This window comes from Arachis hypogaea, chromosome 15 (genome assembly GCF_003086295.3).
Source record: "Arachis hypogaea cultivar Tifrunner chromosome 15, arahy.Tifrunner.gnm2.J5K5, whole genome shotgun sequence".
Taxonomy (NCBI): domain Eukaryota; kingdom Viridiplantae; phylum Streptophyta; class Magnoliopsida; order Fabales; family Fabaceae; genus Arachis; species Arachis hypogaea.
This window is the reverse complement of record NC_092050.1, coordinates 130,225,198-130,297,286: the sequence shown is the minus strand read 5'-3', so window position 1 is coordinate 130,297,286 and position 72,089 is coordinate 130,225,198. Positions and strand designations below refer to the sequence as shown.

At 34.7% G+C, this 72,089-nt stretch overlaps 1 protein-coding gene, 2 long non-coding RNA genes, 1 other non-coding gene and 1 pseudogene across 5 annotated transcripts; 3 read left to right on the top strand and 2 right to left on the bottom strand.

Moving 5' to 3' along the window:
• Positions 1–12,768: 12,768 nt before the first annotated feature.
• On the top strand, positions 12,769–12,876 carry LOC112752415 (small nucleolar RNA R71). The gene has a single exon (XR_003176854.1). It is a non-coding gene; the product is annotated as a small nucleolar RNA R71 (small nucleolar RNA).
• A 17,260-nt stretch (positions 12,877–30,136) lies between these two features.
• On the top strand, positions 30,137–36,573 carry LOC112750695 (probable alpha,alpha-trehalose-phosphate synthase [UDP-forming] 9). 2 transcript variants are annotated; one of them, XM_025799507.3, is made up of 6 exons: positions 30,137–30,625; positions 30,822–30,871; positions 32,988–33,004; positions 33,078–35,063; positions 35,227–35,500; positions 35,962–36,573. In XM_025799507.3, exons 4-6 carry the CDS (start codon positions 33,085–33,087, stop codon positions 36,316–36,318), a joined length of 2,610 nt encoding a protein of 869 aa, XP_025655292.1. In that variant the 5' UTR covers positions 30,137–30,625; positions 30,822–30,871; positions 32,988–33,004; positions 33,078–33,084; the 3' UTR covers positions 36,319–36,573. The 2 variants fall into 2 exon arrangements, with proteins under 2 accessions (XP_025655292.1, XP_025655293.1); XM_025799508.3 differs by lacking the exon at positions 32,988–33,004.
• An 11,788-nt stretch (positions 36,574–48,361) lies between these two features.
• Positions 48,362–51,330, bottom strand: LOC112750696 (uncharacterized). Its single transcript, XR_011872244.1, has 3 exons — positions 51,156–51,330; positions 50,806–51,075; positions 48,362–48,562 (listed from the first exon to the last, which is right to left on the bottom strand). It is a non-coding gene; the product is annotated as an uncharacterized lncRNA (long non-coding RNA).
• Positions 51,331–53,084: 1,754 nt separating this feature from the next.
• Positions 53,085–54,183, top strand: LOC140179539 (uncharacterized). The gene is made up of 2 exons (XR_011873047.1): positions 53,085–53,221; positions 53,794–54,183. It is a non-coding gene; the product is annotated as an uncharacterized lncRNA (long non-coding RNA).
• Positions 54,184–59,738: 5,555 nt separating this feature from the next.
• LOC112750693 (nuclear transcription factor Y subunit A-8-like) lies at positions 59,739–63,016 on the bottom strand (annotated as a pseudogene).
• Between the last annotated feature and the right edge of the window lie 9,073 nt (positions 63,017–72,089).

Here is a 72,089-nt window from a genome sequence, read left to right as displayed (position 1 = left end):
TTGCTTGATCTCTTTGAGCTGCTTTTGTGCTTGTGGCTTTGATTCCTTTGAGGCAACAAAACAAAAATCCTGTTTTATTTGGACCTTTTGTGAGGTCTCGGCCAAGTATTACTTTTTGTAGCCTTCGCTCTTTATGTGGGTCGACTTCGTCATATCGGGCCTTTCTAAGTTACTTTTGTAATCCTCTTTCTTGGACCTTGTTCAAGTATCTTTTAAGGATTACTTATATAACTTTATGTTTTGGGCCGACTTCGTCATGTCGGGCCCTTCTAAGTTACTTTTGTAATCCTCTTTCTTGGACCTTGTTTAGGTCTCTTTCAGGGATTACTTCTATAACTTTATGTTTTGGGCCGACTTCGTCATGTCGGGCCCTTCTAAGTTACTTTTGTAATCCTCTTTCTTGGACCTTGTTCAGGTCTCTTTCAGGGATTACTTCTATAACTTTATGTTTTGGGCCAACTTCGTCATGTCGGGCCCTTTTAAGTTATTTTTGTAATCCTCTTTTTTGGACCTTGTTTAGGTCTCTTTCAGGGATTACTTCTATAACTTTATGTTTTGGGCTGACTTTGTCATGTCGGGCCCTTCTAAGTTATTTTCGTAATCTTCTTTTTTGGACATTGTTCAGGTCTCTTTCAGGGATTACTTCTATAACTTTTATGTTTTGGGCCGACTTCGTCATGTCGGGCCCTTCTAAGTTATTTTTGTAATCCTCTTTTTTGGACCTTGTTCAGGTCTCTTTCAGGGATTACTTCTATAACTTTATGTTTTGGGCCGACTTCGTCATGTCGAGCCCTTCTAAGTTAAAGTAATCCTCTTTTATAGGGTTGGCCAGACCTCTTTCCAGGGTTTACTTATAACTTGGTTTGACTTGGTCCGACTTCTTAACGTCGGCCAGTCTTTTAAGTTATTATTTAGCAATCCATCAGGACCTCGTTAGGTCCTTTCTCCGGATCACTTTCGATAACTTCTTGCATTATTCTATTTTCATCTTTGCCGATTTGTAGAAGGTGGGTTAAATCCTCGTTTAGTTGACCTTTAGATGAATTTGGTTTTCATCTTTGTTGGTCTTTATCGTGATCGTGCAGTAAATTTGTTTTTTACTTTCTGCCAATCTGTCGCTTTATAATCGGACGATGAATGTTTCAGATTAATGCGTCTTGAAAACTTTGTAGAACGTCTAATATATTTTATTTAAAAGAAAATGAAAATATGTACATATAGAGTTTTTATCCTTTTGAGTCAGACAATTTCTGGATCTCAACTTGGTGCCTCATTAAAAAACCTTTTCAGGAAAAAGAGTGCATCCTGTGATGAGATCTTTTACCTTCTCTAGCTATAGTACCTTCTTAGGTTGCAGGTGTGCCACGACCTAGGAAGTTCTCACCCGTCTAGTTCGGATAGTCTGTAGTAGCCCTTTCCAAGTACTTCTTTGACTCGGTAGGGTCCTTTCCAGTTTGCTGCCAGCTTTCCTTCTCCGGGTCGAGTTGTTCCAATATCATTTCGGATTAGGATGAGATCATTCTTAGCAAAACTTCTTGGCACTACCTTTTGATTATATTGGGAAGCCATTCGACGTTTTAGTGCTTCTTCTCTGATCCGAGCTCTTTCTTGGATTTTAGGAAGTAGGTCGAGCTCTTCCCTTTGAAGTTGGGAGTTGGCTTCTTCATTGTAATGGATCACTCTAGGTGACCCTTCCTCAATCTCTACCGGGATCATTGCCTCCGTTCCGTATGCTAATCGGAAGGGTGATTCTTTTGTGGTGGAATGTGGCGTTGTTCGATATGCCCATAGGACTTGTGGAAGTTCTTCGGCCCAAGCTCCCTTTGCATCTTGTAATCTCCGTTTTAGCCCGGCCAATCTGACTTTGTTAGCAGCTTCGGCTTGTCCATTGGCTTGGAGATGTTCGACAGAGGTGAACTGGTGCTTTATGTTCAAGTCAGCTACTAACTTTCTGAAGCCTGCATCTGTGAATTGGGTGCCATTGTCTGTGGTGATGGAGTATAGAACCCTAAACCTTGTGACAATGTTCCTATATAGAAATTTTTGACTTCTTTGAGCAGTGGCGTTAGCTAGGGGTTCTGCCTCGATCCACTTTGTGAAATAGTCTACCCCTACTATGAGGAATTTAACTTGTCCCGATCCCTAGGGAAAGGGTCCGAGAAGGTCGAATCCCCATTTCGCGGATGGCCAAGGTGAGGTTATGCTGATGAGCTCCTCTGGCGGGGCGATGTGAAAGTTGGCATGTTTTTGACATGGTAGACATGTCTTTACAAACTCTGTGGCCTCTTTTTGTAGTGTTGGCCAATAAAATTCTGCCCGAAGTACTTTTTTGGTGAGTGCTTGTGCTCCGAGATGATTGCCACAGATGCCACTGTGTATTTTTTCTAGAACTTCCTTCGTGTTGGAAGTCGGTACACATTTTAGCAATGCTATTGAAATTCCCCTTTTGTATAGGGTATTGTTTATGATAGTGTAGTATTGTGCCTCCCGTTTTAACCTTTTTGCCTCCTTCTCATCTGTGGGAAGTGTTTCTGTTTTGAGGTAGTTAATTATAGGAGTCATCCATCCTTGATCTAGACCTGTTATGGTTGGGACTTTTTCTTCTACCGAGATTGACAGGTTCTGTAGTATTTCCTGAATGAGGCTTCTATTGTTGCCTCCTGGTTTGGTGTTGGCTAGTTTTGAGAGTGCGTCAGCTCAGGCATTCTATTCGCGGGGTATATGATGGATCTCATATTCCTGGAGTTGTCCGAGCTGTTCCCTAGTTTTACCCAGGTATTTTTTCATAGTGGGGTCCTTAGCTTGGTAGCTCCCCGTTATTTGTGAAGTGATCACCTGTGAATCGCTGAAGATAATGATTCTTTGAGCTCCGACTTCTTTAGCCAGCTTTAAACCAGCTAGTAGTGCCTCATATTCTGCCTGGTTGTTTGAGGCAGGGAACCCGAATTTGAGAGAGAGTTCGATTTGGGTTCCTTTATTACTTTCAATTATCACACCTGCGCCGCTTCCAGTCTTATTCGAGGAACCGTCCACGTAGAGATTCCATTCTGTGGGAGTTTCCGGGGTGTCAGTAAATTCTGCAATAAAGTCGGCTAAGTATTGTTATTTGATGGCTGTCCAAGCTTCGTATTGGAGGTCGAACTCGGACAACTCGACTGCCCATTGTAAGATCCTTCCCGCTAGATCTATTTTCTGCAATATCCCTTTTATGGGTTGGTTGGTCCGAACCTTAATGGTGTGAGCTTGGAAGTACGGGCGAAGTCGTCGAGATGTTAGTATGAGAGCATAGGCAAATTTTTCTATTTTTTGGTAGTTCAGCTCGGATCCTTGTAATGCTTTACTGATGAAGTATACGGGCTGTTGCCCTCTGTCGTCTTCTCGAACTAGTGCTGAGGCTATTGCCCGACTTCCTACCGCGAGGTATAATATGAGTGGTTCTCCTTCTCGTGGTCAAGATAGGATAGGTGATTGTCCTAGAAATCTTTTGAAATCTTGGAAGGCTTGTTCGCACTCTGCTGTCCATTCAAACCTCTTTCCTTTCCTTAGAGTAGTATAGAAGGGAAGAGATCTTATCGCTGATCCCGCTAGGAATCTGGACAAGGCTGCCAATCTCCTGTTGAGTTGTTGTACCTCTTTGACACAAGTTGGGCTCTTCATATTGAGTATGGCCTGGCATTTATCCGGATTTGCTTCAATTCTTCTTTGTGTGAGCATAAAACCTAAGAACTTGCCAGCTTCTACTGCAAAGGTGTATTTTGCAGGATTGAGTCGCATGCCATGCTTCCTTATAGTGTCGAACACTTGGACCAGGTCGGACAATAATGTCTCTTCACTTTGTGTCTTTATCAACATGTCGTCCACATAAACTTCCATGACTTTTCCGATATGATCCGAAAAAACTTTGTTCATTAGCCTTTGATAAGTAGCTCCCGCATTTTTGAGACCAAAAGGCATCACAATGTAGCAGTAGTTTGCTTTTGGTGTTAAGAGCGAGGTTTTTTCTTGATCGGGTGGATACATTGGGATTTGATTGTATCCAGAATATGCATCCATAAACGAGAGGTATTTATATCTGGAGGAGGCATATACTAGAGCGTCGATACTTGGGGGTGGATAAAGGTCTTTTGGGCAGGCTTTGTTGAGATCTGTATAGTCGGTGCACATTCGCCACTTCCCGTTTGATTTTTTCACCAAGACGACATTAGCTAACCATAGTGGGTAGTTGACTTCTCTTTTGAATCCTGCCTCCAGTAGAGCTTGTACCTGCTCTTCCACAGCTTGGGATCTTTCAGGTCCGAGTTTTCTGTGCCTCTGTTGTACTAGCCGAGATCCAGGGTAGACTGCTAGCTTATGACACATTAACTCGGGGTCTATGCCTGGCATGTCTGCAGCCTTCCACACAAAGAAATCGGCATTTTCTCGTAAGAACTGTACGAGTGATTCTTTTATGTATCTTTTTAGAGTCGTGCCAATATTGGTTGTTTTGTCTGGGATGTCTCCGATCTGGACTTTCTCTACTTCACCTTCAGGTTGTGGACGAAATTATTCTCGCCTCTGAACTCCACCCAGTTTGATTGCGTGGAATTCTTCTCCTCTGCCTCTAAGGTTTAGACTTTCGTTATAACAGCGGCGTGCCATCTTCTGATCTGCTTTTATCATAGCTATCCCTTCTACAGTTGGGAATTTCATGCATAGATGTGGATTTGAAACTATTGCGCCGAGTTGATTTAATGTTGTCCGACCTATTAGTGCGTTGTAGGCTGAACTCACGTCGACCACGATGTAATCTATTTTGAGTGTTCTGGATTGGTTTCCTTTTCCGAAGGTTGTGTGTAGTGGGACGTATCCCAGTGGTTGTACTGGAGTGTCTCCCAGTCCGAACAGGTTGTTTGGATATGCTTTGAGTTCTTTATCTTCCAGGCCGAGCTTGTCGAAGGCAGTTTTGAATAGGATGTCGGTGGAGCTCCCTTGGTCTATCAGTATGCGGTGGAGATTTGCATTTGCCAGTATAATGGTGATGACCATGGGATCGTCATGTCCTGAGATGACGCCGTATGCATCTTCCTTGGTAAATGTAATTCTGGGGATGTCGGGTGCTTCCTCCTTTCCTCCGACATGATATACTTCTTTGAGATATCTTTTGCGAGATGATTTGGAGATTCCTCCTCCTGCGAACCTTCCATGTATCATATGGACATGTCTTTCTGGTGTTCGAGGTGATCGCTCGGTTTATCCAATCTCCTCGTCTCTTCTCCTTTTTCTTTGCTCATCGTCCCGGGTGGCCAGATACCGATCTAGTTTTTCTTCTCTCACTAATTTTTCTATGACATTTTTTAAGTCAAAGCATTCGTTGGTGGAGTGTACACGGACTCGATGTTATTCACAATATTCATTCCGGTTTCCTCCTCCTCTTTTGCCTTTGAGTGGTCGAGCTGGGGTATTTTTTCTGTGTGGCAGACTTCTTTGTAAACATCTACCAGGGACACCCTAAGAGGGGTGTAATTATGATATTTTTTAATTTTTTCCCCTTGTCGATCTTCTTTTTTTTTGGACTCTTTATCTTTGTCTCGGTAGGCGAATCCAGATTTTGAGGTTTCTCCTAGTCGAGAATTTTCTTCCATGTTGATGTATTTTTCCGCTCGTTCTTGCACTTCGTCCAGAGATGTGGGGTACTTCTTTGATATAGATTGGCTGAAAGGTCCCTCTCTTAGGCCGTTAATGAGGCCCATGATGGCGGCCTCTGTTGGTAGGCTTTGTATGTCTAGGCATATTTTGTTGAATCTTTCCATGTAGTTGCGAAGGCTTTCCCGATCTCCTTGCTTGATTCCTAATAGGCTGGGGGCGTGCTTAGCCTTATCTTTTTGGATGGAGAATCTGGCCAGGAATATTTTGGCTAAGTCATCAAAGCTTGAGATGGACTTCGGAGGTAGGTTGTCGAACTATCTAATTGCTGTCTTTGTGAGAGTCGTTGGAAAAGCTTTGCAGCGAACTGCATCTGAGGCGTCAGTGAGGTACATTCTACTTCTGAAATTGCTGAGGTGATGGTTGGGATCTGTAGTGCCATTGTATAAAGTCATATTCGGAAGTTTGAAGTCCTTGAGGATTTTGGTCTTCATGATTTCTGGTGCACGAAATTGTGATCTCAGGCAACGGCGCCAAAAACTCTGTACGCACGTCTTAATAAATTATTTTTCATTCACAACTTCGATACAACTAACCAGCAAGTGCACTGGGTCGTCTAAGTAATAAAACCTTACGTGAGTAAGGGTCGATCCCACGGAGATTGTTGGTATGAAGCAAGCTATGGTCACCTTGTAAATCTCAGTCAGGCGGATATAAAATAGTTATGGAGTTTTCGAAATTTTTGATAAATAAATAGAAAATAAAGATAGAAACACTTATGTATATCATTGGTGAGAATTTCAGATAAAGGTATAGAGATGCTTTCGTCCCTCTGAACTTATGCTTTCCTGCTGTCTTCATCCAATCAGTCCTACTCCTTTCCATGGCTGGATTTATGTAAGGACATCACCATTGTCAATGGCTACTTTTCATCCTCTCTGGAAAATGGTCCGATGCGCTGTCACTGCATGGCTAATCGTCTGGAGGCATCACCGTGGTCAATGGCTGCATCCTATCCTCTTGTGAAAATGGTCCAAATACTCTGTCACAGCATGGCTAATCATCTGAGGTTCTCGATCATACTGGAATAGGATTCACCCTCCTTTTGCGTCTGTCACTACGCCCAGCACTCGCGAGTTTGAAGTTCGTCACAGTCATTCAATCCCAGAATCCTACTCGGAATACCACAGACAAGGTTTAGACTTTCCGAATTCTCATGAATGCCGCCATCAATCTAGCTTATACCACGAAGATTCTGATTAAGAGATCCAAGAGATAATCATCCAATCTAAGGTTGAATGGAAGTGGTTGTCAGGCACGCGTTCGTGGGGGAATGATGATGATTGTCATGTTCATCACATTCATGTTGAAGTGCGAATGAATATCTTAGAAGCAAAATAAGTTGAGTTGAATAGAAAAACAGTAGTACTTTGCATTAATTCATGAGGAACAGCAGAGCTCCACACCTTAATCTATGGAGTGTAGAAACTCTACCGTTTGAAAATACATAAGTGATGAAGGTCCAGGCATGGCCGAATGGCCAGCCCCCAAAACGTGATCACAGGATCAAAAATACAATCCAGGATGTCTAATACAATAGTAAAAAGTTCTATTTATAATAAACTAGCTACTAGGGTTTAGAGAAGTAAGTAATTGATGCATAAATCCACTTCCGGGGCTCACTTGGTGTGTGCTTGGGCTGAGCTTTAGCTTTCCACGTGCAGAGGCTTCTTTTGGAGTTGAACGCCAGGTTGTAACGTGTTTCTGGCGTTCAACTCTAGTTTGTGACGTGTTTCTGGCGTTTAACTCCAGACAGCAGCATAGAGCTGGCGTTCAATGCCCTTTTACGTCATCTAAACTCGGCTAAAGTATGGACTATTATATATTGATGGAAAGCTCTGGATGTCTACATTCCAACGCAATTGAAAGCGCACCATTTTGAGTTCTATAGCTCCAGAAAATCCACTTTGAGTGCAGAGAGGTCAGAATCCAACAGCATCAGCAGTCCTTCTTCAACCTCTGAATCTGATTTTTGCTCAAGTCCCTCAATTTCAGCCAGAAAATACCTGAAATCATAGAAAAATACACAAACTCATAGTGAAGTTCATAAATGTGAATTTAACATAAAAACTAATGAAAACATCCCTAAAAGTAACTAGATTCTACTAAAAACAATGCCAAAAAGCGTATAAATTATCCGCTCATCACAACACCAAACTTAAATTGTTGCTTGTCCCCAAGCAACTGAAAATTAAATAGGATAAAAAGAAGAGAATATACTATAAATTCCAAACTATCAATGAAATATAGCTCCAATCAGATGAGCGGGACTTGTAGCTTTTTGCCTCTTGAATAGTTTTGGCATCTCACTTTATCCGTTGAGGTTCAGAATGATTGGCATCTATAGGAACTCAGAGTTCAGATAGTGTTATTGATTCTCCTAGTTCAGTATGTTGATTCTTGAACACAGCTACTTTATGAGTCTTGGCCGTGGCCCTAAGCACTTTGTTTTCCAATATTACCACCGGATACATAAATGCCACAGACACATAACTGGGTTAACCTTTTTAGATTGTGACTCAGCTTTGCTAAAGTCCCCAATTAGAGGTGTCCAGGGTTCTTAAGCACACTCTTCTTTTGCTTTGGACCTTGACTTTAACCGCTCAGTCTCAAGTTTTCACTTGACACCTTCACGCCACAAGCACATGGTTAGGGACAGCTTGGTTTAGCCGCTTAGGCCAGGATTTTATTCCTTTAGGTCCTCCTATCCACTGATGCTCAAAGCCTTGGGATCCTTTTTATTACCCTTGCCTTTTGGTTTTAAGGGTTATTGGATTTTTGCTCTTGCCTCTTGGTTTTAAGAGCTTTTGGCTTTTTCTGCTTGCTTTTTCTTTTTCTTTCTATTTTTTTTCGCTATTTTTTTTCTTTTCTTTTTTTTTTCTGCAAGCTTTGTTCTTTGCTGCTTTTTCTTGCTTTAAGAATCATTTTTATGATTTTTCAGATTATCAAATAACATGTCTCCTTGTCATCATTCTTTCAAGAGCCAACATATTTAACATTCTTAAACAACAACTTCAAAAGACATATGCACTGTTCAAGCATTCATTCAGAAAACAAAAAGTATTGTCACCACATCAATATAATTAAACTAAGTTCAAGGATAAATTCGAAACTCATGTACTTCTTGTTCTTTTGAATTAAAACATTTTTCATTTAAGAGAGATGATGGATTCATAGGACATTCATAACTTTAAGACAAAGTTACTAAATATTAATGATCATGTAATAAGACACAAACATAGATAGGCACTTAACATAGAGAAAACGAAAAACAGAGAATGTAAGAACAAGGAATGAGTCCACCTTAGTGATGGTGGCGTTTCCTTCTTGAGGAACCAATGATGTCCTTGAACTCTTCTACGTCTCTTCCTTGTCTTTGTTGCTCCTCCCTCATTGCTTTTTGATCTTCTCTTATTTCATGAAGGATGATGGAGTGCTCTTGATGTTCCACCCTTAGTTGTCCCATGTTGGAACTTAATTCTCCTAGGGAGGTGTTGATTTTCTCCCAATAGTTTTGTGGAGGAAGATGCATTTGAGGCATCTCCGGGATCTCATGGTGATGAGCTTCATGCGTCTCTTGAGATCCATGAATGGGCTCTCTTGCTTGCTCCATCCTTTTCTTAGTGATGGGCTTCTCTTCCTCAATGGGAATGTCTCCTTCTATGTCAATCCCAGCCGAATTGCATAGATGGCAAATGAGGTGAGGAAAAGCTAACCTTGCCCCAGGAGAGGGCTTTTCGACTATTTTGTAGAGTTCAAGGGAGATGACTTCATGAACTTCTACTTCCTCTCCAATCATGATGCTATGAATCATGATGGCCCGATCCACAGTAACTTCAGATCGGTTGCTAGTGGGGATGATGGAGCGTTGGATGAACTCTAACCATCCTCTAGCTACAGGCTTGAGGTTCAGTCTTCTTAGTTGAACCGGCTTGCCTTTGGAGTCAATCTTTCATTGAGCTCCTTCCACACATATGTCCATGAGGACTTGGTCCAACCTTTGATTAAAGTTGACCCTTCTAGTGTAGGGGCGTGCATCTCCTTGCATCATTGGCAAGTTGAACACCAACCTTACATTTTCCGGACTAAAATCTAAGTAATTCCCCCGAACCATGGTGAGATAATTCTTTGGGTTCGGGTTCTTACTTTGATCATGGTTCCTTGTGATCCATGCATTAGCATAGAACTCTTGAACCATTAGAATTCCGACTTGTTGGATGGGGTTTGTTAGAACTTCCCAACCTCTTCTATGGATTTCATGCCGGATCTCCGGATACTCATTCCTCTTGAGCTTGAAAGGGACCTCAGGGATCACCTTCTTCTTGGCCACAACATCATAGAAGTGGTCTTGATGAGCTTTAGAGATGAATCTTTCCATCTCCCATGACTCGGAGGTGGAAGCTTTTGTCTTCCCTTTTCCTTTTCTAGAGGATTCTCCGGTCTTAGGTGCCATCAATGGTAATAAAAAAACAAAAAGCTTATGCTTTTACCACACCAAACTTAGTATATTGCTCGCCCTCGAGCAAGAAAAGAAAGAATAGATGAAGAAGAAGAAGAAAATATGGAGGAGAGGAGGGAGAGGTGTATTCGGCCAAGAAGGGGAAGAGAGGGTTGTGTTGTGTGAAAATGAAGAAGAATGGAGGGCTTTATATAGGGAAGGGGGGTTAAGGTTCGGCCATATGGGTGGGTTTGGGTGGGAAATTGATTTTGAATTTTGAAGGTAGGTGGAGTTTATGAGGTAGGTTTATTGGGAAGAGTGGATGGATGTGAGTGGTGAAGTGGTGATAGGAAAGAGAGATTGATGTGATTGGTGAAGAGTTTTGGGGAAGAGTGTTTATTAGGAAGAGATGATGAACATTGAGAAGAGGGAAGAGGGTGAGTGGTGGTAGGTGGGGATCCTGTGGGGTCCACAGATCCTGAGGTGTCAAGGATTTGCATCCCTGCACCCATTAGGCATGTAAAATGCCTTTGCATGCAATTCTGGCGTTTAAACGCCGAATTGATGCTTGTTCTGGGCGTTCAACGCCCAGATGCAGCATATTTCTGGCGTTGAACGCCAGCCAGATGCTTGTTTCTGGCGTTCAGCGCTAGCTCTTCTTCACTGTGCATTTCTGGCGTCTGAACGCCAAGATGCTGCTTGTTTCTGGCGTTCAACGCCAGAAACATGCTCTGTTCTGACGTTGAACGCCAGACAGATGCTCCTTACTGGCGTTTAAACGCCAGTAAGATCCTCCTCCAGGGTGTGATTTTTCTTCTGCTGTTTTTGATTCCGTTTTCAATTTTTATATTTATTTTGTGACTCCACATGATCATGAACCTAATAAAACATGAAAAATAATGAAAATAAAAATTAGATAAATAAAAATTGGGTTGCCTCCCAACAAGCGCTTCTTTAATGTCAATAGCTTGACAGTGGGCTCTCATGGAGCCTCACAGATGTTCAGAGCATTGTTGAGACTCCCCAATACCAAACTTAGAGTTTGGATATGGGAGTCCAACACCAAACTTAGAGTTTGACTGTAGGGGCTCTGGTTGACTCTGTTTTGAGAGAAGCTTACTGTGCCTCTTTTCCATGTTTATAGAAGGATGACCTTGAGTTTTTAACACAAGGGAGTCCTCATTCAATTGAAGGACTAGGTCGCCTCTGTCAACATCAATCACAGCTCTTGCTGTGGCTAGGAAGGGTCTTCCAAGGATGATGGATTCATCCTCATCCTTCCCAGTATCTAGGACTATGAAATCAGCAGGGATGTAAAGGCCTTCAAGCTTTACTAACACGTCCTCTACTTGTCCATAAGCCTATTTTCTTGAATTGTCTGCCATCTCTAATGAGATTTTAGCAGCTTGCACCCCAAAGATTCCCAGTTTCTCTATTACAGAGAGGGGCATGAGGTTTATCCCTGAACCAAGGTCACATAGAGCCTTCTCAAAGGTCATGGTGCCTATGGTACAAGGTATTAGGAACTTTCCAGGATCCTGTTTCTTCTGAGGCAATGTCAGTTGATCCAGATCACTTAGTTCATTGGTGAACAAGGGAGGTTCATCCTCCCAAGTCTCAATACCAAATAATTTGGTATTCAGCTTCATGATTGCACCAAGGTACTTGGTAACTTGCTCCTTAGTAACATCCTCATTCTCTTCAAAAGAGGAATACTCATCAGAGCTCATGAATGGCATAAGGAGGTTCAATGGAATCTCTATGGTCTCTAGATGAGTCTCAGATTCCTTTGGTTCCTCAGAGGGAAGCTCCTTATTGATCACTGGACGTCCCAGGAGGTCTTCCTCCTTGGGATTCACGTCCTCCTCCTCTTTTGTGGTTTCGGCCATGATGGTCATTTCAATGGCCTTGCACTCTCCTTTTGGATTTTCTTCTGTATTGTTTGGGAGAGTACTAGGAGGGATTTCAGTGACTCTTTTACTCTGCTGGCCTACTTGTGCTTCCAAATTTTTAATGGAGGACCTTGTTTCATTCATGAAACTCACAGTGGCCTTAGATAGATCAGAGACTAAGTTTTCTAAATTAGAAGTATTTTGTTCAGAGTTCTCTGTCTGTTGCTGAGTGGATGATGGAAAAGGCTTGCTATTGCTAAACCTGTTTCTTCCACCATTATTAAAGCCTTGTTGAGGCTTTTGATCCTTCCATGAGAGATTTGGGTGATTTCTCCATGAGGGGTTATAGGTATTTCCATATGGTTCACCCATGTAATTCACCTTTGCTATTGCAGGGTTCTCAGGATCATAAGCTTCTTCTTCAGAAGATGCCTCTTGAGTACTGTTGGATGCAGCTTGCATTCCATTCAGACTCTGAGAAATCATATTGACTTGCTGAGTCAATATTTTGTTCTGAGCCAATATGGCATTCAGAGTATCAATTTCAAAAACTCCCTTTTTCTGAGGCGTCCCATTACTCACAGGATTCCTCTCAGAAGTGTACATGAACTGGTTATTAGCAACCATGTCAATGAGTTCTTGAGCTTCTGCAGGTGTTTTCTTTAGGTGAATGGATCCACCTGAAGAAGTATCCAATGATATCTTAGCTAGTTCAGACAAACCATCATAGAATATATCCAGGATGGTCCATTCTGAAAGCATGTCAGAAGGACACTTTTTGGTCAGTTGCTTGTATCTCTCCCAAGCTTCATAGAGGGATTCACCTTCTTTCTGTCTGAAGGTTTGAACATCCACTCTAAGCTTGCTCAGCTTTTGAGGAGGAAAGAACTTGGCTAAGAAAGCCGTGACCAGCTTATCCCAAGAGTTCAGGCTATCTTTGGGTTGAGAGTCCAACCACACTCTAGCTCTGTCTCTTACAGCAAAAGGGAAAAGCATGAGCCTGTAGACTTCGGGATCTACTCCATTAGTCTTAACAGTATCACAGATCTGCAAAAATTCAGTTAAGAATTGAAAAGGATCTTCAGATGGAAGTCCGTGAAACTTGCAGTTCTGCTGCATCAGAGAAACTAATTGAGGTTTCAGCTCAAAGTTGTTTGCTCCAATGGTAGGGATGGAGATGCTTCTTCCATGTAAATTGGAATTAGGTGCAGTAAAGTCACCAAGCATCCTCCTTGCATTATTATTATTTTCGGCTGCCATCTCCTCTTCTTGTTCAAAAATTTCTGAAAGGTGCTTGCTGGATTGTTGTAATTTAGCTTCTCTTAGTTTCCTCTTCAGAGTCCTTTCAGGTTCTGGATCTGCTTCAACAAGAATATTCTTGTCCTTGCTCCTGCTCATATGAAAAAGAAGGAAACAGAAAAATAATAATAGGGATCTTTTTTACCACAGTATAGAGGTCCCTGTGTGAGTAGGAGAAAAGAAGAAGAGAATATCTGAACTCAGAGAGAGAGAGGGGGTTCGGATTTTTGGTGAGTGAGGAAGAGATGTTAGTAAATAAATAAATAAATAGAAGGAGATGAGAGAGAAGAATTTTCGAAAATTATTTTTGAAAAAGGTTAGTAATTTTCGAAAATTAAAATAAAAAATTAGAATAATTAGTTAATTAAGAAGAAATTTTGAAAAAGAGGGAAGATATTTTCGAAAATTAGAGAGAGAGAGTTAGTTAGGTAGTTTTGAAAAAGATAAGAAACAAACAAAAAGTCAATGAGTTAGTTGAAACAAATTTGAAAATCAATTTTGAAAAGATAAGGAGATAGGAAGTTAGAAAAGATATTTTAAAATCAAATTTTTGAAAAAGATATGATTTTGAAAAAGATAGGATAAAAAGATATTTTTGAAAAGATATGATTGAAATTAGTTTTGAAAAAGATTTGATTTTTAAAATCACAATTAATGACTTGATTCACAAGAAATCACAAGATATGATTCTAGAACTTAAAGTTTGAATCTTTCTTAACAAGTAAGTAACAAACTTGAAATTTTTGAATCAAAACATTAATTGATGATGTTATTTTCGAAAATTATGTGATAAAGATAAGAGAAAGATTTTTGAAAAATATTTTTATAGTTTTCGAAAATAAATAAGAAAAATGAAAAAGATTCGATTTTTTTTTTGAAAAAGATTTTGAAAAAGATAGGATTTTTAAATTGAAAATTTGATTTGACTCATAAAAAAAAACAACTAGATTTAAAAATTTTTTAAAAAGTCAAATCTAATTTTCGAAATTTTAAGAGAGAAAAAGGGGAAGATATTTTTTTATTTTTGAATTTTTAATGATGAGAGAGAAAAACATGAAAATGATGCAATGCATGAAAATTTTGGATCAAAACAATGAATGCATGCAAGAATGCTATGAATGTCAAGATGAACACCAAGAACACTTTGAAGATCATGATGAACATCAAGAACATATTTTTGAAAATTTTTATATGCAAAGAAAACATGCAAGACACCAAACTTAGAAATCTTTGATGCTTAGACACTATGAATGCAAAAATGCACATGAAAAACAAGAAAAGACACAAAACAAGAAAACATCAAGATCAAACAAGAAGACTTACCAAGAACAACTTGAAGATCATGAAGAACACTATGAATGCATGATTTTTTCGAAAAATGCAAGATGAACATGCAATTGACACCAAACTTGAAATTGACTCAAGACTCAAATAAGAAACACAAAATATTTTTGATTTTTTTATGATTTTCTAAATTTTTTTTGGATTTTTTTCAAAAATTATATATGAAAAAGAAAAAATAAGGATTCCAAAATTTTTAATATGAATTCCAAGAATCTTTGTACTCTTAATAGCCAGTCAAGCTTTAGAAGATATTTATACTTTCCATGTATAGAGCAACTAAGTGTGTGAGAATCAACAAGCTCTTGTGATGATAAGTTGAAACCCCAGTCCAAAAGATTAGACATGGCTTACAGCCAGTCAGGATTCAACAAATCATCATGAAACACTAGAATTCATTCTTAAAAATTCTGAAGAAAAATATATTTTTGAAAACATTGATTTAAATTTTTTTTTTTCGAAAACAGATGAGAAATTTTTGAAAGATTTTTGAAAAATTTTTAAAAATAAAACAAAAAGAAAATTACCTAATCTGAGCAACAAGATGAACCGTCAGTTGTCCAAACTCGAACAATCCCCAGTAACGGCGCCAAAAACTTGGTGCACGAAATTGTGATCTCAGGCAACGGCGCCAAAAACTCTGTACGCACGTCTTAATAAATTGTTTTTCATTCACAACTTCGATACAACTAACCAGCAAGTGCACTGGGTCGTCCAAGTAATAAAACCTTACGTGAGTAAGGGTCGATCCCACGGAGAATGTTGGTATGAAGCAAGCTATGGTCACCTTGTAAATCTCAGTCAGGCGGATATAAAATAGTTATGGAGTTTTCGAAATTTTTGATAAATAAATAGAAAATAAAGATAGAAAAACTTATGTATATCATTGGTGAGAATTTTAGATAAAGATATAGAGATGCTTTCGTCCCTCTGAACTTCTGCTTTCCTGCTGTCTTCATCCAATCAGTCCTACTCCTTTCCATGGCTGGCTTTATGTAAGGACATCACCATTGTCAATGGCTACTTTTCATCCTCTCTGGAAAATGGTCCGATGCGCTGTCACTACATGGCTAATCGTCTGGAGGCATCACCGTGGTCAATGGCTGCATCCTATCCTCTTGTGAAAATGGTCCAAATGCTCTGTCACAGCACGGCTAATCATCTGAGGTTCTCGATCATACTGGAATAGGATTCACCCTCCTTTTGCGTCTGTCACTACGCCCAGCACTCGCGAGTTTGAAGTTCGTCACAGTCATTCAATCCCAGAATCCTACTCGGAATACCACAGACAAGGTTTAGACTTTCCAAATTCTCATGAATGCCGCCATCAATCTAGCTTATACCACGAAGATTCTGATTAAGAGATCCAAGAGATAATCATCCAATCTAAGGTTGAATGGAAGTGGTTGTCAGGCACGCGTTCGTGGGGCAATGATGATGATTGTCACGTTCATCACATTCATGTTGAAGTGCGAATGAATATCTTAGAAGCGAAATAAGCTGAGTTGAATAGAAAAACAGTAGTACTTTGCATTAATTCATGAGGAACAGCAGAGCTCCACACCTTAATCTATGGAGTGTAGAAACTCTACCGTTTGAAAATACATAAGTGATGAAGGTCCAGGCATGGCCGAATGGCCAGCCCCCAAAACGTGATCACAGGATCAAAAATACAATCCAGGATGTCTAATACAATAGTAAAAAGTTCTATTTATAATAAACTAGCTACTAGGGTTTATAGAAGTAAGTAATTGATGCATAAATCCACTTCCGGGGCCCACTTGGTGTGTGCTTGGGCTGAGCTTTAGCTTTCCACGTGCAGAGGCTTCTTTTGGAGTTGAACGCCAGGTTGTAACGTGTTTCTGGCGTTCAACTATGGTTTGTGACGTGTTTCTGGCGTTTAACTCCAGACAGCAGCATAGAACTGGCGTTCAACGCCCTTTTACGTCGTCTAAACTCAGCCAAAGTATGGACTATTATATATTGATGGAAAGCCCTGGATGTCTACTTTCCAACTCAATTGGAAGTGCGCCATTTTGAGTTTTGTAGCTCTAGAAAATTTACTTTGAGTGCAGGGAGGTCAAAATCCAACAGCATCAGTAGTCCTTCTTCAACCTCTGAATCTGATTTTTGCTCAAGTCCCTCAATTTCAGCCAGAAAATACCTGAAATCACAGAAAAACACACAAACTCATAGTGAAGTCCAGAAATGTGAATTTAACATAAAAACTAATGAAAACATCCCTAAAAGTAACTAGATTCTACTAAAAACCTACTAAAAACAATGCCAAAAAGCGTATAAATTATCCGCTCATCAATTTCTCTAGTGAATGGATCTTGATCTTTACGAGAGTTATCCTCAGGGGTGGTCCGAGTAGCTTTGGCTTTGAGATCGGCCTCGAGTTTTAAAAGTTTATCTTCTAATTCTCGGCGTCGCCTTACCTCTCTTTGTAGATCCTTCCCAACTTCTCGTTGGTGCTGGGTTTCTTTTTCAAGTTGCTTTAAACGATCTTGAAGTGCTTCTATCACCCCTGGATTCGATGAGTTTTTGTCCCTGTTAGATTCCGGGGTATCTTTCAGTGTAGTGTCCGCGTTTTTGTGCGGTGTTCTATCCTCTAAATCCGAATCGTGGTCGTTGTCATGGTCGTCCGCCATGGTGATGGGATGACTTCCAGGTCCCCGGCAATGGCGCTAATGTTCCGAGGGTTACCTGAAACTGTAGGTCGATCTCGGACGAGATCTTCTGTATGGGTCGGAGATGACGTGTCCGGCTGATGGGTGGCGGCCGGAGCTGTCATGTCTGACTTGTTGGACTGGCTGCACTGCTGATCTTTGATCACCGGAAGGTGGGGGGTACCTGCAAGAGACTCCGATGCTTAAGTTAGCATGGGTATTAAACAGGTTTTTATTAGAATCAGAGTATGAGTTATACCTGGGTGCTCCAGTGTATTTATATTGGTGTAGAGTGACCCTTATTAGATAAGATAAGTTAGTTATCTTATCTTATCTTATCTTTGAGTTGAGATCAGCTTATCTTCAAAGGAACCGCCCTTATCTCTATAGGCTTGGACTGCCTTTGGATTTGGGTTGTGTTCCTCTATTTGGATCCCTTACTGGGCTTTCCTGTCGATTTGACCGACCTCTTTGAGAAGAGGTCGGATAGCCTGACCTGAGGAGGTTGGTTGCTTTATTACTGAACATCCCGGATCGGATAGCTCGACCCAGGGTGTGAACAGTAGTCTTTCTGGAAAAATGCAGTTCCAATGTTTAATTCACAATATGCATTAGTTGGAATAGTACAAAGAGAGTACATATTTATAGCTTTAACTAATTCTATAAACTACTAACTATGATTAATTGGAATATTAACTAATTTAATTACTAATTAATAATTAAATTCATGTAAGTCTAATAGTTAAAAGTAATATATTTATGTCTATTTTGCATTTGTCTTTTGTTTTTAATTTATCATCCCAATTTTACAGTTTTGTAGATCAACCAATTAATTTCAGTATTAACTCTTAGTTTTGATGGCTACTATTTTATGCAAAAATTGTATGTTAGTGTAGTTTAATTTATTTTGATATGGAGGACTATTTGAATTAGGGTATGTGAAGTGAATCAAAATTAATGTTTTTTTATTTTTGTTTAAATTTACGTCTATTTTAAATTGTTAAATGCTATAATAGATATTATGTTATTTGGTTTGTTAACTATTGGAATTCATCTATAACAGAAAATCTCACAGGCAAAACAACATCCTCCTGAAAAGTTATGTCTATTAATTTTTTAATATTTTATTAGTTTATATGAATCTTATAAAAAAATTGACTAATTATGTTTTTAATTCACAATAAATTTCTTACTGTTTAGGTTACACAAAATGACAATCCTATCTGAGTAAGGTGACATATTATTATCACAAGTCGCACGACCTTGCAGAAAATCCTCAACTTGGATTACTGTGGAAGAGCGTGAGTTTCTTGAATGCTGTGAAAGCATCAAATTTGCTAAGGAGATGGCTTCTGCCTCTATTCTCTTCGTTGCAACACGTATTCAATGTGGCCTCTGACGTTTAGTGTAACAAGATTAATGTTCATTCTTAGCTGATAGCACTCAATGCTCATACCAATATTTGTGAAAATTCTCCCTTCTCACATGTATTTTACACTAGTGCCCCATATTCTACACTAGTATCCCATTCTCTGCTATGGATTCTGCTCTAGAGGTTTGCTATCTTCGTTCTTTGTTATTGAATTTAGTATCATGTAACCATTTAATAATTATCTATAAATTGTTTATTTGAGAACTTGTAGGAGATATATGCACTAAGCGTGAAGTATCTACAAAGGTTTGGGTTTCCATATTTTACAACAGCATCTGACTGGGATGATGATGTTATTTTTTTGGATCTGATGGTAATTTTTAAAGATTAATTATTTGCTAGCACCTACAAGATTGATCATTGAATATAAATCATTATATTTTTTATCTATGTAGACGAGCGTTACAAACAAGCCAGCATGTGAGTTTGAGTAGGCACGTTGAAAATAATTCATCATCATAGAGCGACACATTGCAAATTTTTTTCGTAAGAGAGGATATGTTCGTTCTACAACTGAATCACCAGAAATTCAAGCTGTTATAAAAGATTTTGATCTCAACATGAAGCCATTTTGTAGAGGATATGTTCGCTCTACATGTTATTATGTCCATGTTGAATCTTGTTATTTGTTTTTCCATGAGAATGTGCTATTTTTTGGAAATTCAACATGGACACAATAACATGTCAAATTCTCAAAATTGAAGAATCATAAGAGTGAGATGTCAACTATTTTAAAGACCCTATCAAATAGCATGTAGCATAGTTTCTACTTTTGATTGGCATTTCCTTTTTGGAATGAACATGTCTTGATATAGCTAAAACTAGTTATATACAATTACATTACAAAAGAATAATTATTTAAAAAAACCGAAAAGTTAACCAAAAAGGTACCTACAAATTACAAATTGAGAGGATATCATAGTTTCACATGAAGGAAGAACAAAGTTTTTATCACATTTTTTAGGTCAATCGCAAGTACTTTACAAAAGAAGTTTACCACCAAATATAAAAGAGGCTAGAATAATGATATAACACTATAGCTTCTTCCACCCCCAAAATTCTATTCCTAGTTTGGGCCTTGAAAAAAAAAGTGAAAAGGTCATGATGGAATTGGATGCAGATGAACAAGGTCGAGATAATGGCTCGAACCTGTTTGTGAGATTTTTTGGTCAAGTCACTCGACGAATTAGATTTTGTCCCATATCAATCAAAAGATGGGATAAGATGCCAAAAGATAACACAAAAAGACAGTGAAAATTTATTGAAGTAAGTTGCTTCATTTTGATGTGTATGTTTATTGATTTGTTATCATTTAATTATTGATTTTATTTATGAATTATTTCAAGAATAATTTTGAATTTGATTATGCTGCTAGCGTCAAATGGGCTCTAAGAACCTTAGGTAATAGATGGAAGGCCCATAAGTATTATTTACGAGGACAATACTTCTATCCTAACAAAAGAAAGACATAAATTCTAGCTACAAATTCATCAGACATACCACCTGTTGAATGGACTGCTTTTGTGGACCACTATATGGATCCTAAAACAAAGGTAAATAGTTATTCTATGCTTTTGTGTTTTCTTATTCAATATTGGCTATGGTTATTTGGTAACATTTACTTACTAATTTCTTGTTTTTGAAAATCATAGAAACAATGTTTGCAAAACGCCAGAAATCGTGAGAAGCTTATAGTTTCACATGTCGGTGGAAGTAAAAGCAATGCTAGAAGAGCAATTTAGATGGTAAATTTTTGTTTTTAATTTATTGTGCCTAGTTCTATTATACTATTTACTTATAAAATTATAGTTTATAATAAAATTTGTGAATACCTTTAAAAATCTATTTATTGTATTAGGAGAAACAATTGGAAAGGGTCTGTATGTCGAAGCGAGGTTATTGTATCAACTTTGCTAAAGAAAGATGAGAGTTATGTAAGCAGAGAAGGACAACGATTAGCCATAAGTGTCTGACCCTTTTTTTATATGGCTGTATATTTTTTTTAATGAATTAATTATGTGAATACACTAGTCCAATGCAATAGGCATTTGTTTGTAGGAAAAAATATCATAACATTTGCCTCAAGATTAAGAGCGTGCTGCTACTGAAGGTATTCATTCGAAAGTCTTGACTCATCCAGATGATGCAATTGGAAAAGTCTGTGGTTCTGAGAATGGTAAGCGAGTCCGTGATTTTAGTAATGCTACAATCCCCAGTGATTTTGGTAAGCCAAAGCGCATCTTTGGAGTTGCAAATTGCAGAGGTTCTAGCAATGTATCGCAACAGCATGTCGCAGATTTAGGCTTAGTTTGGTAAAATTTTTATTTTTCAAAAGTAGCTTATAAAAGCTAACTTGTAAAAGATGACTTTTTAAAAGTTGTAGCATTTATGTTTGGTAAATCAAATTAAAAATAGCTTTTAATAAACATAAGCAACAACAATTGCGTTTAGTAAAATAGCTTTTAAAATTTAAAAATACTATAATAGACATAAATGCAAGAATTAAATTTAAAAATTAGTTAACATATGAGGTTATATTAGACTTTTAAATTTTGAAAAGCACATGCCAAGTTTGAAAAACTCTATCTTAGGTGCTTTCAAAAGTACCCCGATCTTTTAAAAGTTGTAAGCACAAGCACATGGTCTTTTTGATTTATCAAAAACAAAATGAGAAGCTTGGGCTTTTAAAAAGTACAAGCACCTCTTCGAAAAGCTTTACCAAACCAAGCCTTAAAGAGGCAACTTCAAGAAGCTAAGGATCAAGTGGCAACTCATCATAGATTTCTACGACAGAAATACGGTGATGAAGTACCTATCTTCTCTGATCATGTGCCACACACTCAGTCGGAATGATGCACACCTCATGCCTTTTAATTTTAGTGTCAATTTCTATCTAGTTTACACTGTTATTAAAGATAATTTTATTTTTTATTGTATAGAATTATAGAACTCGGCTTATTTGTTTTTAGTCTTTATATGAAAATGTATATTTTTACCGTTATTATGTAGTTTGTTAATTTTATTTTAATAATTATTATGGTTGTTTTAATGGTATTTATTATTATAAAATATTCTTAAAATGTTAGTAAATATATATAATAGAAAGAAATATATGCAATTCAATTTGGAAAAAACCTATTTAATTAGTAATTATGGCCGAGAGCTTATTTAAAAAAATATTAATTTTAGCCACGAATTTATGTGTTATTAAATAGTCCATTAATATTAGTCACGGAGAAAAATGTGAAAAAAAATTCGACCGGTCAAAACTTTTTTGTACATGAATTTATTTTGCCACAGAAATAACTGTGGCTAAATAACCCACCAAGATTAGCCACGGAAAAAAATGGAAAAAAAATCTGGCCTGCCACTATTAGTTATGCAAAATAATATGACAGAATTATATATTTTGCTTACATTATTCTCATTTAACCACGGTTTGAAGTGTGGGCAACCATGTCAAAACCGTGACTATTTAAATGTCTTTACAGTCCACAAAATTATAGTTACCAGGCCAAACACTGGCTAGATAAAAATGTGTCACTCTTGTTAACTACAGATCTTACATTTGTTATTAATGTTGTCTTCACCACAATTTTTTTTTTTTACTTTAGCCACAAGTTCATATTTCTGATAGTAGTACTAGTAATATCTAGAAAGCAATGTTTAAAGATGTTTAAATTATGAGACTTAGGGATCTCCGCTTTATTTTTTTGTTTTTGTTTTTTTTTTTATTATTATTTTCATTCCGTCATTAAGAAAATATGCATCAATTTTATCGTTTGCTTTCTAAATTTTATTAGTCCATTTTTTTTATTACACTTGTAGATACACTAGATTAGATAGAAATGAGAAAAAATCCATTTGAAAAAGATCCAGTTGGGATAGCTCTAAGTATAGCAAAAATGGTAGAATATTATTTTAAATGTATCATATATTTGATTAATGTAGTTAATAGTTAGTACGTATATAAAATTTTTTTATACGATTATATTAGGTATATATTAAAATTAATCACTAAAATTAGTTATTAATATAGAATATATATTAAAATATAAAATATATATTAAAAATAAATTAAATTATATAAATATATAATAATTAATTTTGATGATTAATTTTAATATATAAATAGTATTTTTATTTTTATATATACCATGGAAAAACAGTGACTCGTCCTCCCCATAAGTTTATTAGCAAAAAAATAATTAAGATAGAGTGTGAAGATATAAGAGAGAGGAATGAGTGGTTGTAATCAAATATGGAATAAGAATTTTGTCTTGCACAAACGGTGATAGAATCTCTCCTTAGTTTTTCGGTTAGGAGAATTACACTAATTATATTTTCAAAAAGTATAATTGTTTTTATTATAGAAGAAAGAATTTATATATCTATAATTCTATATACTTATCTATTTGATATAAACGAAGGGATTGAGAAGAATTTGATGCACAATCTTCTTTTATTAAAAGATATTCTGTTTTGCTATTTTTATTTTTTTAAGAACTTAATCTAAGACCATATTATAAAAAAATAAAATACTTATTATCATGATTAATTTTAAATTTATTATTCTTATAATATTTAATAAATAAAATAAAACTCATAGGCACATTAATCCCATATTTTCATAATTAGATTAAATTGACACTGACCAAAAAAAGGACTATAAATTGACTAACATTTTAATATATCAGATTAGATAAATATGTTAAGTGTATATAAAAAATTAGTTATTAAATTAATTTAATTTGTGTGAAATATATATATATATATAAAATATATATAAAAAATAAATTATATAATATATTTATATAAAAATATATAATAACTTTTGATGTGCACATATAATTTTATTAAAAAAGAATAGACAAAAATATACCTAAAAATTTATAAAAAAAAAAACATAATTATTTAATGAGTTATGTGTACAAATAATTCCTATCTTTCTGTGGTCACATTCATTATCCTAACAATGAAAATATGTCTCCATTAATAAAACTTTATATATGTAATGATTTCATCTAGCATGGCACTAATGTTTTCATTAGTGATGGCTCTTTGGTGACAAATTGGATATTATTTTTAAAATTTAATTGTTTTGCAATTCAATTATTTTTTGGACCTGTTTAGAATTGACATAAATTAGGAAATAAATTTTCATTCATTCAAGGAGAATTACACAATAAATATAACCTAGTAGATGAGTTACATTCCAAACTTCAATTTTAAACAATTACCATAAACAACAAGATACAAGTTCTCAATCCTAGACAAATAGTCATCATTATTTTCTTAATACACTTAAAAAAAAATTTTTAAGCTGACTAACAGCTATTTCTTCACATATTTATCTTTTTTTGGTGCTCTAACAGTATTTTATCTCCCTTCTTTGGACATGACTCATTCCATAAACTTTTTTTTTTTATTTTTTTTCTTTGAATTTTCATATTTCTTCCACCTTCTTTAATTTTATCAACCTATATAAAATACTCACATCTCTTATCAATCTTCTATGCAATTTTAAGAAATAACAAAAGAAGAAGTGCTATGTCATTTAACGATTTATGTGGCAAAATATTAACGGAAACGGTTAATTAATTGACGGAGTATACTAAAGCTATTATGCGAGATGAGTGAGAGAGTGAGAGAAAGAGAGTGGGAGGGAAACACAGGGAGGGATAGAACGATAGGTCAGGTCAAGGATCCTAGAGTTTGGAATCGAGAAGAGTATCGACGATTAGAGAACGAGTCATTCTCAATCTTCGTGGATAATCTCCCAGCAGACATATCGAAGAGAGAACTATTCCAACTGTTTAGTTGGACTGGGCGCATAAATGACATATACTTATCAAGGAAACAAAAGAATGGTAATGTATACATCTTTGCGTTCATACGGTACACTACGAAAGGAGGTGCCTTGAAAGCTATAACAGAAATGAATCGTATAAGATTCAGGGGCAAGGTCATCTTCGTGGGGGAAGCCAAATACAGGAGAAGGCCTGATGTGGAAAACTCGGACAAAATGAAGCCACGAGTTGACAATCAAAAAGCTACAGTTAGCCAGATGCAACCAGGAAGCAAAGCGAACCAGAAAGCTTCAGCCATCTCCACTAAAAATTTGGCAAAAGAGGGAACAGTGCAAGACCCATATGGGAATGGGTGGACGAAGAAGGTGGAGGTGACTGTGGTGAAAGAAAATTTGGACTGGTTACAGAAAAGCCTAATAGGTGGATCGACAAAGGCTATTGACTTTAGGTCATTGAAGGATATGGTTGCGAAGAACTTTTCTCAAGTTGTTCAAGTGCGCAAAATGGGAGCATATAAAGCTCTGTTGACCTTTGACAGTCTGTTGAATGCAGAAGAGACCTACACATTCAAAATGAATAGCCTCTTATAGTTGTTTCATAATGTATGGCGGTGGGACGAGTTGGAGAAAAGTGAAGCCCGAAGAGTATGGTTGGAGTGTTTCGGGGTTCCGTTACATGCGTGGTCTGGGGAAACCTTCAAGATAATAGGCAGCCAATGGGGCGAGGTTGTTGGGTGTGAGAAAGAGACAGAATCGTGTAGCTCCTTTAGCGTCGGCCGAGTACAAATTGATACATGTGTGATTTCCTTACAGAGAAGATTTCTATGGAGCAAGGAGGGTGGTAAGAATGGCATGGCATTGGTTAGGTGGGAGGTGGTGCAGGTGCCCAAAAAGTTTGGTGGTTTGGGAGTCGGGGATGCAATGGTGCGTAACACAGCCCTTTTATTTAAGTGGTGGTGGCATTTTTCAAAGGAAGAATGTCCCCTGTGGAAGAAGGTGGTTTGCTCTTGCAATAACTTGGACCCAAATATGTTGCTATCCTCCCAGGTTTTACCTGTCCGGGGGGGGGGACCCTGGAAAGATATATGCCAGATACAGTTCAAAGATCAAGTAAGGTAGAAGATGGTTACTGGGTTATCTATGGAGGTTGGTGATGGGAGAGGAACGCGCTTCTGGGAGGATGTCTGGTTGTGTGGAGGTTCTCTAAAAGATCAGTTTCCAAGGCTCTTCTCAGTTTCAAACCAAAGAGGATCCGTTATAGGGGATTGTGGGTTTTGGGATGGGGTTGAGTGGATATGGAACTTCTAATGGAGACGAGAGTTGTTTCAATGGGAGTTGGATCTTGTGAACCAACTGCATGAGGCACTAAGATTGGTCAAACTAGCTTATGGCAGAGAGGATAGACTTGTATGGAAATTTGATAAACAAGGAGTCTTTTCTACTAACTCTTTTGTGCAGGTATTGCAGACGGAAATTATTTCGGAGGATACAACAAGCTATAGCTTTACTAGGACAATTTGGAAAGGGCTAGTTCCGCCAAGAGTAAAACTGTTTGTCTGGTTTGTTTTGACTGGGAAGATCAATACAACGGAGAGATTGAGTCGATTTGGGGTTATCAACCAACAAGACGTCGTTTGCGTGCTATGTAATAAAGGAGTTGAATATGATCATCATTTGTTTCTGGGTTGTGATTTTTCTTGGCAGGTTTGGTGTGCATGGCTATCATTTGTTAGAAGGCAATGGGCATTCGCAGGGACGTTGAAGGAACATTTCTCGAGTTGGACGGAGATATCCAGTAGCAAGGAAATGCGTAAAAGGTGGATGGTGTGCTTCTATGCGATTATTTGGAATATATGGCTAGAAAGGAATAAAAGAATTTTTCAACATAAAGGAAAAGGGATTGATGAGATTATCCATATGTCCTTCACAAGCTATAAGGAGTGGTTAAGTGTGGATCCCTTTTGTTGTTGATGGCAATGTCGGAGATGACAAGGGATAAATTTTAGCGTTCGTGGTGTTGGCTATTTCTTTTTTTCTTTCTTTATCACTTATGTTAGTTCTTTTGTTGTTCTCTTACGCTCCACTTAGTGTGTTGAGCTGCATTCATTCACAAAAAAAAAAAAAAAACAAAAGAACACAAATCATGAAATAAAAAAAATTATAAAAAAATATAACACAATATGATACCTTTTTCAGAAGACATCAAAAAATAATTTCAGGATTTAAATTAGTTCTAAACTTGAACATCACTGCATTAAACATTTAAACCCATATAAATAGTTGTCGTTATTATAGTAAAACTTCTTCTTGTTTTTTAGCAACGAATAAAGATGAGTTGTCGAAAATACTGGCACAATTAAGGGAGATGGAGCTCTTCTTTCATTACGATATAGCTATTTTTTTTTCTTTATTAGGGTTTCAAAAATTTCTTCAATAATTTGTGTTGCTATAAAAAGAAATAATAGAGACAAATTCTTTTACTTAAAAATTAAATTTTAAAATCAAATATTTAATGTGTCATAAAGAATCACATCACTAATAAAAACAGTATTAGATTGAACGAAATCGTTATCCCTATTTAATTTTACTAATGAAGATACACTCTCATTGCTGGAGTGATAAACGGGACCATCGAAACATAAAATTAATGTGTACAAATAACTTATTAAATAATTCAAACATAATTATATCTTTCATGTGAACTTTTATATATATTTTTGTCTAGTCTTCTTTTTATTAAATTCAATCTACCTGTATTATAAAAGATGAAAAAGGTGTGCGTTATATGCGTGTCAAACGGGTCAATGAGATAATAAGTTAATAACACTTTCATCATCAGTTTAATGTGTCAACAGAAGAGACCATAACTACTCTAACCTACTAGAAGCCGTGTCCTCTATTTTGTTACTGTGACTCTGCTTTTTTTTTTTTTTTTTTTGGTTTATTTATTGGTATTTGTTGCTATGACTTTGTTGGACAAGTCTGTGTTTATCTGCATCCAGTCCCATTGCCCGAAATTTCTAAACTTAAAAAAGTTGCATATTTTAAATACATATTTTAGGTTTTTTGTCACAGAAAGAAATTAAAATGAAGAATTAACACAGCGGATTAAAAAAAATTCAAATTATATAAATTAGTATCAATACTCACTAACATGTTATTTATTAAATATGTATAAAAATAAAATTAGTTGAGATACTAAATAATTTATAATTTAATTAAAAAATTTTAGATTCAAATCTTGAAAATATTTTTTTTATGAATTATATAATAAAGAATATTTCAAAAATAATTGACACTAATTATTCTTTCATATTCCTATTATATATATTATGAAAATATAGATATTCGAGCTCAGTTTATCTTTGCGGATGTAAAACTTACTTTAGTGGGTAATCTATAAAACTTTATAAGTGCTCACCGTAACAACAAAAAGAAAATAAATTTAGGTTTACGTTTCATGTTACTAGATCCCTAAACGAATTGAATCAAGTATTGCCCTTTTTATTTAATAAATTAAATCTAAATATTACGGAAAGAAAAAGAAATAAATAATTTAGGATATGCTTTGTCTAATGGTCAATTATCTCCATCGTACAATTAATTTAGAATGGTCAAATAGTTAACTTAATTCTTCGTTTAAATAAATATTAAGAATTTGAATTTTATTTTTTATATATTATGATAAATTTTTAAGAATTCAAATTTTATTTTAATTTATATATATCATAATTCATTGGCTACTAATAATTTTTTAAATAAAATTTAATTTTACAATAAATTAATGTTTAATTTATCGGACTAAAATGCACCGCAGGAAAAAAGAAAGATTCATCATACTATACGTGAGGCGTATGTATCAACTCAAATTCAAAGTCAAGTATATGGCAAACTCGAAGAAAGTAGAATGGTCATTAAAATTGTGATTTATTATTAATTATTTAATTATCATATCTAACGCATACTTACCAAAATAAACGTGCGGGCGTGGTCCAAAATTATATCCACTCCAACAGTGGCGTTGACCTATTTCGTGGTAATCCCTTTTTGCCCTTCAATATTATTCGTCAATAGTCATCGACGTGATTACATTAAATGTCTTATATTATCCACCTTTCTCTTTTCTTTTGTATTTTTTCCCCCTCTTTTTCTTTTCTCTTTAAACACATATATTCTGACATAACTAATTATATGAAATAATGAAAGGAGTTTTTTCTACTCTAAGAAACTTTTATTTATCTATAGTGGCTTTTTTGTTTGAAAATTGAGCATTATTTTAAGTTTATTATTGTTGGAAACAAATAACATTAAGATTACTATTTACTAGAAATAATAAAGAAGTACAGAAGAAGCAGAGAGAATGAATTTTTTTTCTTGTTGATATTTAGAATTAATAATAATTATATTTAAATCTTAACCAAATCAAATAACAATAAGGATAAGAAAAGGTACATTCAAGTATTTTATAGCAATGATTTATTTATTCAAATTTAAGAATGCCAAATAAACAAGAAATTGATCTGTTTGAGAATAGGAGGAGGAAATATAAGCATGTTCAAGATTTGACTATTGGCATATTATATCATCATTCTGTTCCAAGTACTCCCAACAAAATAACAACGTGAAAAACATTACAATCCGAATGACGTGTTCCCGTGACAGACGCTACGATTCTAAGCAAAGTCTTTTAGAAACAAGAGATTCAACAAAGGGCATTTCTGGTACTAAGCAAAGACTTTTCATCCCAAGACCATAACGTAAGACCAACTAGATTTGCAAATTGGAATAAGTGATCTTAATTCTTATTTCATTCATTTTCTATTTTGGGTTACAATCTTATATCATCATTTAAATTTATTTATCACTTAATATATAATCTAACCGTAAAAAAAAAATAAAAATAAAAGGGATATAAGTTATGTATTTATTTTTTTAAGGACGTTAGTTCTATTAATATTTTTTATAATCTATATATTCTTAGATAAGATGTAAAATCTAAATATGTTGATATACTTTGGATTTTCAAGTTTATCCCCGTTTTATAATTGGAAAATTAGAAAACATGATTAATTCCTTTCGAGTGTAATTATGTGTATTTTCAATTAATATTCTCTTCAAACAAATATTCATATTTTTGTGGAAATTATATAATTATCTACTACAACGATATCAATACTAATACAATCATTTCAAATAATATACATAAAAAGTTAATTGTTCATATAAAAATATATATTAAAAATAAATTAAATAATATATATATTTATTTTGAGATTTATTAATTAATTTTCAATATGTATCTAATATTATTTCTGTTGATATATGATGTCTTGTATGTATATGTAAGAAAAAAGACGGAAAGAATATATATACCTATCAGAACTCTAAGAAAAATAAATATTAAATTTATAAAAAAAGTATCGCCACATAATAATAAATATAAATAATTTGGACATAAAAAACATATCTTGGTGATTGCAATCCAACTAGGATGATTTTCTGTCTCCACAAAATTATTAAAATTATTATTACTATATTTAAATGCAAGCAGTATCTTTGCTTCCCCTTTTTGACTTTCTAACGTTTAATCTGTCGCCAGCATCCTTTGTTGAATCAATGTAAACACTTTCTCCAGCTAACACAAAAGCAATTCAAATCCTCCCAAAAAACAAAACGGAGCCAAAAGAAAATAAAATAAAATCCTATCCCAACATAATTTCCAGTTTTTATTTTTCAACTCAATAATCATCATTAATTATTAAAAAAATATTATAAATATTCTGTGTGTTTCTTTTAGTTGGTTTCTAACTCATAAAACTCCCACAAACCTCACCAGCTTCCAACCTAACACACTTAATTGTCTAAAAAATAAAGAAATCTTTTCTTTGCTGACAAAAAATTCTTTCATTCTTGCTTCACTTCTGTTCATAGCTCTCATATCCCTCCCCCTCTTTTCATCAAAATTCATGAATTCTATTTGATTCATTCATTCTTTTCTTCATCTCGAACTGTATATTCTCATCATTGTTTCTCTGTTCATAGAGAGGGTCTTGAAGAAAGGTAAGAATGTGTCAAACTTGTGATTTTTCATTGACTAGTTTTGTACTTGGGTTGAATTTTCTTCTCCTACGACATAACCAACGTTCCTTTTCATATTCCTGTTGCTTCCTCATCAGGCACATAGGGAGAAATAAATTATGATAATCCCCATGGGTTTTTTGGTATCTGATTTTGTTTCTTGTTTTTTGCTTATCAGGTTGATGATTCTTCTGTACAGTCACTGATTCTTGATCTTTAAGCTTTCAGGTAAATACATTGCTACTCTTTCTTTAACCTTGCTATTTGGGTCTTGTGGATTTTCGATATTTTTTGCCTTAGGAGTTTTTGGATAATTGGATAAAGTATCTTTTCTGAGAGAGAAAAGAAAAGTTGAAAGCATGATTGTGTTGCATGTGCATGAATGCCATGAATCATGGTGCTACAAAATTGATGGTGTTGTCGACATGCTACGCTTTGCGCGCATAGCGACAACTTTAGTTTAAATGAAACCACTTTAAAGAGGTTTGGAATGGAAACAGAAGAAAAAAATGGGAAGTGCAGCTGTTGAATTGTGTCTCTTATGCATTAACAAACAAAGCCTCATGCGCAATTTCATGTAGTTGCAACTCAGGTGTAGCATGTGTGCTTCGAATTTTGCTACTATGATTTGCTAATAAATATTGACATGACACTATGGGGACAATGTTTGGTTGTTAAGTATTCTGTATTAAGCATAGGGACTATGCAGGAACACTTTGAGTAGATGGATTCCATGAATTTATCTAGTATCCAAAATGAAGAAAGCAATAAGTTGGTTTCCTTAATTGAGTGATATGCATAGGAATGTGTTACGGAAATTTCGCATTTGCTAGGTCCTGATAGGCTGTACTGTCTAGCTGTCTCTGACGGTAACGCCTTCTCATTCACAGGCTTCATATGATTGGCATTGACAAATAGTGTGATAGGCTAGTATTTGAAAAGAGATGTGCACGAGTTTGCGCAATCTATTACGGTTGGTGGTTTTTTCATACAACGATTTGATGGAAAATCACTTATATAAGTTCTATAATTTTGTGTTTCCAATAAAAACTTTCTGTCCTTATATCAAGTTGGATGATTTAGAGTCTGGGTCTAAAGGGATATTTCTGATATAGGCTGCATGAGTTTGAGTTAACTTTAGGTAACAAATCTTGCTTTATAATATGCATTTCTTGAATACTTCTGTTTCAATTTTTGTATTTTAATGTTTTAAGCTGAATTTTTCTGCATTATAGTTGAAAGTATAGTGACATACTACTGACGTTGGCAGGAAGTTCTTTCTATTCTAGAGTTTACAGCTCTTGGGAGTCTTAAAAGTGTATGAAGAATGGGAAACACAACTTGTAATATAAATCTTTATTAAGAAAAAATTTACTTAGGAGCAGCTAGTGAGCAACATTAGCTCGTCGTTTGCAGGGAAAGAAATTTTAAGAAAATTTAGAATAAGGATGTAGTGTTACTCCTTATCCGCCGCATTTATTAGAGCAACTTTCCTTGTCTTTATACGAGTTTTTAGAAATCAGACTTTTTAATGCAGATGTCCTTTCATGTTCTGATTTAGTTAGCTAAATTTTACTCCAATATTTTGTACTGAGTAATTATATATAGTAAAATATCGCTGTGCTTGTATAGAATCCAGTGATGCAAAGATCTGGTACAACCATACAATGGGATATTCCAGAGATTAACTGCATCAATTTATTCAAATCTAGATTCCCTTTCTAGTTTTGTGATTATGTGTTTGTCCGATTGAATCTGCTTGTAAGTGTATAGAACGGATCATCTGAGAGTTGTGCCAGAACCACCAAATTAAACCCATGTTTAGATTTTCTGGAATATTTTTCTTCTCTTTTAAGAAGAGAGTCCAGTTAGTGTTATTTGTGAATTTGAAGCTTTGAAAGAAAATTTATCACCAGAAGGTTCATAATCATAATACTAAGTGGTGATGGTTATCTATGTAGCCTTTTCTTCATTTCTTTAACATTGAGTTACAATTTGAGCAAAGTATTACCTGAGGCAATGTGATGCTTCTTATTTGTAGATGGGAACTAAGTTGAAGCTTTCTCTTTCTTGCATTTTAAATAGATATTGAATCAGTAATTGAATTGAATTGCCGTGCTGCAAACTTGGTGAGGAAATTTTCTGTGATTGCTTGTTCATAATGCTGTAAAATTTTCTTTGTATTGTAGCATTCAATGATATTTTTACTTGTTGGACTTATAATCTCATCAATGAGAAAGTTAAATATTAAATATTAATTGAACTTGGGAAGTTTGATGCGGTTGGTACTTGTGTCTTGTGCCGCTGCATTATATAGCTATAACTATTTCTTGTGTCTTCGCAGGTTCTTGCTTTTCTCTGGTAATTAATTCGAGATTAGTTGACACCGTTTCATACTTTATTCTATACTCAAATTTTGAAAACTGGGGTTCAGATTAACCATGGTGGCAAGATCATACACCAATTTGTTGGACTTAGCGTCAGGGAATATTTTAAACACCCCTCAAACTCCAAGAGCACTTCCGCGAGTTATGACTGTTCCCGGAGTTATCTCTGACGTAGAAAGCAAGCAAAGCAGTGAGGATTCTTTCCAGTCGGAACAGCGTCAGAAGATAATTATTGTATCAAGTTTTCTTCCTCTTGATGCTAAGAAGGATAAGTCTTCTGGAAAATGGAGTTTCAGTTATGACAAGGACTCAATTTTTTGGCAGTTAAAAGATGGTCTCCCTCCTGAAGTTGATGTTGTTTATGTGGGATCTCTGACGGTTGATGTTGATGCTAGTGAGCAAGAGCAAGTTTCTAATCAGTTGCTGGAGGAATTCAAGTGTGTGCCTACTTTTCTTCCTTCCGAAATCGAGGATCAGTTCTATAATGGATTCTGCAAGCAACATTTATGGCCTCTATTCCATTACATGCTGCCAATGTATCCAGGTTATAGCAATCGCTTCGATAGGACACTGTGGCAGGCTTATGTTTCTGCCAATAAGATATTTGCAAATAAAGTCACAGAGGTAATTAACCCGGACATAGATTATGTTTGGGTTCATGATTACCAATTAATGGTTCTTCCAACATTCCTGCGAAAGCGTTACAGCAGGATCAAGCTTGGTTTCTTCTTGCATAGTCCCTTTCCTACATCCGAGATATATCGAACTCTGCCGGTCAGAGGTGAAATTTTGAAAGCTCTGCTAAATGCAGATTTAATTGGTTTTCACACATTTGATTATGCTCGCCATTTTCTCTCCTGCTGCAGTCGAATGCTTGGCTTGGAATACGAGTCCAAGAGGGGCTACATTGGGCTCGAGTACTTGGGCCGAACAATATACGTCAAAATATTACCTGCTGGGATTCATATGGGAAGACTTCAATCTGTCTTAGACCATACTTCTTCTACTACCAAAGCAAGAGAAATCTATGAACAATTCAAGGGGAAACAACTTATTGTTGGTGTTGATGATATGGACATATTTAAAGGTATAAGTTTAAAGCTCTTGGCCCTTGAACAACTCCTGGAGGAATATCCGACACTTCGTGGCAAATTGGTCATGGTCCAAATCTTGAATCCACTGAGGGGTTCTAGCAAGGATATTGAGGATGCAAAGGAGGAGGCATACATCACTGCTAACAGGATAAATCAAACTTTTGGTTTTCAAGGTTATGAACCTGTCATCATCATCGATCGCCATGTTCCTTTCTATGAGAAGGCAGCCTATTATGCTATGGCAGAATGTTGCATTGTGAATGCGTTGCGCGACGGAATGAACTTGGTTCCGTACAAGTACATTGTCTGCAGGCAGGGAAGTCCTAAAATGGATGAAGCTTTAGAAATCGACCATGATTCTGAGAGGACGAGTGCACTTGTTGTTTCTGAGTTTATAGGTTGCTCCCCATCTCTCAGTGGAGCAATCAGGGTGAATCCATGGGACATTAGTGCTGTAGCTGATGCTCTATATTCGGCTGTTACAATGTCTAATGCAGAGAAAATTTTGCGGCATGAGAAGCACTATAGATATGTTAGTTCTCATGATGTGGCTTACTGGGCTAAAAGTTTTGAACAAGATCTTGTGATGTCATGCAAGGATCACCGTAGTAAGAACCATTGGGGCCTCGGCTTCGGCCTGAATTATCGAGTCTTGTCCCTCTCTCCCAATTTCAGGAAGCTTTCGGATGGCCACATTGTCTCTGCATATAAACGTACAAGTCACAGGGCAATCTTTTTGGATTATGATGGCACAGTTGTACCTCAATCTTCCATTGATAAATCACCCAGCCCTCAGGTTATATCGGTGCTGAATGATCTTTGCAGTGATCCTAAGAATACAGTGTTTATTGTCAGTGGCCGCGGGAAATCCTCATTGGGTGATTGGTTTGATCAATGCAAGAATCTTGGTATCGCAGCTGAACATGGCTATTTTATCAGGTTAGTGCTTTTGTAGTTTGTCATTTTCAATTTGTTTACTAACAATAATGGCATCGCTTAACTGATTTCAATCAATCCCATACGTTCCTCTTAAAAACAATTATAAAGAACTTGCTAGCATGTTGTCTAGATTGACAATATATTTGTTTGATCTGTGCCATAGGTGGGGTAACAAGTCAAGCTGGGAAATGAGCCACATAAGCACAGATTTTGCTTGGAAAAAGATTGCTGAACCTGTGATGAGGTCGTATACCGAAGCCACTGATGGCTCGTATATAGAGACCAAAGAGAGTGCCTTGGTGTGGCATTACTATGATGCCGACCCGAATTTTGGATCTTGGCAAGCCATGGAGCTTTTGGATCACCTGGAGAGTGTTCTTGCAAATGAGCCTGTGGTTGTTAAGAAGGGACAGCATATTGTTGAAGTCATGCATCAGGTATATATATCCTATTTTTTCATCTCAACCTAAGTGAAGTACCCCAAAAAAAAAAGAGTAAATAGCCATTTTGTACCCCTAAATATTATGATTTTGACGAAATGGACTTCAAAAGATGCAAGTGACAAAATGATCCTCCAAAGATATGCTCTATTTGATAAAATAAACCAAATGTATATAAGTATACAAATAAATTGACTAAACGTTTGGTTTTGTTTGTCAAACGGAACATATCTGCTGTTTAGATCTTTTTAGGTTCATTTTGTCAAAATTGTTATTTGTCCAGTATATTCAAAAGGCTCATTTCAATTGACGAATCCACTCTAGAAGTGGGTAAATTTTTCAGCATTTGAGCAACATGATCTTTAGTGGGTAACTTTCATCGAACATTTGAAGTTTTGTTGTTCTTGGGTTATGTAGCATGGTTGTATTGGCTTACCAACAATAATTCAACTTTGCAGGGAATTACAAAAGGGCTAGTTGCACAAGACGTGCTGTCTAAGCTAGCCAGTGCTGGAAAATCCCCAGATTTTGTGCTGTGCATTGGGGATGACAGATCCGACGAGAACATGTTTGAGGCCATATTAACCAAATCTTATAATGCAAACACCTCTGCAGCACCAGAAATCTTTGCATGTACCGTCGGGCAGAAACCAAGCAAGGCGAGGTACTACCTAGATGATACGGCCGAGGTGACGATGCTACTTGAAGCTCTTAGTACTGCTTCAGAGCCTCTAACAGCATTTTCTGCAGAAGCTCCTCCTCAAAATGAAAAATCTTGCTTTGAGAATATTGGTCACGTGCCTGATTTAGTGTGACTATATTTTTCGTTTTTCGTTTTCTTGCAAGAAATTAGTCTTGATTATAGAGGATACTGCAGCTTTAGGTTCTAGATAGTGATAATTAGGGGAATTACAGTGATTGGTTTTGATTAGTAGGTAGTAACAAAATCTAGGCATTCTAGCTTCGGTATGAACTAGAAAGGTTTATAAAGGATGAACACCATTAATAAATCTCGAGTCATGAATTATTTACCCTATTTTTTTCACCGAGTAAAGTGTAAATTGTGGAGATTTCCATGCTGCATTGTGTATATTTTGTTTAGTGCTTATAGCACAATGGGAGTGCCGGAGATGATGCTTGAACTGTCTTTATTAAACTTAAACACATTATAGCCGAAAGTCAGACACACAGTTGTCTAGGTGCCCTGGTTATCAATTATCAGCGTACTGAGTCTACACTAAATGCGTTGTTTCTTATGTTGTGTGCTCAAAGAAATAAATTGCCTCTTGAAATAAATTTTGTACCATAATTTAATAGCTTTCTAGTTATAATTTAGTAAAAAAATAAAATAAAACAGTAAAAATTGCCTCTCGAAATAAATTGTGTCCCAAATTTTATATTAAGGTTCAACTACAGTGTCAAATAAAACCAAGAGTCAATATATCAATGTTTAGTATTGTACATAATGAACAAGGAAGTTTACGTTTTTGTAAATAGACAAAAGTAAATAAGTTAGTTCACTAAGAGATAAAAGAAAATATAAAAGTGGATACTAACTCTTTATACAATAGATTTAAGTAATGTTTGATTATTTGGTAAAATTATTTAAAAAATAAAAAAATAAATTATTTTTCAATGAAATAAAAGGAGTTCTTTGTTCATCTCTACTGTTCTTACTCTGTAAAAACATGGATGTCATAACCCTCTCTTTATTGGCGCCTCTTCATGAGCCATCCAGTACTTTAACCGAGGAACTCATGATCTACTGCTATTTTCCAAACTAAGACACTATTTTTCGCCATGTTTTGCGGTCCCATGAGGCACCCAGTACCTCAACCGAGGAATCCATGAGCCAATACCATTCTCCGAACCAACACACTATTTTTTGCTACCTCTAGCGGTTTGATTTACCCATGGCGATGTCGAACTCTGGCGGAACTCGATTGCGAAATCTAGAGCGACATCCGGCACGGTTTTTGTTCCTGCGCAGGTTTAGTGCACTGACATTTGAATGATAGAAATGTCAGTGTAGCAAACTCCTTACAGGTTATTTTCTATAAGTTTTTGAATTCATTGTTTAGTCCTCTCTTATTATGCCTTTTTAAATAATATTTTTGATTGATTATTTATTTGTATTAATAGTGGCCTTTTAGTTGTGAAATAGTTGCAAGCAGCACAATCTTCTATATATATATTTTTTAAAAGTTTTGTACTACAACAGTCACAATTAATATTAATGTGCATTTAAAAAAATGAGTTTATGTACAATGTTGATTGTCTTCTTTAACATTCAGAATAGAAATTGTTATTCTACATGTGAAGTATTGCTTGCACAATTTAGTCAAAATAGATTATCGTTCTTTATTTGCCCATATCTTATTCTCCTTTTTATAGAAGGATTGAGCCACTATAACCAAAATCAAAACTTAGTATCTAAAATAGCTAAATTATAAAGAGACTGAGGCTAATCTTTGCCAAAAAAAAAAGACAAGAGGATATGTGCCTTTAACATATGATTATGGAATTTGGTTAGTTTACTATAACTATGATTGCACCTTCTTTATTTTGTTCTAAATTGATTCATAAAGTGATTTTGATGCTTATTTTGAGAATGCAAAAATACAATTATTTGAAACATTTAGATTTATCTAATTTAAATCAGGTAAAATTACAAAAATTTCACTTATTCAAAGCGTTATTTATATTATTCATTTATATTCTTTATTGTTTATAAGAACTAGATTCACCAATACTAATATTATCAAACTAAGATGCCATACCAATCAAGAGATAATTAAAGAGAAAAAAAAGTAAACAAATTCAAAATATATTTTCAGATGAAGGACATACATATAAAGATGGAAAAAAAAAAATAAAAAGTGCATAAAAGTCAACAATTCATTAAAAATATGTCTTCACAAGAACATATGACAGGAAAAAGAAAGCAATAACTGCAATCGTAACCGAAAATGAAAATAGAAGACAAATACCACATAAGAAGACTAAATCCATCAACAAAAATAAATGTGACAATTAAAACAACAAATAAATATGTAACTTTGTACAACTCTAATATAAAAAACTTTTGTACTACAAAATATTTTAAATAAAACACACTCCAAATTTAACATTAGTTTTTATATATTTAAATTATTTTTTTAAATAATATAATACTCATTAAAATATACTATATACTATTATTAATTTATCATCTCACACATTGCACGAATTTCATTCTAATATAAAATTAAAAGTATAAGCAATAAAAAATTACAAATTGAGATATAAAATGTTAAAACTAATAGAAAAATTTATTAAGATGACAGTCACCCTACAAAGAAAAAAATAAGGTTCTGAAAACCGGACCGGACCGGCCAGTTCGACCGGTTTAACTGCGAATCGGCAATGCAAACGGTCTAGTCTTCTCTTAAAAACCGCTGTAGAAAGAACCGCTGAAAAATTGGTGAACCGGCCAAAAATCGTCCGGTTGGGCCGGACCGGTGACCGGCCGGTTCTGCTAAACGACACCGTTTTTATTGTTTTTAAAAAAATTAAAAAAAGGCACCCGATCCGACCAGCTCGTGGAGCACCCCACCCCCCCTTCTTCCCCTGATCCCATTCATCTCACTCTCTCAGTCTCACAGTGAGTGAATCAATGAACCCTAGCCCAGTAGAAGTCTGAACCCTAGCCGCCCAGTGGCCCTCCATCGTCGCCGCGGTCGCGGGTTGTCAGCGCCACCGCCGTCGCCTGGTCCTGCCGCCCCAGTAGCCCTTCATCGTCGCCTGGTTCCCTGCCCAGTAGCCCTCCATCTCCATCGTCTTCATCTTCTCAACACCAGTAGCCCTCTCATCGTCTTCATCGTCGCGTGGTCCTCAACACCAGTAGCCCTCCATCGAACCCAGGTGAGTGACTCGTCCTTTGCTCATCTTCTTTGTTCTTTGCCTCTGCTCATCTTCTTTAGTATAAGAAACATGAAGAAACACGAACTTCATCCTCTGTGAACTTAGATTTCTGTTCTTTTTTCTGTGAACTTCCTCTGTGAACTTTGATTTCTGTTCAATTTCTGTGAACTTCCTCTGTGAACTTTCTCTGCTCATCTTCCTCTGTTTGTTGGTTAGTATAAGAAATAAATAATATGAAAATTAAATTAATTCTGGTCTTCTAATTTTATTGTATTTCAATTGCAATTTCTGTTTGTTGGTTAGTAAGTTTTTTTATTGTATTCGAAATTCACCCTCTGATACAGAAACATGAAGAATATGAAGAGGGTTACTGGTGTTTTTGTGTTTTGCACTTTTGCTGTTTTGTAATTGTTGACTGGCTGAAATGCTGTAGCAAATTGTTGATGAAGCTGCAGTAATTGGTAACAATGTGTCAATTTTGCATAGTGTGACTTTGGGTGGAACTGGTAAAGCTTCTGGTGATAGGCATCCACAGATTGGTGATGGGGTTTTGATTGTGTTAGTCTATCAGAAATATATAGTATGCAGAACAACAAAGCTGTATCTATAATATGCAGGGATTTTGTTGTTGTAAGGTTTCAAAACCACCTTTTCTCTAGCTACCTTCAATGCTGATTTACTGATTTACTGATTTGAGGATAGTGGAAAGTTGAGTCTGTGTTACTTTTTTAGGGATTTGAGGTTGAATTTGTGATTTGTGATTTCTTGGATCTTTTGTAATGCTGCTGATTTGAGTTTGGAATTTGTAATTACTGATTAGTGACTTGTTAAGCTGTTATTGTTAACTTGTTATGCACTTATACTGCTGTTTTGTTATGGAATTATGGCACTGAGTGTTTTGAATTTTGAATTTGTGATAAGTGATTTGTGATCTGTGATTTGTGATTTGTGATTTGTGATTAGTGATTTTGTTATGCTGCTGTTTTAAATTAATTTAGGGGTGATTATTTGTTATGTTATTGTTTTGAATTAATTTAGGAGTGATTAATGATTATTTCTAGTTGTATTATTGCTGTTTGCACCATTGCTCTTTTCACTATTTAACTTTGTATTTTGATAAGATCATATGGATTTGGTTGAGATTTCATATGTTTTAAATTTGGAAGATATTTAAGATTTATATTAGACTATAATTATATTTTATGATGTTTATATATAATTTATTTATTATTTTATTCTGAAACAGTTTTTTCGGTTAAACCACCGGTTAAACCGGTTGGACCAATAAACCAATGAACCAGTAGCTAGAGCGGTTTGATGACCGGTCCGATTTTCCGAACCTTGGAAACAAACTAACCATATGTACCTACAAAAAAGATCAATTTAAGGAACATTTATAGTCCAATTAAAATTTTAGAGACCAATTCAATATATGACTCCAATTTTAAGAATCATGTTAATGTTTCACAGCGTATGGAGATAGGATGAGGAGGAGCGCAGTGAAACTCGAAGGGTATGGTTAGAGTACTTTGGTGTTCCTCTGCATACATGGTCAGCGAAGACGTTCAGAATAATAGGAAACCAATGGGGAGAAGTAATTGGATGTGACAAAGCCACGGAATCATGCCTCTCATTCAGTGTGGGACGGGTGCAAATAGATACTTGTATCATGGACATCATCAACGAGTGGATTCACATCACAATTGGTACTAGCGAATTCGATGTCCTGGTTAAAGAGGTTGGTCATGAGAGTTATGGAGTGGAGTGCAAGATTGAAGAGGTAGGTAATCCTTATCTCCCAAAAGCTTGTGAGATGGTTGCTAGCAGTTCGAGCGCCATGGTACAAGTGGAAAGTAGAGATCCGGTGGCTGAGTTGGTGATGGCGGTGCCAAGGGAGGAAGAAACGGATAAGGGTAGAGTAGTAATTTCAGAGGATATTTTGAATGAATGGAGTTATTGCAATTTAATTTAAATTCGTATAGCAAGGAAAACGGATGATCCTGTTTTAGAGGGCAGTAAGGATTTTATGGGATATAATGATTTGATGATTAATGATGCTGAATCAAAAAAAAAAAAAAGCTATGATTATAATAATGATGGGCTGAAAAGTAAGGATTGTTGGAGAAAAAAAGAAACCTAAAGCAGGCTTCTTAGTAGGCCCAAAAAAGTTTATTGTAACAGGTGTGCCAAAGGAGAGAGCTTGGGCTTTTTTTCCTTAGTTGAAAGCCCAGATCATGCTAACATTCATGCTGATGCGGCTATAGGAGATGGGCTGGTAAATCTGAGTCGGGCGAGGGTTGACTGGGTCGAAGCTACTCCGAGTCCTGGGTTATGCGTCGTGGTTCATTATCAAGTTGAAAGGGAGATCGCAGGGTCTGACGCCGCAACAGATCAACGAAGCTTGGGAAAGTTCGTAGCCAGCGAGGAGCGACAGACTAGTGGAGGAGACGGTGCCGTCAGGCCGTAGCGGTGTATGCTGCTGCGATCTTCAACCGGAGGTACGCTCCCATTGGAGATTGTGTCTTCGTCAGGATATCACTCAACGCCGACGATGGCGGGGTTACGTTCTTCCATGGACGGCGATGTTGACATGGAAGCGGCGGTGCATTGTCTAGTGCCTCGGAAAAATGCTGCTGGTCCGAAAGTTGGTCCCGTTATAGGTGGAGATGACGCACCTGTAGACAGTTTAACTTTGGACGGTGCGGGGGGTTGATAAAGGCAGTATCGGAGCTGGGAGTGCCGGGGACATTAGTGTTAAAAATCCGAGGAATAGCGATGGTAAGGATTTGGAACGAGAGGAACAGATGCTGGAAAATAGGAAGGCGTGGGAGCTGGCTGTTGAATCAGGAGCCGTGCAGTACAACGATGAAGATGATATCATGGCAATTCTTCAAGAATAGAATGAGGCTTTAGCTCAGAAGAGGAGATTAGCAAAGCAGAAAGAAAAGGCACGAAGATGCAGACCAAAAAATCTCAAAAAGGTGTGTAAAACAGTTTTAAAATAATTTTTCGTTCTTTAATTGTTAAGGGGTTAGGGGGTGTTGGAAAATTGAGTATGGTGAAAGAACTAAGAAAGAAGCAAAAGTGAATATATTAGGGTTGGTTGAAACTAAGATGCAAGTTGTGACTAAGTTTGATGTAATGCGTATTTAGGGGAGCGATGCTGTAGGGTGGGAGTTTGTAGAGTCGGTAGGCATATTCGGGGGTCTGTTATCAATGTGGGATGACATGCAATTTAAAATAAATAATTGTTACAAAGGAAAAAAGATGGTTATGTGTTAAAGGAGTACTGTTAAAAAATGAGTTTAATTGTACGTTCTATTTAGTATATGGTGCTCATACTAAATTGGAGAAACTGGCTGTGTGGGAGGAACTGAGTTTTGTAGCTGGTTTAGGTCGAGGTCTGATATGTTATATGAGAGACTTTAATGAGGTTATACAGATTGAAGAGAAGAAAGGTCAGGACAGGTTACAGCATCGGCAGAAGAGTTCAAGGATTAGGTTCAAGATATGCAGTTAGTGGACCTACCGTTGAATGATCGAAAATTTACTTGGTTCAGAAGCCGCTCCTGCAATCGTATTGATAGAGTTCTATTGAGTGTAAAATGGCTTGAGAAATTTCCGAAAATTTGATTAGAAAGTGGACCGAGAGTTATTTGGAATGTATGACTAGAGAGGAATAGGCGGATCTTTAATAACAAGGAAACCGGAGTGGAAGAGATGTTTCTCAGATCTTTGACCAGCTACAGAGAATGGTGTAGTTTGGATCCTTTTGGTTGTTGATGGTATTGTCGGAGATAACATTAGGAATTGTTTTCAGGTTTTGATTGGTTGTTTTTTATGTTTGAGACTTTGTTTGTGATTTTGTCGCTCTACTTTATTGTGTTGAGCTCACTTGTTAAAAAAAAAAAAAAGGTTAGAATTTTAGTCGAAAAAATTAGACGTAGATAAAGTAATATAATCGAATTGAATTTTTTTCCGGTTTCATCACATTACAGTATCTTCTATCTACCAATTTTCAATGGGTGTGCTACAATTAATTTTGATCGAAGCAATAAGAATATCTTTTTTGTATCGAGTTTAAGGTAACATTAAAAAAAAAAAATCCGAAAACAGCTAGTATTTAAAATAAAATGAAATAAAAGTGCAAGTAAAGAAAACGAAAATACATTTTGAATATTAGAGAGTAAATAAAAATATTCCCACAAAAGTTTTGCAGTAGAGTAATTAACTTTTTAATAGCAGAAGAATTAAAGTTTGCATAAACACTAAAATATTTTTAGTTATGCATTTTTTGTATTTCTAATTGTATTTTGATTGTAAAAATATAGTTTAATTATATTATTTATAAAGTCTGATTATAAACTTGATTTCAAGTTTGATTCTGTTATTATAAAACTTGATTATAAGTGTAATATGAGGTTACTTTGTATTTTGACATAGCTTATTGATTAGTTATTAATTTTTTGTGTATATAAAGTATAATTAAACGAATGAAAAAATATAAAACTAACTTGATTTTTTAAATGATTCTTCTTGACCAAAAAGACTGAACGTAACATTTTTTAGGGCAAATGTTACATTTTATACCTACAATTTAATTTTTTCAAAATTAAAATTGTTTTTGATATTTTTCATTTTTTTAAAAAAACAAGAGGTGAAGATAATAATGTGAAGCATTGTTACAAAAAGCAAAGCAACCACAAATTCAAAATACAGGAGAAAAAAAAAACAAAATATACAATAAATAGTTGTCTATTATTCTAAAAGAAAAAATCTTAAACGACTCTTGATAATTAACTCGAAAGACAGTGATGTCCTCAATAAAAAAAAAACTCTTTTCAGCCTTTAAATTTTATTTCTGTGAGACTAGTTAGTCTCTTTGACAATATTTTCTCTCTATATTAATGGAATAAGCCTACGTAGCATGTTAAACTGTTGATTTATCCGTTAAAAGCCAACTAGGATTGACAAATTCTTTTTATTGGGAGTTTTGTTGTCTTTTAAGGGGTAATTGTTAGTTTTTTTTGTTACCTTTTTCGAATACATTGACTAAATTTACTATGTAAAACTAGGAAATATTAGTGATTTTTAAATTGTTTTTACTTATAAAAATTAAATGGAGGATATATTAGTGATTAACGAGTCACATAAGCATGTTCTAGAGAGAGATCATTGACAGAGAGACTAAATAGTCTCACGAAGTTGATTATTAGGGGGCCAAAACGTGTATTTTTTTCGGAGGCCTCGTAGTCCTTCGAAAAAATTATGAGGGACCAAAATAGGTATTCACCCTTATTTTAATTTCCTTCCCACATAACAGACATGCTCTCGCTTTTGAGCCTTAGTGCTCACTCGTCTCACTATAACAGACTCTCCTCATAAGCTTACTACATCAAACTCGTGATCATTTATTTTTTTGTCAGTAGAAATTCATATGCAGCTGTTTTCATGTGAAGTGGATAGTTGAGAACTATTAGATAACAATTTAGTCAAACATATCAAATTATCTAGCAGTTCTCAACTATCAACTTCACATGAAAATAGCTGCATATGAATTTTTACCTTCTTTGTCTCCACGACTCCTAATAAAATAAACCAATCTTATTACTTCTCACACCCCAACCCCTCACACTCCATGCCCCAAAATCATCGTACTTTTTGACCCTTGCCTTAAGTATTTCGGCATACTTCTTCGCTTCTTCTTCTGCTTTGCTTGTCTTCTTTTCAGTATTACAGATTCATTTTGTTCCTATAAAATAGACATAATATCCTCTTCATCATTATAACCACTGCACTTGACTCTATTACCAATTTTCAAACTTTCTCATTTTCTATCCTTTCTTGCTTCTAATCACGTTTAGGTCCCTTTCTCCATGATTATTCAAACAGTCCCTACTCCCTTCTCCAGGCACTTCCTCTCTCCATTCACAATGTCATCACTCTCTATATTTTGTTCTTCTTTTTTTTTTTACTGTACTTTCTCTATATCTTCTACTTTTGTCCTTTCTTGCTTCTCAAATAGTATTTTCTCAGTCACTTCGTATATATGTCTGTCGTCATGGATACATCTAATTAAATTTGAAGATTTACAAGGTGCTAACCTTTCCATGTGTTGTAACTTTAGTAATTCTCCTTTCTCATCTTGTATATCCCTTTTCGAGTCATCATAATCTGAAAAATCATTGACTGCACCTACAAATTCTTCTTCATTCTCACTTGGGCATATCTCTTTGACATGTTTTTCCATTTTTGTTGACTTTCCTTTATCGAAATTGTTATTGTCATTGTTGGTTTTGCTATCTCCTGCCGATGTCTTGATCACAAAAATATCAAATTTTGCTCCATCCAGATCCAAAACCACTCTACCTTGGATTGTTGCCACCCAAAAAGTATCTATCACCTTGGCTGATCTACGATTGCTTCCTTCTAAAAAATTGTCTTCCATCTTTATAGTTGTTTCCCAAACTTTTGCCACATAGCAATAGTTTTCTTCATTCCATGCATGAAGCAACATGTTAAAAATCTCAATCCAGACTATCCTCTTTCTATTTGTTTCCTCTTCTGCCACGCTCTTATTTCTCCAAAATATTTTAGTAAGAAAGATGATTTTCAAGCTTCTTCCATATCTTCAACCAAATCAAAAGTGAGTATTATTTTAAATGATTTTATACTTTTTATCTCTCTAAGAATGTGCCAATATTTGAGGAGACATGGGATAACCTCGTCAGTAATTAACGGAATAGCTAACTTTTCGATGATGCTCCTTTTGTTTCTCTATGATATTCATGTCAACTGTCCCTTTAACTGTTTAAGGATACACTGTTATTTTATTGTCATTGACGTCTTCTCATTTTGAAGTAACATTCCTTGTTAAGACATCTTTAAAAGACTTCACCCTTATGTCTCCAGAGTTTCCATAACCCTTTGTTTGCAGCTCCATCAAAGTTTGATTTCGATTTTTCCTTTGATCACTAAGATCACATCAAAGTTTCAATTTGTTTTATCCATAACATTTTTAAGGAGTTTCAAAGTTATCCTTCAATCTAATAATTAATTGATAAGTGTATCAGATGATAAAATAAATAAAATTTTTAGTTCTTTGAAAGACAAGCCAATATAATTAATTTTGAATATTGGTTTTGAGGTTTTGTAACATGAAGGGGTATATTAGCAAATTTTATTGTTTGTTAAAAAAATGCAATATGACAAGTATATTATTTAGTAGTTTGTTAATTTATATTTTAAGTAATTAGAATATTTAATTTGATTTTATTTATTTTCAATTAAGTTTTGTTTACTTTGCAGGTTAAACTTTATGTTAGTTATATCCCTAAAGGAATTTTTTGGCCTAATAGGATTACCTCTGTGCTCTGCTAGGGTTTAGTGGAGTAATCCTAATTTCAGTCAAGCTTCGTCAAGTGTCAACAAAGTGATCAAACGTCAATAGATTAAGTATGGCAGTGCAAGGTACTACACCAACAGGAAACTATAGAGTGGGAATCATGAAGGAGGAAAATGTGATCAATTTTGAAGAAAAAGACATCCAAGGAAGACGAAAAAGATGCGAGAGGAGCCTAATAGGAAGATTGCTAGCAGATCGGCAGTTCTTATCTGGAACAATAGAGGCAGCAATGAATTCTATATGGAGACAACCTGAGAGATTTAAAGTGATTAATCATGGAGGGAACATATTCCAATTCTTCTTTAGTGAGGAGAAGGATGTGCTGCAAATTGAGAGGGAGGACTATGGCTTTGCAAAAATACATCCTTAATCCAGAGTTCGAGACTCTGGGTAAGATGCAAGGGTTAAGTTCTGTCGCCGCTTGCTCCGGGTTGAGAATTGTAACACCACCTAGGTGAGAGGCAACGGTGAAGTTGTCCCCTACTCTGGGTACACGGGTAAGATACAAGGGTTCCAGCGTTGTCCTACTTGCTTCGTATTTGGTGTTCTGTCTAAGGTTAGTTACCGAACATGTCGGATTTGGCTTTATAACCGACAGATGAGACTCATCGGCCGTAGGACATGCATTCATCATATGCATTTGTTTATTTTTGTTTGATTGTGCATTAATTGGGCTTGCCTACGTGATTATTATCCTACTTATGTTTACTTTGTCTGTATTGCTTGTCTGTGCACTGGAGTTTTGGAGGAATGGAGGAAATAGTAAGTGAAGGGTTAGATCACAATTAGATTAGAGGAGATAGAGAGTGAATTGTAAAGTTTAATGAGACAGAAAGTGAATTGTAGAATTAAAGTTAGATTGAGACTTGGACACCTTAGAGAGTTTTACCAAATTTATAGTTTAGTTTATTCCTTTAAGTTTATATCTGAGTGTCAAAGTTCTAAGATTACCTCGGGACCTTTTATATTAACTATGTGGGTACCTTTACCATGCTGAGAACCTCCAGTTCTCATTTCATACATATTGTTGCTTTTCAGATGCAGGTCAAGAGGCACCGCACTGAGCATTCTGGAGACTCTTGGAAGCGAAGAACTATCTTGGAACTTGGTATTTGTATTTGGTTTATATTTATATATGTGTATAGATTCTCCATGTTGTATATATTATGTTTTGTCCCTCTTAGAAGTTGACTTGGAGAAACAGGATTTATATTTATCTATTGGTTTATTTTTGGGTATATATATATATATATATATTCTAGCCAACCTTTACTTTGCAGGTCAAGTCTAGATCTTGATTACATAACTATCATTTGGAACTCTACTTTTATATATCTGTCTTTTGATTTTCTGTATAAGCTTTCTATCTTTCCGTTTCTCGTGAGCGTTGTACCTTCGATTTTATTTTCGTCGTACCCTTTTTCTTTCAAGGCTCCTAGATATATTATCCTTGTTTTATATATATATATATATATATATATATACTTTTAGAGGTCATAGCGCCTCGCCACCTCTGTTTTACATCCTAGGTGTAAAACTCTGTGTGGTAGGGTGTTACAACATGGGATATGAAGGAATGAAATTCACATGGTGCAACTAACAATATGGGAATAATCTTATTAGAGAGAGGATTGACAGATGCTTTTCATCTATTCAATTTAGAAGAGAGTACCCGAGAGCGACCATCCTTCACCTAGACGATGTCGGACCAGAACACTGCTCTTTTATGCTGCTGACCGAGAAGGAGAAACCTAAATCAAAGAAAAGATTTCAATTTCAAGAAAGATGATGTGATAACGAGTAGACAACTGCAATAATTAAAGAGGCCTGGACAATTCAAGTTGAAGGCTCTCCTATGTTCAAATTTTTCATTAAATTGAAAAAGTGCCGACATGCATTAGTGGAATGGCAAAAGCCAGTACTAATAACTCTTAGAAACACATTTCAGAATTGAAATTGCTTCTAGACCAGGAGAAGAATAAGAGGCAAAATGCAAATAGGCTTCAAGTACTGCAGTTTGAAGAAGAATTAATGGAAGCTTATGTAAATGAGGAGCAGTATTGGAGAGAAAAGGCGGGAATGCAATGGCTGAAACGGGGTGACTAGAACACTAAGTTTTTCTATACAAAGTTCCAAAATATTTGTAGACAAAATAAAATTTACAAAACAGACAGTTTCAAAAATTCCAGTTCTGAACTGAGTGGCATAGCTCAAATAGAAACAAGTTACTTCCAAGAACTGTTCACTTCATCCAATCCTAGGTCAGCATTGGGTGATATTCAGGTGATATTCATAAGGAGGATCTTAGAAGAAGAAATTAAAAAATTACCTTCTTGATTAACCCCTTTTAGGCCCCAAGAGATGACGGTTTCTCTGCCAAATTTTATCAATATTTTAGGGAGGTAATAAAGGAAGATCTTTGTGAAGATATAAAAAATTTCTTGTTTGGAGACAGGATGTTGGGGGCATTGAATCATACCCACATCTGTTTAATCCCTAAAGTCTAAAATACAAAGACTATGAGTTAGGTACAGCCAATAAGTTAGAATACGATCTTCTAGTTCATCGCATGCAAGGAATCCTTGATAAAATCATTAGTTACAACCAAAGTGGTTTTATCAAAGGAAGACTTATAAGCGATAACATCCATATTGCATTGAACTCATGCATTTTTTGAAAAATAAGAATTTGGTGAATACGAGATGGCTGTGAAGATAGACATGAGTAAAGCGTACGACATGATAGAATGGAGTTTCATTTGCCAAATCATAGAGAAATTTGGGTTATGTGAAAAACAGATTCAATGGATTAAGGAATGTGTTACTATTGTATCATACTCTATTACTGTGGATGGTCAATCACATGATTTCTTTAAACCGTGTAGGGGATTGAGACAAGGCAATCCCCTTTTATCCTACCTCTTTCTACTTTGCGCAGAGAAATTCTCCTATCTGCTCCACAAAGGAGAACAGAGAAATGAAGTCTCAGGGCTGAAAATAAACAATAGGTGTTCGGTGATATGCCATTTATTCTTTGCAAATGAATCCATTTTGTTTTGTAAGGTGAACCCTCAGGAATGTGATAGGCTACTGCGAATATTAGAATGCTACAGTGATCAATGGTCAAGTTGTTAATCTCTCCGAATCCTCAGTGTTCTTTAGTAGGAATACCTTGGACCATATTCGTGACTCTTTGGCACAGACATTAGAAATTCCCCACATAGGAGCCCAGAATAAGTATTTGGACCTCCTAGTAGTGGTCCACAGATCAAAGAGACAGACTTTTAACTTCATTAAGGACAAAGTGGAGAGAAAACTACAAGCGTAGAAAAGATCGTTACTGTCAGCTAGTGGTAGAGAAGTACTCATAAAGGTTGTGGCTATGACAATTTCAATTTATACACTCAAATATTTTAAGCTACCTGAAGCTCTCCTAGAAGACATCCAAAAGAAAATTATGAATTTCTGGTGGAGACAGCAAGATTCAGATAGAAGAATGCAGTGGATAAGATGGGACATCATTTGTAGAGAAAGAAACAAGAAGGATTAGGATTTAAGGATCTAAAAGCGTTTAATTTAGCTATGTTGGCTAAACAAAGCTAGAGGATTCTAACAAAATCTAATTCTCTTATCAGTAAACTCTACGAAAGTAAGTACTATAGATATTCCTCTTTTCAAAGAGTTACCTCAGGTCAAAATCTCTCTTGAGCATGGAGAAGCATTTTAGAAGGAAGGAAGATCTTAGAACAGGGACTACATTGGAAGATTGGAATGGGTTATTAGGTCAGAATTTATGAAGATTCATGAATTAGCAACTTTAGTCCTATCTTAAACTACCAAATAGCTCGCATAGATCCACAACTCATTTGGGTCAATCAACTACTTAACAATAACAGACAGTGAGACGAAAACAAAATCAGAAATAGCTTCAACCCAAACATAGCAGCATAAATTTTGCGAACTCCAATTCTACAAGAGGAAGAGGATTCAGTTACCTGGAAAGGAGAAAAGCACGATTCTACTCGGTGGCCTCGGGATATAAATTGTCCTTCCAACTCTCACACCCACCGAAAAATCAACTCCTTGCACAATGCCAAGACAAAAAGTTGTGGAACATGCCTTGGGAACTCAAGTGCCTGCCAAAGGTGAAAATATTCCTTTGGAGAGCTTTTCATGATGGGCTACCAACTCGAAGCAGACTCAATAGCCGAATCCCAGGAACCGAATCCCAGGAATTTAAGATATGTGCACTAGATGCAATGAAGCTGAAGAGACAATGAATCATTGCCTAATTGATTGCCCAAAGATTCAATTAATATGGAGGAAAACGGAATTTAGGATTTACTTGAGCTCGATAGAAGAGACCATATTGTACGAAGGAAGCTAGACTAGTAGCAACGTTACTCTAGAGAATTTAGCAAGCTAGTAATCTTCAAGCTTTTGAAGAGAAGGACTCCTCCGCGGAGCTAGTATTCGTGTCGGCAATGAAACTTGCGATGGATTATAAGAAAGGTTTATCTAATTAGTAAAGGTGAGTGATTTAGTAATTTATTAAAATTTAATGTGGGTATCCCATTTTACTTTTGTCGTATTTTTCAAAAGACTCTAATGTATTCTATTCTAAATTTTTAGAAATTAATATATTTTATCTTAGTTAAAAAAAACTTTTTGTTAGTTGATTTGAGTTTATGAAAGATATATTTTTAATTATTATGCTTGTTATTTTTTTATGAATAATTTTTTTTCTTAATTTTAGGAAAAATTTTGGTATGAATAAGGAAGATCGAAGAATTCTTTCTTTGTTGTAATTGCATCTAAAGAAATTAAATAAAGTCGTAAAATAAAGCAATAAAAAGGTTGTACGGAATGAAGAGAGATTTTTTTTTATCAATGAGATTATATGACCAAATTATTTTGGTAATTAAATTTAGTTAAATTAGTCTACTAATTCAAAGATTAATGACAAAAAATATTATTTGAAGATGAATGAAAAAAACATAAAAAAATAATTAAATTTAATTATAAAAATAATTTATTCATTTAAAATTTTTTATTGAAAAGATTTAATTTAATTTATTTTCATAGTATACACATAAATAGCTATATCCTATAAGGACTTACGTTTAAATTTTGAAATTTATTTGGTATGTAACATATTATATTAAAAATAAAGTATTATTTTGGTTTCCAACGTTTGGGGTGAATCTTATTTTGGTTTTAAACGTTTTAATCGTCTTATTTTTATCCCAAAACATTTAGGCTTGGTTTGGTAAAGCTTTTTGGAGAGGTGCTTGTGCTTTTAAAAAGCACAAGCACCTCATTTTGCGTTTGGTAAATTAAAAAGCCCAAGTGCTTGTGCTTGTAGCTTTTAAAAGTTAGGGGTGCTTTTGAAAGCACCTAACAAAGAGCTTTTCAAAGTTGGCTTGTGCTTTTTAAAATTTAAAAGTCTAATATAACCTCATATGTTAACTAATTTTTAAATTTAATGCTTGCATTTATGTCTATTATAGTATTTTTAAATTTTAAAAGCTATTTTACCAAACGCAATTGTTGTTACTTGTGTTTATTGAAAGCTATTTTTAATTTAATTTACCAAATATAAATGCTACAACTTTTATAAAGCCATCTTTTAAAAGTTAGCTTTTATAAGCTACTTTTGAAAAGTAAAAGCTTTACCAAACTAAGCCTTAAAATGACATCAATATTATCTCACCGTCAAATTTCTCACTAACAATGTGCTTTTGTTAAAGTTATGTTTGCTCAACCCCTCTTCCACCTTTATTTTCTTAGTAAACTCAAACTCCATTCTCTTACTCCATTTTTTCTCCTCCTCAATTTTCTCTTGAAGAATTAATAGCATAAAAGAGTGTAAGAGAATAAAATTTGGACTTGTTGAGAGGGTGAATATAAAAAAAGAAGTTGAACAAATATAACTTTAATAAAATATTATTAATAATACATCAATTTCATTAAGTGTTAATGAAAAATTTAATGATAGGATAACATTAATGTCATTTTAAATGTTTTAAAATAAAAATAAGACAATTAAAATATTAAAGACTAAAATAGAATTCATCCCAAATTTTGAAAACTAAGAGTTTACCCTTATATTAATTATGTTTAAGATCAAAACTTAATTATTTTACAAATGTTATAAATAAATAATTTTAGACTACATTTTATTTAAATATGTAATTTGTCCAAAAATTATAAATATTGCAAAGAGGTAGGAGACAACTGTTGCATATATACTTGCATTCATCAGCCAGAGGCTCAAAAAGTCAACTCACTGAAAAGAAAGTTGTCTTGCCAACCTGTCATGACTGTGTCACTGATTCGGCACTCCTCCAGATCCGGATATGCTTTGGTATCACCAGTGCACAATTCACAATTAAAGGGACATGGTTTTTGGTATGTATAGTTTTTTGTTTTTCCCTTTTCCTGTGAGCATCGCAATAATAGCTAATTAGCTATGTGCTGATATTTTGCCAATTCTGTGGTCTCCTGCAATAAAGGAAGTAACGAGGATGAAAGAGGAATAACAACTAAACGTTTTCAGTACTTATCCGCTGAATCTAATTATGATTTGTATTTTTAAACGTTTTTATTAACCAAAAATTTAGGGTTTTTTGTTTTACTAGAAAAGATTAATTTTGGCATATTTATATAAATTTTATTACACGATAAAAATTAAAATTTTAAATTTTAAGGTTTTAGATACTAAATAGAATAATTTTTTTTGTTAAAATCCATTTTTATTTCTTTTCAATTATATATAAAGTTAAATTACAAAATTATTTGTTTAATAACTGAAAGAAATGCATCCAGTATCTTTCGAAAACATCTTTTCTGGGTGTTTCATAAAATTATTTCAACAATAAGGTATGCATAAAAACTAAAAAGGTTAGACTATAAAAATGTAATATTTTATTATAATTTATTTTTCATGCAAAGCATATGTAATGGATTGGCTCAACGAACAGGAATCTAATATGAGAAGTACGAAACAGGATAAGGACCCAACAATAGGTGGACACCGAAACAACTGATTTGGCACCCGTCAAGTAGCCGCCTCGCCAAGGAAGACTCTTTACCTTGTTAAACGGCTCCTCCTCCAGAAACGCTAACAGATAGGATAATAGGATATGATGGTAACATTGAATTGGGCTCATAATTATCAGTTAAAATATTGAATTATTAAATTAATATTTAAAATTTTAGTTAATTTCTGCTCAACATCAGACACTATTACTAATTATGATTTTGGGGTAGTTTTACTAGAGGTAGTAAAAGGACTAGTCTATCCTATTTTCTTTATTTCGTTAAAAGTTTGTTATTTTGTGAGTTAATCTATTTTGTTCTCTCTACTGAAAGGATCTCAAATTTTTATCTCATTTTACCTAATAATGGGTTAGTGGATCAAATCTACCAATTTTTATTTTTTTTATTAAATTATTAAATATTAAAATAATATATGATTTTACAAATATTTAAATAAATTTATAATTTTAAAAGCAAAAAAATTATAATTTTTAAATTTACAAACACTAAATTTTTTATAATTTTAAATATCTAATAAATATAATTATTAACTAAATTTTTTGAAATAAAATAATAAAGAGTAAAGTATCGTTTTTGTCCCTAACGTTTTGGATAAATCCTATTTGTGTCCTTAACGTTTAAATCATCCTATTTGTATCCCTAACGTTTGTAAAAGTGATTCAATATTATTCTGCCATCAATTCATCATGAACGCTTTAATTTGGGTTTTAAAAATCTCTTCTTTAAGTTAGAATACAAATGTCTGGGATAGAATCAATGATCTACTCCGAAAAATAGCTCATCAAATATTGAAACTAATTCCTACAACATCTATTATATCTATTATCTATTATATATCTCTAATTTTAAGGCCAAAATGTGTCATATGTCACTCTCTCATTGCAATTGAAATAAAATCTTTCCCTCCAAAATCAAAGAACTCTCCTCTCTTCTCTCTTTCTTTCTCTATCTCTCTCATTTTTTCACCCACTCTATCTCTCTTATATATCATTATCAATGACTAGTTACGAATTTGACAATCAAAATATACAACATAACATTCTCTTATTGTATTTAAATTAAATTAAAATTAAAATTGAAATACCAAAATTAAAATATAGCTATATTATATATTATATTTATATATCTATTATATATTACTAATTTTAAGGTCAAAATGTGCCACATGTCACTCTCTCATTGCAATTGAAATCAAATATTTTCCTTCAAAATTAAAAAACTCTCCCCTCTTCTCTCTTCCTTTCTCTATCTCTCTCATTCCTTCATTCACTCTATCTCTCTTATATATCATTATCATTATCAATGACTAATTACGAATTTGACAATCAAAATATACAATATAACATTCTCTAATTGTATTTAAATTAAATTAAAATACTAAAATTGAAATATAGCTATATTTTATATTATATTTATATATTACTAACTAATTTAATAACTAAAATGTGTCATACGACACTCTCTTATTAAAATTTAGAGAAAATATTTTCCTCTAAAATTAGTAAACATCCTTCTTATATTTTCTTATCTACCTCTCTTTTTTTCTATTTCTCTCTATCCTTCCTACTCTATATATAATTTATAATTCATATTTTATATTAGTAATTTGACAAATCAAAATTTGTCACTAGATATTTTTATTATAATTAAAATAAAAAATTTTCTTAACTTCCAAAATTAACAAACTCCTTCTCTCATTCTTCTTCTTTATCTTTCTCTCTTTTTTCTCTCATTCTCTATTTTTTTTTTCTACTTTTATGTTCTACAAAAAATAAAATTAACAACATAATATAATTTAAATAAAAAATATTATTATATATATATATTTTATTTAAATTTAAATTTTTACTGCTTATCTTTTTAATATATGTTTTTACTTTTTGCTTTTAAATATTTATTACATATAATTTTAAAAAAAAATACTAATGTTGTGATTAAAAGTTAGAATCAAGATTCAATTATTTTAAAAAAATGAGTTAATTTTATAACTATAAATATAAATTTTTTTATATTAATATCTAATTATATTTTTATATATATAGAAAAAATATTATTTTTAAATAGCAAGTATAAAAATTAATTATTTCTATTTGTGCAACAAACTTAATACCTAATCAAATATAAAAATATACACGTTAAATTCTTTTAAATTTTAATAACGAATGTTAAAATTAAGTAAAAAAAATTAAACTCTTTCATTTGAAAATAATAACTAAAAAATTTATTATTTAATTTTGTTTAAGATTCTGGTCTTTTTAGCCAATGAGGACTTTTGTCCCTTAATACCATTTTATAAAAGTAGTTTAATATTATAAATTTTTCGTGTCATAATCTATAATACCAGGACTTACGTAATTTTAAAAGACTTATATTCCCGTAATAGTATTACGGGTAAAAATACTAGTTTATATAATTTACTTTTCTAGAAACATAATTGAATCTAAACACAAATAGTGGGTATAATATTAAAATCAAACACATTCAAGTGAGACCTAATTGAGAATGAATACATCCAAATGAGAATAATTGAAAAATATAATCTGATTTGTTAATATAATTGATAATAGAATAACATTGAATCACTTTTATAAACGTTAAGGATACAAATAGGACGATTTAAACGTTAGGGACACAAATAGGACTTACCCCAAACGTTTGGGACAAAAACAATACTTTACTCAATAATAAAACTGACATTGTCCAATTATCCAAAATATATAATTAAATTAAACATTGTCCAAATCTCTAATCAATCAAACATAATTCAAATTATAACTTAAAATAGAATAGAAAAATATTTTAAATACAAGTACAAAAATAATGTTCTAAATTTAATTATCATCTTCATCCTCTTGTAGAATGGCGGGCCCGCTGGATAAGCCCACCCTACCCGCCAAAACCCGCCAAAATTTGTGGGTTAGGCAGTACAAGTTAAACAGGTTTTTTATTATAGCGGTCTCAAATTTCTAGCTCGACCTGCCTTTTTTAGCGAATTACATAGACCGATTTAGCGGGTTTTGGCCCGACCCGTTTGCCACCCCTAGTTTTAGGTGAGTGTGAAACCTAAGATGGAGGAGATATTTTTTTGAGTGGGAATATAAACACTGTGAGAAATTATCATTATTACAAAAAAGTATGTTTAAATGTAAGTACAGAAGATAAGTTTATTTGGAGTTGCTCCGAGATGAGAAGTTTCTCAGTAAAATCGTTCATCAACTCAATGGAGTCAAAAGCGTTGGACTTTGGTGAAACACGTCATACTTTTGATAATATTTGGCAGGAACAATACTTTTAGGGTGAAGATGATGGACTAGTTTCTGATTTTAGGCCAATTTAACACAATAAAAATTCTTATCTAGATTAATGTGGTAGGTACAAATGAGGTAACCCTGTGTTTTATGTGGTTTAGATGACGATATAAATCATCTATTCATCCACTGCAATTATATGTCTCACTTGTGATATAAAGTTATAGTTGTGGGTAACATTAGATGGGCTAGGCCAAAGAAGATGATGAGAACTTTTTTTAAATCTTGGTGTGAGTAAGACGGTGTGAGAGGAAAGAAGAAAAGATAGATAAATTATTGATTTGAATAGTATGGGCGACATGAAGGATTAGAAACCAAGTTATTTTAAAAAAAAATACATCATGGAAGATGCATCGGAGTTTGTTGTGTATTAGCTAAAAGAATGGTAAATACTTAATAAAAAAAGGAAACAAGTGTAGCCAACTACTGTTCAAGAGATTGCCAGTAGTCTAAAACCTGCTGCGAACATTGAAAATAAATGTTCCTAGTAAATTTGTGTTGAATATGTTACTTCAAAACAATATATGGTAGTGAGTGGCCACTTTGTGAATGTTGAAAATAATATTGTTATGCTTTTATATGAATTTTCCAATGTAGATTTTTGTATTAATACTCTGGTGGAGTGCATCGAAACTTATGTTCAATTCTTGCTGGAGGAGTATAATGTGTCTTTAGAACATTTGATTTTCAAATCCAACGACATATGCTTGGTAAGATGCATTGGGTCAAAGGACAAGGTGACAACTATTGGAGGTTAAATTTTGAAAGGAATAAGTTAAAAAATTTCCTATATATTTTTAACAATATTAAGGTTCAATATGCTTCACACAAAGAGTTTAAATTCATAAAAAATTAGAGAAAAATGGCCAATGAAAAGAATAGAAGTAGTAGAGTCTTGTAGTGCTGATCCATATCCCTAAGATTGCGTTCGTTTTTGTGGATAGAACAGGACATGACATTTAGACAGAGACACTAAAAATTGCTCTTTATGTATTGTGTTTGAATACAATGGACAAGACACTAAAATAAAGTCTAGTATTATGTTTGGATAAACATGAACAAGACTAAAATATGATGCAAAATTACTAAAATAGACATATCTTTTCAAACTTTCATACCCACCTCTAACTATCTCTGTCTCACACTCCTTGGTTGCCGCCCTAACCCTTCCCCAGGAACGGTAGAGGAATGAATCTTGTTCCATCTGCTCGATGTTGTCTGTTTCTTGCGTCGTTGCCAACTCGTCTTCTGTTTCTGCCAACTCAGTCTCTTCTTTCTCCTCTTGGCTGTTGTTTTGAACCTTCTCTTTGTAAGTTCAATCCTGCTTGATTTTTATTAGATTTGCGCAAGATGTTTCCAAGCTCTTGATTTGATGAAAAAAAGACAAGTAAATCGAATTAGAATGAAAATTATTTGATAAAGTTGGCTATATACTATTGCTAGAAGTCTGTTTTTCCCTTAACCTTGAACGAGACTACTGCTAGAGAAAATTTCTTAATTGTGGAAGCTTCGTTTCTCTTTTTTTTCTTATTTTTCATGTTGAATTATGCTTGAATAATTTCCAATATGTAGTATCATCGAGTATATCCTCTCTTTCTTTTCAACTGTGTGCTTTTTAATAAAAGAACAAGGTTATAGGAGAACTCTCTGATTTTGCATACCTTTCTTCTCATGTAATAAATATTAAATATGGCAGTTGATTTGCAGGTATCAAGACATTTTTCTATCCTTGTGAAACATTTTCAAAGATTGTCACTGTTGCAAAAGGCAGGCCCATATGTAAGTTGGTCATAATCTATTCCAGTACTGCTAGCACTAAATGTGATGAATCTACATCCATGTGCTATTTCTTTTCAAATGGTCTTTCCTGTCTCTTTTTATACGTCACTACAAAAATATTTGGTAATTACGGTTGTTTTTAGGGTTATTACGGCGATTTGAATCGCCATTATTACTTTGAATGGCGCTCAAGAAAAACCGCCATAATTTGAAGTGCCATTTGGTTATTACGGCGGTTTTCGAAAAACCGCCACAATTACCTGGTTAAAACAGCGGTTTTTGAATTGGGTTAAAATGGCGGTTCAAACCGCCGCTATTTCTAGATAAAATGGCATTTTTTGTTGGTTAAAACGGTGGTTCAAATTGCCGTTATTTCTAGGGTAAAACGGCATTTTTTGTTGGTTAAAATGGCATTTATGAACCGCCATTTTTACTTTGGCAGAGTGACATTTTTGGTTGGTTAAAATGGCATTTGAAACTGCCGGTTTTACCGGATTAAAACAGCATTTTTAGTTGGTTAAAACAGCATTTTGAACCGCCGTTTTTACCCTGATAGAGACATTTTTATTGGTTAAAACGACGTTTAAAATCGCCGTTTTTATCATATTAAAATGACATTTCATGTTATTTAAAATGGCAATTACAAGCCGCCGTTTTTACCAGATAAAAGTGATATTTTTTTATCACATTAAACGAATAAATTTTTTATTAAAATTTCAAAATAACAAAAATATTATATAACTCATAAACAAAGTAATATATTACTCATAAACAAAGTATTAAACAAAATATATAATTTTTTAGTATTGAAAATTAAAAGTAATAACTCTTTTACATAGTATCAAACATAGCATAATTTTTTAACTATAAATATCTTAACATGTAACTCTTAATACATAAAATCTCCATCATATTTCACATTACTCTATTGCTCGCTCAAAAAGACATACTTTCTAACTATTTTGGTGATAGAATCTCACTCTCTTGATCCAATTCCTACAATAAAAATATAATTTGAAAACATAATAAAAAAATAATTATTATATTCACATAATTATATTCACAGATAAAGCAAGAAATCATGAAAATTATATATATATATATATATATATATATATATATATATATATATATATATATATATATATATATGTATTTGGAAATTATTATAATTATGTTGGTAAGTGAATGACCCACAAATATATATAATTTTTCTTTGCTAAGTGCTTGAACTATATCTACACTGTTACTTTTTAAATTTGTATCCACCTATTTGACAAAGAAATTAAGCATGTTATGTGAGCACAATTTATATACACCTGTTTGACAAAGAATATTTATAGTCTTTGTAAATAGATCAACTCAAAATATCTAAATTTGCTTCCTAATCTTTAGCATCACAATCATTGATTTTTTTTCCTTTTTTTTTTATCACATTTGCTTATATTATTTTTGAAAAAGCTACAATTTGCTTCTATACTTTATGTGTACAAACTATGACTAAATCTAACAACAGAAACATGTCAAATTTTCAGCAGATGCTCTATACCTCTTCCTTGAGTCTATTCTCAACATGGAAACTAGACATTTGCTACATGCTGAACTAACACACTAGCCTCTGACTTGTTCTTGTTGCTACATCCTTACTTATGGAGCATACCTTACAATTTTTGATGAGCTTGTTCTGAGCCTCGATCTTTGCTCGTGACTGTCTCCTCCTCAGTATACCATGGTATTGTTTAGCATTGATATAAATGGGGTTATCTTTAGCAAGATCAAGTGGTAGTGCGATTCTGGAGGATCTTAATCCCAGCACTTGGGGCAACATCTGGGGTTGACCCTTATAAATTTTTTTAAAAAATGCAATGAGATCATAGTAAATTATTATAATAAAAAATTCAACTGCAGCAAAATATTTCAAACTCAACAATAGCAGGCATAAAAAAATAGATAGCATGAATAAACAAGATGTTCTTGAGAGAACTTACAACAGCCTACGGTCTATAAGCAACTAATGAACCACCAAAAAATGGTTCGCTATAAGGAAAAGGAGCATGTGCCTGAAATCAGAGAAAAAATAGTTATTTAGAAGCTACAACTGAAAGCAACAAATCTATAAACCAAGAGCTTCACATACCATTGAGTGAGTACTATTGACTTGTTCGCAATTGAACACAGGATTGGGATGATTCAGTAAGAGGAATGGCTTCATTTAACCCTCCACATATGCATTAGCTGACCTGAAAAAAAGATTAAGAACTTAGAAAATGAAGTGTATATGTAATGTGTAACACGTAATAGGATTTAAATCAATCCATTCAATGCTCTAAGCACATAAAAGAGTGAAGGGACCTCAAAGAAGTTCTCTTTTCTGTCTGATCTAATGAACTTACCGATGTACAAAAGATTTCATTTTCATAATTTATAAAATATATCCTTAAATACAAATTAGCTAATATTTATAAAAATTAAAAAAAATAATTAAAAGGATGAATTAATTAAGTGGTAGAACTAACTTTTCAAGTCTGTTTCTGAACTTGATCAAATACTTCTCGTTATCTTCTTCAGCAACCTTGAAGATCTTGTCAACGATCTGTTGTCTCTCATTCATATCAAGCTTCCTCACATCAACCTCTCTGCGGAACTATATTATCCAACAAACATTTTCAACTTGTGCTTTTATCAATCATTCAAAACTAATAAGAAAACTTGTGCTTTAATTAAATTTGGAGTAAACTTCAGATTAATTTTGATTAGTTACCCTCTCAAATTGTTTGAATTTTAGTTTTCTTCATGACATGGATTCTAACAAAGAGTTGAACTTGTTTCATAGCTACAACGACAATAATGAAAAGTATGCCACCAAACAAAGAGATTGGAATTGATTAATCTCATACTGCCAGAGACAAAAGGAAAATAGAGATTAGCTACCTCACATTTAGATCCCCACACCATATCAAAGGCTTGTCTGAATTTTGTGTAACAAATTCTAGAATCCTTTTGTCCCATTTTCTTCTCCTTTGAAATGAGTTTGGTTCCTCTTTCCACCCATTATTTGGAACATATGTATTCAACAACCGAAGGGTTTCGAATTCAACCAAGATTACTCTGCCATCTGGTTCATGCTTTGAAGCTGGCAGCAAAAAAAGTTTTCCATAAGCATTAAAGAAAACTTATTGGTTAGAATATAAAATATAAAATATAAATAATACAATAGTTTCGAAAATAATTGTAAAATCTCACATTCTACAAATAATTCAGCCACATAAGATCATCAAGGAGAGATTAAACCACTAATTTAGAAGCACAACAAAAGCTGATATACAAAACCACCAATTTAGACACATTAACTATCACACACACATAAAAACAAACACATAGTTCTCAAAACTCAAAATAAGCTACAATTCCTATCTCTCAAAATCCTAACAATTATACAATTAAGATGTCATGCCTAAACCTTAATTATTAATCAAATTGAACAATCAACACAAGAACAAATAGTAATTAATTATATTATTATACTGCAAAATAAAAATAAAAAAATTAAAGAAGGGACAAGAGAAAGGACGAGAGAGATCTATAGTACTTATAGAAGAACTGAGGAAGTATGGGAGAGTTGTGCTTGTTCTACTTGTGATGGCTTGGATTTTAGAGATCTTCAATAGAGAGATGTCACCAGAGAAGACGCTATGGGAGGCATTGAGGATTTTGGCGGAGAAGGCGCAGAACTAGGACGGAAAGGAGAGGAAGCTGGAGGTGATGTCACCGGAGGAGATTACTACGGGAGAAGATGTCGTCGAAGGAGATCGTCGCCGGAGGAGATCCGAGATCCGAAAGAAGATCTGAGATCGTTGCATTGGCTAGGGACAGTGACTATGGGGAAACAACTTCGATAATGGGAAAGAAGGAGTGTGTGGCTTAGACATTCGATTTCGTTGAAGACAAAGCGGCGGTGGTAGTGATGGATTAAGGAGGACGACGAGGGAGAGATAGAAATGAGATTGAGCCAGCCGTTTAACGTATATTTAGAGTGTTTCAGTTAGGGATTAATTTTTTCATTTTATATATGCGGGATAATGGCAGTTCAAAACCGCCATAGTCACTAGAACCGCCACCAAATAGAAAGTCAGTTATGACAACAACAAAAAAGTCATAATGTTTGGATATTAGGGCGGTTCTTCAAAAACGCCATAATATAAATGCCATTTTAAACCCCCTTTTTTGTAGTGTGTTTCTTTCCAACAAGTCTAGAGTGTAAGTTTGTCAAGTTTATATCAATCTTAAAGTTATATATTTGGCTTCAATTTTAATTTTGTACCTAGTATCTTTCCCTGGTTATCAATACTTTTGTGAGAAGAAATTATGATGCAATTTGAAATCTTAATTTCATTAATTGTGATGCAAATACTTCTCACTGTATGTACTTCTACAATCCAGTTAATTTGAAATACTCAAAAGATTATTAAAATTCCACCGCTTTAACTTTTGTTGTGTTCTTTCAGCTTCTGGAGATACATGTGGTGAATTGATGGCATATTCATTGGTTTTGTCTAGCTGTTGTTATACCTGCTGTGTAAGGAAGAAGCTTCGGAAGATGTTAAATATCACCGTAATGCTTGCTAACTCTCTTCTCTTATTTGTGTTTGTATTTAGATGTTGTTAGTTTCATTGAAGATGTATAAAGTGTATTTGCTAAGGCGTGAGCAATACAATGGAATTCAGAACTTAGTATTAACTTGTGTGTATTTTTCGGTCTCTATAAAATGTTTAAGTACTAACATTTAAATTTTATTTCAGGGAGGTTTCATTGATGATTTTCTATCTCATTGGTTTATCTTGATCTATCATGTACCATATTTTTTTGTGTTTTCATTGGTTTGAGCATGAAATTATGTTGTGCCATAATGTTTTTAAAGACAATTGAGTAGAGATGAAAAAATGGACTTATTTGTTTCAGATTTTTCAAAGTATTTCCTTTGAACCAAAATATGGTTGGCCATGAAAGCATTCATTTTCTTTTTAGTATCATTGTGAGTGATCTTGTTTTGTAAATAACAGTTGTGAAATTAATGTGAACAATAACAAGGAAAAACCTCTCACTCTTTCTCTAATTTATTTTCTATTTTTCTCTTTAGAAAATAGCAGATTAGATATTTCTTTTGATTGGAATGTGGGAGAGAATACATCTTTCTGTGGTTTAATCTTTCCTTGTTTGAGAATTGAGATCAATTAAATTAGTTTGATGTCATATATATCATAAAATATGAAAATACCTTGTCATAAAATTTTATGTTTTTGTTTGTTTTATTATTCAGGAAACATGCTTGGAAACTGTGATTGAAGCCGATGACTTCGACAGGATGTGCTATACACAGAGTTCATTGAGTTCAGATATAGAAAAGTTGTGTAATGTCATTGAGTTTAGATCTTGAAAAGTTGTGTAAGATCTGTGTGTTGTATATTGTTACCTAAAATATATCATATTCTATTGCCACTACTTTTTTGTAATTTTTTACTATTTATTATAAATAAATTAGAGTTATGCATAATTGAAACACAATTGAAAATGATATACATTAATTGAAATAAATTTTGGACTAACATAATAAAAAGATCCACTAAAATAAACCAAAATTTGCATCAAGTGTGCATTAATTTATGTCAAAAATTTGCATTAATATAGAATTAGATTTATGCTCTAACATAAACTAATTTCTGATCCCAAATTTTGTCTTAACATAAAATTATATTTCTGCACTAACAAATCAATCTCTGTATCAAATTTCTGCACTATAAACTCAATGCAAAATTGAAACAAAATCCTAAATTCTGTATTAACATGAACTCAAATTCTGCATTAGAAATCTGCACTAAGATAAACTCAATGCAAAATTTAAATTAAAACCACATAACTAAATATATCACATGTCACATCCTAACACACAAATTACACATAAAACATAATACTAATTTCAGTAATTTTTTTCTTGAAAAGAGATTTATTTTTATTCTAATTATGCAATATAGCTTTGACAAATCCAGCTTTCTGATTAGGTACCAGTGACCAAAGATTTTCTCCAGTTGAGAATTTGTGGAGAACTTGAGTGCAATAGAAATATTTTCGTCATCTGTGAAGTCAATCTCACTAAGCATGTTAGCAACTTTTTTTTCTTCATGAGTGTTTATCATAGCCTAAGCAAATGCATCCAAAAGCTTTCCCTGTTGATCAAACACATATTTTAGGGTCTTAGTTAGCTCCTTCATCATGTTGGTGTCCTTCGTCGCCTTAGATGAGTGTGGATTCTTTTCTTGTTTCCTCTCAGAAGATGAAGCCACATAATTACATTGTTGGGGAAGAGATTCACTAAAATCATGATTTGAGTTAAACATAAAAAATTCTTCGACATCCATTTCTTCATCCCCATCTTTTTGTACTTTTTCTTTAGCATCATTGCCACTTACAGCATTGATGCATGAGCATCTTTCCTATATTTTCTTATTTTTTTAGACATGAATTTATTAAGTTTTATTGAGATTTTAGTGTTTGAAGCCTGTTTGGATGCTACTTTGAGGCGCGTTGTAGTTTTATTTATTTCAGGAAAAATCCGGGCTAGTTTGGCAGAGTTCATGCAAAAGAAAAAGGAAAAAAATTGAAGCTGCCAAGCTGGCGCTAAACGCCACTACTGGGTGTTTGGCACTAGGCGTCTCATACCGTGTGCAAGGCCTCTGACTGGTTGGCGCTAAACGCCCCGACCTGGCATTTAGCGCCAGATGCTTCGTAATTCGTGCAACGACCATACGCTAGTGGCGCTAAAGGCCGATCCTGGCATTTGGCGCCAGGAAGACAGTAATGCCCACGATCCCTTCTGCCTCATTGGTGCTAAACGCCGAGCCTGGCGTTTAGCACCAGCACTGCATTTTTGAACTTCAAGGAATGGGCTTCGGTAGTGTTTTAGGATTTATATTTATTTTATTTTGATATCTTTTGATTATTATTTTAGGAAGATACAATCTTCTAGGGTTATAGATATTATTTTATTTTATTAGTTTATTTTATTTCAAAATCAATTAGGTTAGATAAAAAAGGAGAAGAGATTTAGTCCTTCGGGCTCCGGCTCTTCTCTCTACCTCATTTCACAATCTACACACTTTTGGAACCCTAGTTTTTCTTTGAGCTATGAGCAACTAAACCTCCAATGTTAAGGTTAGGAGCTCTTTTTATTCTATAGATTAATACTATTATCACTCTATTTTGATCAATGTACTGATTTATATTCAAGGATTACTTTCGTTCTTCATCTTATGAATTTGAGTTTATTAGAAGATATCTCTTTTTCTACATGAATTCTTGTTGATTCTTGGAAAAGTTAACTCACTTAAATAATAGCTTGAAAGTAACTCCTCCTAAATCACTAATTGCCTGGACTTAACATGATACGTGACATATAATCATCTTATATTTGGGTAATTAGGGTTTATGTGGCTAATAAACTAGAATTGAACCTAAACCTTTAATCTTAATTAAGTGACCAAGGAATTGGCGGATAACTAGGTTAGAGGAGATTAAATCACTAAGGAATTAGGGTTTAATCAATTAAAGTTTGTAATTAATTGAATCTTGCATGATTAAAGTAGTTGGTAAGAACCATTAATCCGGAAAAATAAATATCTCTGAAACCTTAATTGTTTTCTCACATATTTTTCACACAAATTTATTAATTACGTTCTTAATTCCTAAATTGCTACGCTTTTGAACCCAAAACACTATTTTCTACTTGTCTGACTAAGTGAATCACTCAATTATTGTTTCTTGGTCCATCAATCCTCATAGGATCTACCCCCACTCACCTGAGATATTACTTGGTACGACCCGGTGCACTTGTCGGTTCAGTTGTGGTATTCAAAATCCGCACCAACCATCCACTCCACTTGCTCTTTCTTTACAAAATATTTTCTCCAAATGCAAATAAAGGGGAAAGGGCTTCCCTGGAGTATACAACCTTTGTACTTGTTTCTAGGAAAATGAATTCCAATAATGTTATAGAAGAACGGAAATAGTTGTTGAACTGAATGTAAATAATTCAGTAAATTCAAACTAGTAAACTAACATTTAAATATTCAGCTAGGATCTCTTTGTTGTCCACAACTACACATTGCTTCACATCATCCCATCAAAAACTACCATAGGCTGCCATGTCAACTGCAAATTGATACTTCTCTTTTAGCCTTTTAACCTTATTCTTGCAATGACTTAGTTGAAAGCTACCACCTAGAAATTTCTCATTCATTTTTGTAGCAAGATTCTCAAAAGATCCAGGTCTAAACTGACCCGCATAAGCTCTTCTTCCTTCAATGACAAGCTCCTCCATAAAACCGACAAATGCCTCCATCTCTTCGTCAGTCTAGACATGTCTATCCATTTGTCTCTATAATCTAGGTTAACTCAATCAAAATTCAAATAAACATTGCATATACATGATGTCATGGTTGTAATAACTTATAAAATAGAATACATTTAATAAAGTGCTACATGTAGTTCACATAATTAAAGTTTTATAATTAGGTCTTAAAACAAATATCCAACCAAACAAATTGAAAGATTCTAATAAAACACACATACAACAAATAAATTAACTAATTGATTCGGCAATTTATTCACTCGTTGTACATTTCGTTTGCTAAATTGTCTCGCCAAGCAGTCCATTCATTGCTGCCCTCTACACTTTCAATCATGTCATTATCGCCATCTTCGTTACCACCATGCTCCCCTCCAATAAGCACTTGGTTAATAGATTCTTAACTAAGTTCTTTCCACTTCATAAGCTGACTAAGCTGAGGACTGATGTTTAGACTTTCAGGCAGAGGCAGGGTGAATCTCTCTATGAAGCCTGGGAGAGGTACAAGATGATGCTCAGGAAGTGTTCTCCTAGTATGTTCTCAGACTGGATTTAGTTACAAATTTTCTATGATGGAGTTACTGAGGCCGCCAAAATGTCTCTGGAGAATTCTGCAGGTGGGTCTCTTCACTTGAAAAAGACTCCTGAGAAAGCTCTTGATTTGATTGAGATAGTTGCTAACAACCAATACCTATATTTTTTTGAGAGGACCTCTGTGAAAAAAGAAGTCATGGAATTGGATGCTTTGGATGCAATTCTTGCTCAGAACAAGGCTATGTCTCAATAGATTAATGCTATTACTCAACACTTGAGTGGAATGCAAGTCTCAGCCGTCAATACTCAAGATACATCCTTTGACACAAGTGGTGGCTTCCCTCAAGGTGAGAGTTATGATTATGGACAATTTCCCCTGAACAAATTAATTACATGGGCAATTCCTCTAGACTCTCAAAAATGATTCTTTCTCTAAGACTTACAATCTGGGGTGGAAGAATCACCCTAATTTTGGTTGGAGAAATCAACCACAGAGGTAACAAAATTTTGGCAACAATTCTTAGGGCAATTTCAATAAGAACAACTTCAACAACCATTAGTTTCAACCCTCTCAACCTCAACAACCTCCCTCTCATTCTCAGAAGTCATCTGACTTGAAATCTATTATTGTAGAACTCTTCAAGAGCACTCACAGTTTTATGTAGGAGACCAGAGCTTCACTTAGAAACTTGGAGATTCAAGTAGGTCAGTAGAGCAAGCAAGCACCCGAGAGGCCTCCTAATACTCTTCTTAGTGACACAGTGCCTAATCCAAGGGAAGAGTGCAAGGCCATACATCTGAGAAGTGGTAAAGTAGCAGGTTCAGAAGCAAAGGTTAGTGAGGAGCCAGTTGACAAAGAAGCTCCGGAGGAGGTACAGAGTAAAGAGGAGCACGCCCCCTCTAGACACCCGGACAACCCTTTTCTGGTTAATCTTGAGACACATCCGGCGTTGCTTAAAGCACCTGAGTACAAGTCCAAGATGCCATATCCTCAGAGGCTTCAGAAGGTCTTTAAAGACAAGCAGTTTTCTAGATTCTTAGAGGTTTTCAGGAAGCTTTAGATCAACATTTCTTTTGCAGAGGCCCTTGAGAAAATCCCTCTTTGTGCCAAGTTCATGAAGGAGTTGTTGACTAACAAGAGGAATTGGAAAGAGAGTGAAATAGTGGTGCTAACAAAGGAATGTAATGCAATTATTTAATAGGATCTCCCTGAGAAAATGCAAGATCCAGAAAGCTTTTTGATTCCTTGCACCATTGGAGACATCACTATTTAGAGAGCCTTATGTGATCTTGGAGCTAGCATCAATCTCATTCCACTTTCTTTGATGAGAAAGCTCCAAATTGATGAGGTAAAATCCACTCATATTTCTCTTCAACTTGCTGACCGTTCAATTTAATTTCCTCTTGGAGTTGTTGAAAATTTACAAAGTAGGACCATTTATTTTTCCTACTGATTTTGTCATATTGGATATGGAAGAGGACAAAAATGCCTCTATTATTCTGGGAAGACCCTTTTTAGCCACAGAGAGATCCCTTATTGATGTTCAAAAGGGTGAATTAACTTTGAGGGTCAATGGAGAGGAAGTTGTCCTTAATGTGCTTGAGGCTTTGTAACACCCTAGTGATTCTAAGGGCTGTATGAGAATTGATCATCTTGAGCCACTAATTCAAGAGGTATTTGAAGTCGAAGAGCTTGATGATGTTTTGGAACCCCCTTAGAGGATGATTTAATTGAGATTGATGACTCACCATCTCAAAAGGGGGAACCACACGCTATTCATACAGAAGAAGGGCTTTCGAAGCTTGAGTTGAAACCCTTGCCTCCCTCTTTGAAGTATACCTTCCTAGGCAAGCATGATTCTTATCCAGTAATTATTAGCTCCTCTCTAAGGCATAAAGAGGAAGAGGTGTTACTTGAAGTAATCAAGAGGCATAAAACGGCTCTTGGATGGACCATTCGTGACTTGAAGGGGATTAGTCCGGCTAAGTGTATGTACAAGATCTTGCTTGAAGATGATGCTAAACCGGTTGTGCAACCACAGAGGTAACTAAATCCAATCATGAAAGAGGTAGTCCAACAAGAGGTAATTAAGCTTTGGAAAGCCGAAATTATTTACCCAATTTCTGATAGTCCATGGTGAGTCCTGTGTAAGTGGTTCCCAAGAAAGGAGGGATGACAGTGATCAAGAATGAGAAGAATGAGCTTATTCCCACAAGGACCATAACAGGGTGGCGTATGTGTATTGACTACAGAAGGCTCAATAATGCAACAAGAAAGCGTCACTTTTCCTTACCTTTCATTGATCAGATGCTTGAGAGGTTAGCCGATCATGCTTTTTACTATTTTCTAGATGGAAATTTTGGATATAATCAGATTGCAGTGGACTTTCAAGATCAAGAGAAGATGGCATTCATGTGCCCCTTTGGAGTATTTGCTTACCAGAGGATGTTGTTTAGACTATGTAATGCCTCAGCAACTTTTCAGAGGTGCATGCTTTTCATATTTTATGACATGGTAATTCTTTTGATTCTTGCCACTTAAGCATGTTTCCTTGGTCTTGAAACGGTGCCAAGAAACAAACCTTATTTTAAATTGAAAAAAAATGTCATTTTATGGTCACTGAAGGCATTATTCTTGGGCACCGGATTTTAAGTAAAGGAATTGAGGTTGATAAAGCTAAGGTGGAGGTAATTGAAAAGTTACCACCACCCACTAATGCAAAGGCAATTCAGTGTTTCTTGGGACATGCAGGATTTTATAGGAGATTTATAAAGAATTTTTCTAAGATTGATAAACCTTTGAGCAACCTCTTGGTTGTAGACATTCCTTTTAATTTTGATAATGATTGTTTGCATGCCTTTGAAATTCTGAAAGCAAGGCTTGTCTCGGCTCCCATTATAGCCCCTCCTAACTGGGATTTATTGTTTGAATTGATATATGATGCCAGTGATTATGCTATAGGGGCTGTCTTGAGACAGAGACAAGACAAGCTCATGCATGTCATTTACTATGCTAGCCATGTGCTAAATGACATGCAAAAGAATTACACAACTACAAAAAGAGAATTATTGGCTGTAGTTTATGCATTTGATAAGTTTAGGTCCTATTTAATTGGTTCCAAGGTTATTGTTTATACTAACTATGCTGCTCTTAAGTGCCTTCTGATCGAGTAGGATTCTAAACCAAGATTGATCAGGTGGGTGCTCCTTCTTCAGGAGTTTTATATTGAGATTAGAGACAGGAAAGGGTCAGAGAATCAAGTAGCTGACCATCTTTCCAGGATTGAGCCTGAGGAGAGAACGCAATAACCCGTTCTTGTGACTGAGACATTTTTGGATGAGTAACTCTTTATGATTCAAAGGGCAACGTGGTTTGCAGACATTGCAAACTACAAGGCTAAGAGGTTCATCCCCAAGGAGTACACTAAACAGTAGGTTAAAAAGCTTTTAAATGATACCAAGTACTTCTTGTAGGAGGGACCTTATCTTTTTAAGAGATGCTCGGATGGTATAATTCGGAGTTGTGTCTCAGATGAAGAAACACAGTAGATTCTCTGGCATTGTCATAGTTCCAAGTACGGAGGCTACTTTGGTAGTGAAAGGATGGCTACTAAAGTCCTTCAAAGAAATTTTTATTAGCCGACTCTCTTTAGAGATGCTCGGGATTTTGTAAGGAACTGTGACAAATGCCAGAGAGTGGGGAATCTCCCCCACAACCATGAGATGCCACAGCAAGAAATTTTGGAGATTGAGTTGTTTGATGTGTGGAGTATTGACTTCATGGGGCCTTTTCTACCCTAATACTCAAACACTTAGATTTTGGTGACGGTTGATTATGTATCCAAGTGGGTGGAAACAGTGACTTTACCCACCATTGGTGCCAAAGTGGTGCTGATCTTTCTTCAGAGATATATTTTCAGCCGGTTTGGTGTCCCAAGGACACTAATTAGTGATTGAGGAATCCACTTTTGCAACAAATAGTTGGACTCACTTTTACAAAGATATAGAGTCCATCATAAGGTGGCAATCTCTTATCACCCACAGATAAGTTGACAGGTTAAGGTCTCCAACAGAGAACTCAAGAGGATTCTGGAGACGACAGTTAGTTCTTCAAGGAAGGACTGGGCTAGAAAGCTTGAAGATGCTCTCTGGGCATACCAGACGGCATTCAAGACTCCTATTGGCATGTCCCCATAT

Coding starts and splice junctions, on each gene's coding strand:
- LOC112750695 (XM_025799508.3), top strand. CDS start 33,085: ATGGTGGCAAGATCATACACCAATTTGTTGGACTTAGCGTCAGGGAAT. Junction 35,064..35,226: donor GAACATGGCTATTTTATCAG/GTTAGTGCTTTT, acceptor TCTGTGCCATAG/GTGGGGTAACAAGTCAAGCT. Junction 35,501..35,961: donor TTGTTGAAGTCATGCATCAG/GTATATATATCC, acceptor TCAACTTTGCAG/GGAATTACAAAAGGGCTAGT.